Below are 72089 nucleotides of genomic sequence, written 5' to 3' on the forward strand. Positions count from 1 at the left end.
GGGGCGATCAAAGGGTCGACTGTGTGCTGTTTTACTTTAAGTTGTGTCTGTGTGCTTCACTGTAAGCACACTGCTTTGTATTGTTGTGCTGTGCAGAGCCATCCTACGCAGTGTGCAGGAGCTGACAGAAAAGAGTACTGTTTTGTTTACAAACAGTTCTCCTCCCCGTTGGAGATGCTTGGCAATCCCTGGCCGCCGGTGAGTGACAGCTCCTCCTCTGGTCCTCCTCCAGACCCTGCACTTTCTGCTTTCCAGCTCTTCCCCCAAAGAGGGTGCACAGTGATGTTAGGGAGTACCTTCCAATGGTTAATGGAAAAGGTGTCTTTGAGACAGTGTTCATCTATCTTGATGATGTCATCATCTTCTCCAAAACCTTTGAGGACCGCATAAAACATCTTGACATCTTGGTGTTGGTAAAGAACACCAAACACACTCGAGGCAACTGAAACTGAAATGAAAGCACACCCCATATCGGGTAGTGGGGCAACCTTTCCCATCTACCCCGTCTACAGTTTTGCCTCTGAGAGACCCAACCCTGTGTTGAAGCGGTTGCACCAAAATTTGCTGGGACCTTGTGTGCTGGGTGGTTATTACTCTAGGAGGCCTGACAATTACCAGGAAGCATTTGATTCTTTTGACCTCCCACCAATGCACAAGACCCCCATTGACTGGTTCCTGTCACCTCTTGTGCCCAAGTCTCTGGCACCCAATAGCCCTGAATCTGGTGGCTTTGATGTCAAGAGCTCAAGTGACCAACCACCCCATCCAGTGCCACAGACAGTACTGATCCATTAGAATATCCTACATGGGGCCCAGGTGTGGGAAAACCAGAAAATACTGATGACCTCTTGCCATCTGACAATGCTGACAATGCACTTCTGCTGGGTGACTTTGCTGAACACCAAGAGAATTGTTGCCCCGTGAGGCCTAATCATGGATGACTTCCTGCAGGATTCTCTGATTATGTTATTTGTGCTTATTGGTTCTTCCTTATTGCACTGTTCTTGATGTTTTATTATATTTTGAGGCTGAGAACAGCATGTTTTAAAGAGGGGGGGGAGTGTAGGCAGGTGAAGACTTTTTTCTCCACTGCAGGTGACACTCAACCTGAGTGGTACCACAGCCTGGATAGGAAGTCAGAGGAAACATGGTTTCTCTCTGGTAGTGATGGGTCAAACACCCCCTGTTCGGTTCCTGGTTTAACATTCAAACCTAACGAAAGTTCGACCGTAAAGTTAATACAAGTCTATGGGACTCGAACTTGTAAATTCAAAGGTACCTTTTTTGAAGGCTTGTATGCAAGTTATTGGCCATAAAGGGGCAATGGGTACTGCCCTGAGGGACATGAATCAGTGAAAATAGTTTTTTTTTAAAAGTACCGTTTTTAAAGGGGCATGTCTGCGGGATCCCCTTAAACTACCTGCAAAGTTGCATATCTGTAATTTTTATTAGAAAAACAAAAAACAAAACAAAAAAAAGTATGGGGTCCCCCCAATCCATACCAGCCACTTTAGGTCTGGTAGGAATGTTAGGGGAACCCCACCTGGGGAAAAAAAGTGCGTGAGGTTCCCCCTAAAAGCCATACCAGGCCCTTTAGGCCTGCTAGGATGTGCATAGGGTCCCCCCTAAAATTCCTACCAGACCCTTGATCCTAGCACAGGCCTGGAAGGACAGGAAAGGGGGGGACGAGTGAGCCCCCTCTTCTCCTGCACCGTACCAGGCCACATGCCCTCAACATGGGGGGGTGCTTTGTTGACGGAGACAAGGGCCTCTTCCCCACAAACCTGTGCTATGGTTGTGGAGGTCTTTGGGGGGGTGAACTTATTGGAATCTGGAAGCCCACCTTACAAGGAGATCCCCAGATCCCAATTCCCCCCCTTTGTGAATGAGTATGGGGTACGTAGTATCCCTACCCATTCACCAAAAAAGTGTACAATGTGAATAAAAACACAACAGTTTTTGACCTTTATTGGATGATTTTTGAAATACTGGATGATTTAGAAAACTGCTCACGCAGAAACAATTTGCGCATTACAGGCCTCCCTGAATCCTACAGTACAGGAACCCTCTGCACCACATGCATTCCAGTGGCTCTGGGTCTATCCTCCCCGTGCCAAGTGGAAAGAGCACACCGCTTAGGCGCACCATCTTACAACAGACGCATGCTACGCTCTGTGATAGCCAAATACCTCAATTATGCAGACAGAGTGACTATCCTCAACTCATTCTGCTCCTTACAAATAGAAGGCCATAAATTGCTTTTATTCACTGATTATTCACAAGAGGTTTCACGTAAACGAAAAGCCTTCCAATCTATCTGCGCTTCCCTGCATCAAAAAGGCGTTAAATTTACATCTCGCATATCCAGCTATACTAAGGAGAACCTAAAGTCTTCACTCACCCAGAGGAAGCCGCACATTTCCTGCAGACCCAACTAAGCGACGTTAGTGCCTCACCAAACCCCCTTCAACCTATCTGCAACACGGGCCCCAGGGATCAATGCAGTCCTTGTAAAGACCCTCCGAAGAGGCAACGAGTGAACCAACCTTCTGAAAAGCTACGACCTCCATGACTTCCTGTCTATTCCAACTGCTAGCTCACTTCTCAAGGACCATTAGGTCGCCAAGATTTTGACTTTTACTCCTCTTTAAGAGATGTTAATGTGCTTCCATTCTGCGTCATATCCTTACCTCAAGTTTGCCTTTATATATATGATGTTCATGCTGTTAACATGAGTTTCCATATGTTATCTGGTCTGTTCTCCATGTTTCTCATGGTATTTCATACTCCGACCACAAAAAAAAAAAACCCTGCAAAACATTGGAATCCTAGAATCTATTCCGGCTAACGGAATTACTCCATGGGATGTTCTATATCACAAAACAACTATACTCCCATGATGGGCTAAATTCTTTTAATTCTCTGGTTACACTGGTTGTAGTATAGAAGAATCGTGCGGAAAAATGTGAAATCCAAACTATTACATTGTTTTGTTGTATATTTTGTCTCCCCATTAGGCCCCTGTTGGGCTCACTTTACGCCTTATTCTACATCCCTTTCTTTACCTAATCTATCCCGTTTCTCTGGAGAACCTAGGTCATCACAAGAGCTTCATCAGTCAGTACTTGCAGCCAGGATCTGGGCAGAGAGGGAAACATCACAGAAATACTGTATATACACTACGTCCGCAGATACATCTTAGTTAACTTATTAAAATGATATGCATAATTTCCTGGAACGTCAAAGGCCTAAGATCACCCCACAAACGCATGGCAATTTTACACCACCTGAAACGTTTAAAAGCAGACATAGTCCTATTCCAAGAAACCTATATGACCCAGACAGACTTCACATGCATGAAAAAGCTGTGGGTAGGCCAGGTTCTAGGCTCCCCATCTACTAAAGGTAAAGGAGGAGTACTCATACTTATCCACAAGTGACTCACCCTGAAGTAATATCCACTACAACTGATGACGAAGGACGTTTCGTCGCAACACACATCAAATTGGGTTCTAGAGACCTAGTACTCTCTAACATTTACGCTCCCAACTCACCCACTAAACTATTTTTTCAATCGATGTCCTCCCGGATATCGAATCATCTCCACCTCCCCCTCATTATAGGAGATTTCAACTCCTATATGAACTGGCAGGAAGATAAATTGAAAAGCAACGACCGTCACTGGGCATCTCATCACTGCTCGTCCACCGCTCCCACGCTGTTAGCTAATTTCGTAGAGGCGCTACAGTTCACAGACATCTGGAGTCTTTCCCACCCCGATGGAAAAGACTACACCTTTTACTCTCATGTTCATCATACACTCTCCAGAATCGATTACTTTTTTTTTTGCAACTCTGCTTTGTTAAACCATATCACTGGGTCCACCATCCATGACATGGCCATTTCTGATCATTTCCCGATCTCCATTTCCCTGAACTACCTTGACACAACTCACCCTCCTAGAATTTGGTGCTTCCCGACTTACTTGGCGAACAACCAAGACCTACAGTGAGGAACAGAAGTATTTGAACACCCTGCGATTTTGCAATTTCTCCCACTTAGAAATCATGGAGGGGTCTGAAATTCACATTGTAGATGCATTCCCACTCTGAGAGACAGAATTTTAAAAAAAATTCAGGAAATCACATTGTATGATTTTTAAATAATTTATTTGTTTTGCACTGCTGAACATAAGTATTTGAACACCTAAGAAACAGCAAGAATTCTGGCTCTGAAAGACCTGTTACTGTGCCTTTAAAAAGTCCACCTCTACTCCACTCATTAATCTAACTTAGTAGCACCTGTCTGAGCTCTTTAAAGACACCTGTCCACCCCACAGTCAGTCAGACGCCAACAACTACCATGGGCAAGACCAAAGAGCTGTCAAAAGACATCAGAGACAAAATTGTGGACCTCCACAAGGCTGGAAAGGGCTACGTGGCAATTGCCAAGCAGCTTGGTGAAAATAGATCAATTGTTGGAGCAATTGTTAGAAAATGGAAGAGGCTAAAGACGACTGCCAGTCTCCCTTGGACTGGGGCTCCATGCAAGATCTCACCTCGTGGGGTATCACTGATGATAAGAAAGGCGAGGGATCAGCCCAGAGCTACAAGGGAGGAGCTGGTCAATGACATGAAGAGAGCTGGGACCACAGTTTCAAAGGTCACTGTCAGTAGAACACTACGCCATCATGGTTTCAAATCATGCATTGCACGGAAGGTTCCCCTGCTCAAGTCATCACATGGCCAGGCCCGTCTGAAGTTTGCCAATGACCATCTGGATGATCCAGAGGAGGCATGGGAGAAAGTCATGTGGTCAGATGAGACCAAAGTAGAACTTTTTGGTCTAAACTTCACTCGTCGTGTTTGGAGGAAAAAGAAGGATGAGTTGCATCCCAAGAACATCCCTACTGTGAAGCAGGCGGGTGGTAACATGATGCTTTGGGGGTGATTTTCTGTGAAGGGGACAGGACGACTGCACTGTATTAAGGAGAGGATGAATGGGGCCATTTATTGAGATTTTGAGCAACAACCTTCTTCCCTCATTCAGAGCATTGAAGTTGGGTCGTGGCTGGGTCTTCCAACATGACAACGACCCGAAGCACACAGCCAGGAGAACCAAGGAGTGGCTCCGTAAGAAGCATATCAAGGTTCTGGAGTGGCCTAGCCAGTCTCCAGACCTAAATCCAATACAATATCTTTGGAGGGAGCTGAAACTTTGTGTTGCTCAGCGACAGCCCCAAAACCTGACAGATCTAGAGGAGATCTGTGTGGAGGAGTGGGCCAAAATCCCTGTTGCAGTGCAAACCTGGTCAAGAACTACAGGAAACGTCTGACCTCTGTAATTGCAAACAAAGGCTTCTGTACCAAATATTAACACTGATTTTCTCACGTGTTCAAATACTTCCGTTCAGCAGTGCAAGACAAATAAATTCTTTAAAAATCATACAATGTGATTTCCTGATTTTTTTTTAAAATTCTGTCTCTCAGAGTGGGAATGCACCTACAATGTGAATTTCAGACAGCTCCATGATTTCTAAGTGCGAGAACTTGCAAAATCGCAAGTTCAAATACTTGGGGTTCAAATACTTCTGTTCCTTACTGTATCCCAAATTATCGCTACAACCTGGGCAGATTTCATAAACGCAAATAAGGCCCATCAATCCACCCCCAATCTGTTCTGGGAAACAGGCAAAGCGGTACTTAGGGGCAGAATATTAGCATTCGCATCCACCTATAAAAATAAACTCTTACAAAAATTCAAAGAAGCTAGCACTCTTTTAAGACAGGCTCATAAAAACCTGACATAACTAAATTTGCACGAAAACAGAAAATTTTGGCTGGAGGTGAAAAACTGATTCGATACTTGAGCGTTAGCCCAAGAATCCATACATCAATCCTATCTCGACCTACAATACCACAAATTCGGCAACAAACCGGGCAAACTACTGGCCCGCTTATGTAGAAAACCATTTGCCCAACTCACTTCACAGCATTGAAAGACTCTCAGGGCTCCCTCAAAGACACACCAGAAAACATTATATCAATCCTAGAACAATTCTACACCCAAGTATACGGACCAGATCCAATTGACATCACACATGCCAACTCTTTCTTGGAACAACTTACCCTTCCACAAGTTGACCCAACCACACTACACACTCTTATCACCCTGATATCATCGGAAGACATCACCTCGGCGATCCACTCATTAGCCAATGGCAAAGCTCCTGGCCCTGACGGGTACACCGCAGAATTTTACAAACTCACGGCCAAAATAATTACTCCAACCCTACAATCAGTATACCAAAAAATCCAGGAAGGAGGCGACTACATCCCGTCTGGCTTTCAAACACATAAAATTGATAGAAAAGAAAGGTAAGAACCCTATGGATCCGGGATCCTGTCGGCCGATTTCCCTCTTAAATCTAGACGCTAAAATAATGTCAAAAATCATAGCAAACAGACTGGCCACCATTTTACTGTTTCTTATCCACCCATCCCAAGCAGGTTTCATCCAGGGGAGATCGGCTGCTTCCAACATTCGTAAAGTTCTAGCTGTGCTAAACCATGCCAAACACAACCCACATCATGATCTAGAGATCATATCCCTTGATGCCGAGAAGGCTTTCGACAATGTGAATTTCACCTGGTTACAACTAGTCCTACAAAAATTCGGCTTCTCAGGTCCCTTTACTCACCTGATCCAATCAATGAATTCCACACCTATGGTCCAGGTTATAGTCACAGGGTTCATATCCAACCCTATTCACTTGCACAAGGGAACGAGAAAAGGTTGTCCCCTATCCCTCCTTCTATTTAATTTAGCTCTGGAACCACTAGCACACTTCTTACTAGTTAAATCCAAATTACACGGAATTCAGATAGACCAACAAGACTTACGTATCGCGCTATTTTTACTTCAAATCCAACCCTTGACATACCTCGCATACGCAATATATTCTCAGATTTCCGACACTGCTCCGGCCTCCGCCTAAACTTCTCCAAAAGTGAAATACTCCCCTTATATCATGCCAGAACTCCTCTTTGGGCCTCAACATCACTATTCAAGCTGGCCAAAAATCACATTACGTATCTAGGCATAAAGATAGGGAAGCTCCGTCTTCACTGTACACGCTAAACTTCACGCCAGCAATAGATAGGATCATAGGAGAACTCGAAATGTGGAAAGATCTGCCATTATCGCTACTTGGAAGATCACACTTATTTAAAATGGTCAGTTTCCCAAACCTTTTATACCCTCTAGCACTGATGGGCACTGATGGGTGGCACTGACTGACAACACTACTGGGCACTGATATGTGGCACTGCTAGGCAGCACTGATGGGGGGCACTGCTGGACACAGGTGGGTGGCACTGCTGGGCACAGGGGGGTGGCACTGCTACGCTTTGCTGGACAGAGGTGGGTGACACTGCAGGGCACAGGTGGGTGGCACTGAGGGGTACAGGTGGGCAGCACTGATGGGTATAGGTGGGGAGCACTAATGGACACAGGTGGGTGGCACAGGTGGGCGGCACTTCTGGGCCGTGATGATCAGTGCCGATCCCTTCGCAGACAATTGCCGGGTCTCGGCAGTACTTTTCTCACGCTGGGACAACAGGAGGAAAGTGCAGCCAATAACCGGCAATGTATTTACCAGGTGATCTGCTGTGTCATTGGACAATAAACATTACGTAACATAAAAACATTGCAAAAGCCAACATATCATTCTCCAGGGCCTCTGCTTTCAGCAATTATAGAATGTTTAGCACAAAATGCTGATTTTACATGTATGTGAAATTTACCCTGAAGGTTTCACTAGGATTTTGTTTGAAAAAATGAATAAAATGAGAATGAAATAAAATTGCTCCGGTTGCCAAGTGGTAAAGGACTTGTCACAAAGTGTGTATGTGTTTATTTACTCTTTTGAGTAGAGATACTATGGGGGCAGTATCTGGGCCCCCCTTATTTGTAAAGGGGGCTTTTAGATTCTGATCAGCTCCTTGCCCACAGTCCCCCACAACCACTGGGTCAGGGTGGTGGGGAAGAGGCCACCATGTTGAGGGAATGTGGCTTGATGTGGTTGGAGTGCATGCTCGTATGCTCAGATAAGGGTCTGCTATGGAATTTTGGGGGACTCCACTCTCCTTTTCTTGTTTTTTTTTGCCTGAGGTTTTCCCTTATATTCAATACCAGACTCATAGGGTCAGGTATACAATTTGGGGGTCTCATTTTTTTTGTAGGGTCCACCTTTAACTACTAGCCTACAGGGCACTTATACCCCCTTCCTGCCCAGGCCAATTTCCAGCTTTCAGAGCTGTCACACTTTGAATAACAATTGCGCGGTCATGCAACACTGTACCCATATGAAATTTTTATCATTTTTTTTGTGACAGATAGGGCTTTCTTTTGGTGGTATTTAATCACCTCTGGGTGTTTTTTTTGTGCTATAAACAAAAAGAAGAGCAAAACATTTGAAAAAAATGTTTTTTTTTGTTTCTATTATAAAAGTTTGCAAACAGGTAATTTTTCTCTATCACTGATGTGCATTGATGAGGCAGCACTGATGGGCAGCACTGATGGGCACTGATAAGGTGGCAAAGATAGACTGATAGAAGGCACTGATAGGTGACATTGTTTTTATTTTTTCTTAAACAAGCCAAAAACCACTGAAAACTTTGAAAAAAAAAGTTTTTTTCTTTGTTTTTGTTAGAAAATTTTGTAAATAAGTGATTTTTCTCCTTCACTGATGTGCGCTAATGAGGCTGCAGTGATGGGCACTGATAGGCTGCACTGATGGACACTGATAGGTGGCACTGATGGGCACTGATGAGGAGGCACTGGTAGGTGGCACTGATGGGCATTGACCAGGGGCGGACTGACAACTCATGGGGCCCCCGGGCAATAGGGGATAATGGGGCCCCTGTGTCCTTGCCCAAACTCAAAAAAGCCTATGAAAAAGGTACCAGGGGCATCTCATGGGGCCCCCTACTAACCCCGGGCCCTCAGGCAGTTCCCGAGTTTCCAAATGGTCAGTCCGCCCCTGGCATTGACAAGCATCACTGATGGGCACTTAAAGGCAGCACTGATACATGGCATTGATAGGTGGCACTGATAGGCGGCACTGACTGGCACTGATAGGCGGCACTGATGCACACTGATAGGCGGCACTGACTGGCACGGATAGGCTTACAAAGGCTTACAGATTACATACCCGCAAGTCCCAATTCATATCTATGAACTCTATTCATTTGGTCCACATATTATTCTTATATCCTGGGACTATATTCTAGTATTAATATTATTTCAAAGTATTAGTTAAGACACGACAGGCCCTTATCTGTAGACCCGTCGACTTAATTAATGTACATTGTTTTCCCATGTTACAGGCTATTCACTTTTAAGCAGACAGTACAGAGTTTAATTTCTTTCTTTGTCAATAGTTGTTCTTCTACTTTAAAAAACACACCATCCTACCAGGTTTTATTTCATTTCTTGTCAAAGTTGTTTCCCTTGGTAGTGGTCAAGAGTTCAACTTTAATTGTAGATTTTTTTTTGTTATTATTACATAGTATAGTATAAATATCATGAGACTAATGACTATTGATTAATGATGAATTAATACTGATAATAATAATATGAATATCAATAATAATGATTATATAATTAACAACACATTCAAATGATATAAATAATATGAAATACATGGATTTATATGAAATCCTACTACACACTTCAGTTTCCTCCCACACGCCAAAGACATGATGGTAAGTTAATTAGTTCCTTTTCAAACTGGTCTTTGTATGTATAAAGTGAATTCATGTAAGGTAGGTATCTTAGATTGTAAGCTCCTTGAGGGCAGGGACTGATGGAAATGTACAGTATGTATAGTGCTGTGTAAATGGTCAATGCTATATAAATACCTGTAATAATAATAATTTTTAAGAAGAATATTTATCCAAGTTGTACCCAACTAATTTTGAGGATCAGGAAGGAATTATTTCTCTGATGGAAGAAATTAGACCATGTTTTTAAGGGTTTTCCTTTTACCTTAATCAACAGCTGGGCGCAAGATGCCTGTTTGTTTCAGTTGAACTCAACAAACATATGCTTTTTTTCCAACCAAAGTAACTATTTTGTCTTTTTTTTTCATTCAAAGTTTTTATTTCGCACAGCAGCAAAACTATACAAGGTCCTGTATTGGACTTGGGTATCATAATCAAAACTATTACAGAGAAATATACACAACCAAAGGCAGAGGCATGGGCAGCACATTGGTTAAGTGGTTAGCACTTCCGCTTGGTAGTACTAGGGTCATTGTTTCGAATCCCAACCACAGCACTACTTGCCTGGAGTTTTCATGTTCTCCCTGTGCCTGCGTGGGTTTCCTCCAACACTCCAGAGACATACTGGTAGGTGAATTGGATCCTGTCTAAATTGGCCCTAGTATGTGTATGTAGGAATGTGAGTTAGGGACCTTAGATTGTACACCCCTTGAGGGTTAGGGACTGATGTGAATGTACAATATATATATCTATGTGTAAAGCACTGCATAAATTGTCGGTGCTATTTAAGTAAATAGAAATAAATAAATAAAGTACAAAACTTGGAAGATCAATGCCCGAGCAGTTGCCTAAATGGCAAGAGAATCCTAACATTTTACTCTGTAAAGAAGTATTGTATAACAATAAACTAACCCAGAGGTCGGAGTTCAAGTTTTCTTTTAATGTATTGTATTCCTAAGTGATATACATATTGATTTATACTTTCAGTATGCATGTACAGTATATGACAACTATTTGGTTCTACTTTCCAGCAAACTTGCTTTTGTGTTAAGGTCGGACCTAAACAGAATTATGTAACATTTTGGAAAAAATATACATCCAAGAAGTCCAATGCTTGATGCCATTATAGCAAAAATCTCCACAGCCACCATGTCTTTCCCTTTAGTGCTCAGATAGGCCGGGATCATGGCAATCCAGACACTGCAGAACACCAGCATGCTGAAGGTGATGTACTTGGCCTCATTAAAACTGTCCGGTAATGTCCTGGCTAAAAAAGCTATAATGAAGCTCACAACTGCCAGAAGCCCCATATATCCCAGGACAGAGTAGAAGCCGATAACTGAACCCTCATTACACTGAAGGATGATCTTTCCCTGATAAGAGTGAGTGTCCTGATCCTGGAAGGGGGGAGAAATAGACAACCAAGTGACACAGATTATGACTTGAACAAGTGAAAACACACAGATTATAAGATTGGGTAGTTTGGCTCCCATCCATTTCCTCCAGGGACTTCCAGGTTTGATGGCTTTAAAAGCAATACACACCATCATACTTTTGGCAAGTAGAGAAGAGACGGCAACTGAGAAGATGACACCAAAAGAGGTTACACGCAGCATGCAGGTTACATCTACTGGACGGCCGAGGAACAAGAAGACACAGAGGAAGCTCAGCATGATGGAGACCAGGAGAAGATAGCTCAGGTTCCGGTTATTAGCTTTAACAATGGGGGTGTCCTGGTAATGTATAAATATTCCCAATATTAAACCAGTCAGAAGACAGCAGAAGATGGAGACAGCTGAAAATACGAAAACAATTGCATCCTCAGTGAATGAGAGAAATTCCACTGATTTTGGAACACATCGGTCCTTCTTCTCATTTGGCCATTCTTCATCAGAACATTTCATGCAGTTTTCTTGGTCTGAGTAGAAAATATAGCACAAGGACTTATATTTTAAAGTGTCTATAGACCTAATCACCTCAAACAGTCTGTGTTGTCCTACACAAAATGATACATGATCAGGAACGGACTGACAACTCATGGGGCCCCCGAGCAATAGGGGATCATGGGGCCCCTGGGTCCTTGCCCAAACTCAAAAAAGCCTATGAAAAAGGTAACAGAGGCATATCATGGGGCCCCCTACTGACCCCGGGCCCTCGGGCAGTGCCCGAGTTTCCAAATGGTCAGTTCGCCACCTGTACATGATAATGATTTAGCTTGCTGAACTGACTAAGTTTTGACCAAATTCTACTTTGGTCTAAACCTGAAGCTCATTCCTGTAAGTGCATTTTCCCGGGTTATATTTGTAGCTAGTTTAACAAAACATACTCAAAATTTAGAAAATCCAAACTTTTCCCTAAAACCATTAAAGCAGAATTCCAACCTAAAACTATGTTTAAAAAAGTGTCCATCCCCCGCCTGCTACCTATGTTGCCCACCCTGTGTAAAAAAGATTTGAGTACTTACCTACTTTTAGTCCGACAATGACTGGGAATTTTGGGAGCCATTACATCAATCATAATCCATGACATCACTTTTAATGTTGACAATGACTGGGAATTCCAGGAGACATGATGTTACTCATAGGCTCCCATGTCCCAGCCATTGTTGGAGCTCTCTCTTCTCCCCTGCAGCAGACTAAAATAGGTAAGTACACATATCTTTTTTATACATGTTAGATAGCAGGAGCTGGGAGAAAGCATTTTTAAACATACCATTAGGCAGTAATATCCCTGTGAGCAAGCTTGTTGTGGATGAAACACATCTGGGAAGTACTGTTGGGTGGGGACACTATGTAGGTATGCAGCCATCTCTCTTTTAACCACTCGCTTCCCAGAGGATTTACCCCTCTTCCTGACCAGGCCATTTTGGGCGATATGGAACTGCATTATTTAACTGACAATTGCGCGGTCATGCAACACTGTAAATTACATAAATTAAGTGTCCCCTTTTTCTCCTCTGTCAGCTTTGCAGGGTGATCATCAGGTGTCGGCAGGGAATCTTTGACCAAGACCCAGTGATTGACATGCCTAGCCACTAATGGCGGCACGGGTAGGGTGGCGCACACGTTCCCTATCCAGAAATGCAAATCATATTATATATACGTGATTTTGACTTTTTCGTTCTGTACAATGAGCTTAGCTTTCAGACAGCAGCAACACCCAAATATCATTCATTTAGGTTTTTTTTTAAAAGCAATTTTTAGTAGGTTTAGCATCAACAATTTTATTTTATTATGGCATAGTCTGATTGCACAGTTTGTGAGATAATTCATATATAGATAAATCACACCACTGCACATCATCCTAAAAGTTAAAAAATGGAGGGGGGGGAGGGGCATGGCCAAGCAATGAACCATGCTTCCATGTGGCTCCCCCTCTGATTGAGCTAAACTGCTTTTCCCAGCACCCACCATAACCTGAACCTGAGTCAAAATTGATAAACAACAGGGTAGGGAGGTCAGTGCAGCCTTCAACATGGGTACCAGCCCCCAGCAAACCAACTTATCCCAATGTTCCCGCTACTCATTCACAAAATAAAATGATCAAGTCCTGAATAAAAAAATACCCCCCCCCCCCAAAAAAAAAATGGCCCCTGTTCTAAATCCATCAAAAATCATGGTGCCCATTGCCAGCTAACTTGCCTGCCCAGAAAACCTGATGACCCAGCACACATGACTGATTCTGATGGTACTCACAGCTGAATGACAGTTTCTCAAGCTACCATCAGCTATATAAGGGAGGGGGAAGGGATATTGGTGACATAATTGACCAAATAGGATCGTGCCCATATTTGGCCAATGTCAGAGATGTCACTGTGGTTAAGTGGCCAGGGATTCCCTGTGACATAAAGTGATTCCTAGGGATGCAGTGAGTGCAAGGACCAGCTGCTTCCTTAAAGTGTTACTAAACCCCGGACCCTGCATTCACTATATCTGGTCTCCCCGGACCCTGCATTCACTATATCTGGTCTCCCCGGACCCTGCATTCACTATATCCGGTCTCCCAGGACCCTGCATTCACTATATCTGGTCTCCTGGACCCTGCATTCACTATATCCGGTCTCCCAGGACCCTGCATTCACTATATCTTGGCTCCACGGACCCTGCATTCACTATATCTGGTCTCCCCGGACCCTGCATTCACTATATCCGGTCTCCCCGGACCCTGCATTCACTATATCTGGTATTCCCGGACCCTGCATTCACTATATCTGGTATTCCCAGACCCTGCATTCACTATATCTGGTCTCCCCGGACCCTGCATTCACTATATTTGGTCTCCCCGTACCCTGCATTCACTATATCTTGGCTCCACGGACCCTGCATTCACTATATCCGGTCTCCCCGGACCCTGCATTCACTATATCTGGTCTCCCTGGACCCTGCATTCACTATATCTGCTCTCCCCGGACCCTGCATTCACTATATCTGGTCTCCCCGGACCCTGCATTCACTATATCTGGTCTTCCCGGACCCTGCATTCACTATATCTGGTCTTCCCGGACCCTGCATTCACTATATCCGGTCTCCCTAGACCCTGCACTTACTATATCTGGTCTCCCTGGACCCTGCATTCACTATATCCGCTCTCCTCGGACCCTGCATTCACTATATCCGGTCTTCCCGGACCCTGCATTCACTATATCCGGTCTCCCCGGACCCTGCATTCACTATATCTGCTCTCCCCGGACCCTGCATTCACTATATCCGGTCTCCCCGGACCCTGCATTCACTATATCTGCTCTCCCCGGACCCCGCATTCACTATATCCGGTCTCCCCGGACCCTGCATTCACTATATCTTGGCTCCCCGGACCCTGCATTCACTATATCTGGTCTCCCCAGACCTTGCATTCACTATATCTGGTCTCCCCGGACCCTGCATTCACTATATCTGGTCTCCCCAGACCTTGCATTCACTATATCTGGTATTCCCGGACCCTGAATTCACTATATCGGGTCTCCCCGGACCCTGCATTCACTATATCTGGTCTCCCTGGACCCTGCATTCACTATATCTGGTCTCCCCGGACCCTGCATTCACTATATCTGGTCTCCCCGGACCCTGCATTCACTATATCTGGTCTCCCCGGACCCTGCATTCACTATATCTGGTCTTCCCGGACCCTGCATTCACTATATCTGGTCTCCCCGGACCCTGCATTCACTATATCTGGTCTTCCCGGACCCTGCATTCACTATATCCGGTCTCCCCAGACCCTGCACTTACTATATCTGGTCTCCCTGGACCCTGCATTCACTATATCCGCTCTCCTCGGACCCCGCATTCACTATACCTGCTCTCCCCGGACCCTGCATTCACTATATCCGCTCTCCCCGGGCCCTACATTCACTATATCTGCTCTCCCCGGGCCCTGCATTCACTATATCCGGTCTCCCCGGACCCTGCATTCACTATATCTTGGCTCCTCGGACCGTGCATTCACAATATCCGGTCTCCCACAGTACACAACATGGAAATGCAATTATTTTAGTAAATATAAACTGTGCAGCAGTATATAGCATTCTTGTGATTTTTATCAGTATCCAGCTGAGCACTGGCTGAAGCTTATAGGACAAGTTTTAATTCTGCTCTGATTGTCCTATGACGCTGCATGACCCCTGACCCTCTGTCTGGACAGTCTTGATTGGTCCTGTGCTGATCACATGAACCTGGCCAAAGAAAAAAAAAAATTCTCTAGCAATAAACACTAAACTGAGCATGTTCAGAGTGTCTCCTAGAGCTCCGTACTATCACCAGATGGAATTATGACTGCAGAGGAAGGGAAGGATCAGAAAAGACAGGATCAAACAGCATTTGTACACAGTATGAAGCATTTACCCTTCAGGTTCCACAGTGAATGTAACAAGCATGCTTTACTGCATATACAGACTGATTGTACTGCTGTGGGTTTAGTAACACTTTAACAACCAGTGACAATGAAATACTGTCACATACAGTCAGGTCCATAAATATTGGGACATCGACACAATTCTAACATTTTTGGCTCTATACACCACCACAATGGATTTGAAATGAAACGAACAAGATGTGCTTTAACTGCAGACTGTCAGCTTTAATTTGAGGGTATTTACATCCAAATCAGGTGAACGGTGTAGGAATTACAACAGTTTGCATATGTGCCTCTCACTTGTTAAGGGACCAAAAGTAATGGGACAGAATTATAATCATAAATCAAACTTTCACTTCTTAATACTTGGTTGCAAATCCTTTGCAGTCAATTACAGCCTGAATTCTGGAGCGCATAGACATCACCAGACGCTGGGTTTCATCCCTGGTGATGCTCTGCCAGGCCTCTACTGCAACTGTCTTCAGTTCCTGCTTGTTCTTGGGGCATTTTCCCTTCAGTTTTGTCTTCAGCAAGTGAAATGCTCAATCGGATTCAGGTCAGGTGATTGACTTGGTCATTGCATAACATTCCACTTCTTTCCCTTAAAAACTCTTTGGTTGCTTTTGCAGTCTGCTTTGGGTCATTGTCCATCTGCACTGTGAACCGGCGTCCAATAAGTTCTGAAGCATTTGGCTGAATATGAGCAGATAATATTCCCGAAACACTTCAGAATTCATCCTACTGCTTTTGTCAGCAGTCACATCATCAATAAATACAAGAGAACCAGTTCCATTGGCAGCCATACATGCCCACGCCATGACACTACCACCACCATGCTTCACTGATGAGGTGGTATGCTTAGGATCATGAGCAGTTCCTTTCCTTCTCCATACTCTTCTCTTCCCATCACTCTGGTACAAGTTGATCTTGGTCTCATCTGTCCATAGGATGTTGTTCCAGAACTGTGAAGGCTTTTCTAGATGTCGTTTGGCAAACTCTAATCTGGCCTTCCTGTTTTTGAGGCTCACCAATGGTTTACATCTTGTGGTGAACCCTCTGTATTCACTCTGGTGAAGTCTTCTCTTGATTGTTGACTTTGACACACATACACCTACCTCCTGGAGAGTGTTCTTGATCTGGCCAACTGTTGTGAAGGGTGTTTTCTTCACCAGGGTAAGAATTCTTCGCTCATCCACCACAGTTGTTTTCCGTGGTCTTCCGGGTCTTTTGGTGTTGCTGAGCTCACCGGTGCGTTCCTTCTTTTTAAGAATGTTCCAAACAGTTGTTTTGGCCACGCCTAATGTTTTTGCTATCTCTCTGATGGGTTTGTTTTGTTTTTCAGCCTAATGATGGCTTGCTTCACTGATAGTGACAGCTCTTTGGATCTCATCTTGAGAGTTGACAGCAACAGATTCCAAATGCAAAAGCACACTTGAAATTAACTCTGGACCTTTTATCTGCTCATTGTAATTGGGATAATGAGGGAATAATACACACCTGGCCATGGTACAGCTGAGAAGCCAATTGTCCCATTACTTTTGGTCCCTTAATGTTGTAATTCCTACACCGTTCACCTGATTTGGATATAAATACCCTCAAATTAAAGCTGACAGTCTGCAGTTAAAGCACATCTTGTTTGTTTCATTTCAAATCCATTGTGGTGGTGTATAGAGCCAAACATGTTAGAATCGTGTCGATGTCCCAATATTTATGGACCTGACTGTATAGTAGCAGTAGACATACCGCTTCTATATATGATATTTGCTCCTGCCAAACAGGAGGCTGAATGGACAGCAGTTTGGGAATTCTTCCGAATGCCTGGACATCCATAATTCAGTCTGAGCATTGGTTCAGACCAAACTGTCGGCTTATCCCTAATTGGGTTTATTAATGGAGGGGGGGGTACACAAGGTTATGTACTTTATCTCCCCTACACAGATTTCCCTACCCGGCTCCAACACACACTGACAGATAGTTTTAATTTAGTAATATTTCGACTCAAAGTGCTTTATCTGCAGCGGAGGCAGATGGCGAGGCAGCTCAGTAGATTATCATACTAGGGCAGTTTTATACAGGAACCAGTTAACCTATAAGCATGTTTTGGAGTGTGGGAGGAAAACAGAATACCCAAGAAAAAAAAACACACAAGCACAGGGAGAACATGCAAACTCCATGCAGATAGTTCCTGGATCAGACTTAAACCCATGGCCCCAATGCTGCAAGGCAGAAGTGCTTACCCCTAAGCCACTGTGAGCTCACCCCTTTATTGTGTGTCCATTTCTTCAGATAATTCACTCTGATCTGACGAGGGAACATGCCTTGTAGTTATTATGGCTCAGGAGTGAATTTTTGGCCATAAATTCAGAATTTTGCAGAACTCAAAACTGGGCAATTCGCTTCCATCTCAAAGACTGTGAACTTCATCCCAACTCATTACCTGTTACTACTATATGACTCAACATCAAATGTAAACTCTACCGGATGTGTTGGCAATCTCCCCTTTTGGACACGAGACACATTCATAGCAGCATTTATGAACTGAAGATCCAAACTTTTTTCTAGTACCGAGCAAACAGGGATTGGAGCATCGAGACACTGGAAGCTGAAATCAAACATAGTACATGTGTAGTATAATAAAAACTGTGATGGCTGATTTACTAAAGTATTATACATAATTTAAAGTAGAACTGCATGCAGGCTATGGCCATTAGGATATTTTATATATTCAGATAGTGAACCCGGGTCCAGATTATGGACATTAAAGTTTCTACTAAGGATGAGGTTTGGCAACATTGCAAATGCTACACTGCTACATTCATTTTTGCTGAAGCTCTAGCGTTTGTGATGTGGAGGAGATCGAGCTGCAGAGGGAGAAGATTGGATGATATTGGTTGCACCCATCTCAATCCTGAAATAAAGGAGCCTGCAGAGGGCATCTCTGGGATTGGAGTTATTCAGTCAGGTGTTAGGGCTCACATGATGTGCCCAATCAATCTCCATAGCTTCAGATGGTGGCTTGTCCAGGTAGGTATTAAAGTAGATATATAAACAAAATGTTTATTGTTTTTCTTATTTTGGATAGAGAAAGGATTATAACTCCTGGCAGATTTTGTTGCCATCTGTGTTCTATTATGGAGATTTCCCTTCACTTCCTGCCCATATCCAAACAGAAAATGAGAGGAAATCCCTGTAAATTAAGGGAATCAGAGTCAGTGTCCCCATTGGAAGATGTCCCGTCTATTGCTTTTCTGGGAACAACCCTAAATTTGGGATCGTCATTTACTGTCACTTTCAATGATAATGGTAAACAGGACAAATAGAAAGGGTGAATCTCGATAACAGGGGCACAGACAGCAGTAAAAACCTGACAGGTGTTCTAATCAATCTCCACTCCATCCATAATTTTAAAAAAAAGGTTTTGACTTTAGTTATACTTTAACCAGTTCCAGACTAAGCTATAGCCGAAAGACAGCTACAGTGTGTTCGGCTTTGGTCTTTTTTAGTTTATTTACCAAAAAATAAAAACCCCAGTGGTGATCAAATACCATCAAAAAAAATGCTCTATTTGTCTCAAAAAAATGATAAAAATTAAGTTTGGGTACAGTGTTGCATGACTGCACAATTGTCATTGAGAGCGCTGAAAGCTGAAAATTGGTCTGGGCAGGAAGGGGGGAGGGAAGTGTCCGGCAGCCAAGTGGTTAAGGATGGTCATTACAGCAGGGAGTAGATCGGTGCCCACTTCAGCCTCATAGTTTGATGCTGTTCTGCCTAGTACGCCTATTGAGATTCTCTAGGTCATTCAGAGGAGACTGCAGTTGCACTTTTTGTTTATGGGACTGGGTTTGCTGCTGTTTAAGAGAGACCACTCTCCTGAGTCCTGAGTGGAGACCGTAGAGGAAAGGGCCAGAGGGTCCTGTCTGATGTCCGTAAGATCTACTTTCAGAGTGGATGGTATTTGGGCTGCTGTCAGGAATGGACTTGCCAGTGGTGGTGGGACTCACCTGCCTTGTGGGCTGCAGTACCAGGGCTGGCCAGCAGGTGCTTTCAGCAACCAGAGGATCACTCCTGCAATGAGCCATCACCTGAGGCTGATTACAGCAGGTGTATTTAAGGAATGGCCAGGCCTGTGATCAGGGCCTTGGTGTATGTTTCCCATGAGCCCCTGTACCTGCATCCTGTCTGCTTCCTGCCTGATCCTGATTCTGCTTTAATCCTGACTCTGCATGAACTCTGCCTGTCCTGACCTCGGCTATTCCTGACTACGCTTCCGCCTGCTCCTTGTACCTTGCCTGCCCGTTTGCTACCAACCCGGCCTGCCCGACTACGTTTAGTATGGTTCTTATTGTTATCTGTTGGAGGTTTGGTTGCACTGTGTTTATGTTTAGTCTTGCACTGCGTTTATGTATTGTTTAGTCTTTAATAAATTGTATTGTTTATACTATACCTGGAGCCTGTGTTTCCCTGTGTCAGTCCACACATTTCTGGTCATACCCGGATCCCTAACAGCTGCAAATGAAGCCAGCTCTTTTCTGGTGGATAGGAAGTGTAAAATGTGGGCTATGTCTGGAGCTGAAAGTGTTAACAGCAGGGAGTGTCAGGAGGTTACTTACCAGACTGAGCAGGAGCTGTAGGAAGCAAGCACTGGAGCCGACTGTCTCTGATGAGAGAGGAGAGGTGTCAACTGGCTCTGTGTTTCTGCCATGGGGAAGGGTTAGTCTGTCTGTCCTCCTGAATGTGGCAGAACACATGTCTATGGCCACCATGGAGGTGGCTACAGGAGGCTCCATGTTGCGGCAGTGTGCGAGGAGAACAAAAGATCCAGCGCTCTTCCTCAGGTTCCCCCGTCCACCTAGACATACTGCTTCCTGTATTTGGGCATGAAATCCGAGGAGAATCCAATCTGTGTATAGCAAAGAAAGCAGCCCAGCACGGCAGATGTCTCAGTCAGTGCGCTCTACTCCTGCATAGCCAAACCACGCTGCCGGCGGCCCTCTCAATGATGCTCCTATGGCAGATGCCTCACAGGGAAATTGATAAGGGGGTATCACCAATTCTCCTGTATGGGGCCCAGGCCAGCAGGAGGGCCCAGGTAGCTGGATGAATCGGATGTGGGCAGGGAGGGTGATCAGCATGGCCGTGGGACAATTACTGGAACTGATACCCTGTATGGCTCTCTCTGCAGCAGCTTAAAACTGGATTCTTCTCCTCTCCTTCCTGCTGGCTTTCAGACAGCTCTCCACCGGCAGCTGCAAGCACACAATAGGATCCTTCAGGATGGAGAGTGGGGGAAGGGTCTGGTAAATATGTTACATTTACCAGCCCCCTCATTTCCTGAATAAACACAAGGAGTGACCATTACCGATCACTCACTGTGTTCATTCATAATTGAAGCCTAGTAAACTATGTTTTTTTTGGGGGGGGGGGGGCTGTCAGGTTGCCTGTATGGGGCCCCATGTTTTCTGACAGCAGACCCCCCTTCCCCCCAGTTCTAGTCCTGGATGATGTGACTTCTGTGAGTTAACATACTGTAGACATCTATGGGGATAAAATCACACTAGACTACTCTGTGATTGAATGAAACGGTCAAGGAGAAGATCAGAAGGGCAGAAGATCCCCTGCTCACTGTCACTGGAGGCAGCAGATTGGGAGAGGCTACAGCAATGGCTACATGGTAAATGTTCCACCCAAAAATGGGTGCAGCACTTAACATGTTCCCAAAGGTGAACTTATCCTTTAATCTTTAACTACTTGCTGACCGCACAAAGCCAAATGACGGCTGCACTACGGCCGGCCAGTTCTGGGTGGGCATCATATGACGTCCTCCCAGAACGCGCTCTCCTGCGTGCCCCCGGGGGTGCACACCCGGCGATCTCCGTGATCGCTGTGTCCTACAGAAACAGTTGATCACGTGATGTGGTAAAAGGCCAATCACAGCGGCCTTTTACCACGTGATCAGCCGTGTCCAATGATCAGGAAATGCAATTGCCAGTTCTCGGCTGCACTTTCCTCACGCTGTCAGATCGTGAGGAAAGTACTGCCGAAAACCGGCAGTTGTCAGAGCGGGGATCGGCACCGGTGTCCAGCAGTGCCACCCACAAGTTCTGCCCACCTGTGCCCAGCAGTGTGCCCACTAGCTCTGCCCACCTGTGCCCAGCAGTGCACCCACCTGTGCCCATCAGTGCCACCCAGCAGTGTCACACACCTGTGCCCAGAAGTGCCACCTACCTGTGCCCAGCAGTGCCACCCACCTGTGCCCACCCACCTGTGCCCACCCACCAGTGCCCATCAGTGCAGCCCAGCAGTGCTGCCAGTCAGTGCTACCAGTCAGTGCCCAGCGGTTGTGCCAGTCAATGCCCAGCAGTGATGCCAGTCAGTGCCACCTATCAGTGCTATCCGTACCCATCATCAGTGCCGCCTATCAGTGCCGCCTATCAGTGACACCTCATTAGTACTGCCTATCAGTGCCACCTATCCGTGCCACCTCATTAATGCTGCCTACCAGTGCTGCCTCTCAGTGCCCATCAGTGCCGCCTATCAGTGCCCATCAGTGCTGCCTCATCAACGCACATCAGCGAAGGAGAAAAATTACCTATTTGAAAAATTGTATAATAGAAACATAGAAACTTTTTTTTTTCAAATTTTTTTGCACTTTTTTTGTTTATAGCGCAAAAAGTAAAGTGGCCAGCAGCGATTAAATATCACCAAAAGAAAGCTCTATTTGTGAGAAAAAAAATGATAAAAATTTCATATGGGTGTATGACCTCGCAATTGTCAATCAAAGCACGAAACCGCTGAAAGATAAAAATTGGCCTAGTAAAGAAGAGGGTATAAGTGCCCTGTAGGCAAGTGGTTAATAGTCCTAGATTGTAAGCTCTAATGAGCCGGCCCTCTGCTTCCTCTTGTACCAAATTATATTGTAACTGTAATGCTTACCTTCATTTTGTAAAGCGCTGCATGAACTGTTGGCGCTATATAAATCCTGTATAATAATAATAGTCATAATTATATTATAGTCCCACCTGACTAGAAAATGTGCATGTTATGGCTGCAGGGTTGACATGAAAGCGTTGATCCTCTGGAACCCAGGGTGTAAAGTTTCCCACTTCGTTATAAATCAAAGTGCAATCATTCTTCATTACCCAATTAGTTATTCTGTAGTGATAAACAAATTCTCCGTATTCATTAAAGAAGGGTACTGGTTCAGCGGAATCAAAGGAATATTTAATTTCTTTTAGATGGTAGGACAGCTAGAAAATCAATAAAGAAATGTTAAAAGAAATCTGTTAGAACAAATCATGTTAGAGGATCCAAACATTTCCTGATTCTCCACATGGGATACAAGATATGTGGCAGTAAAGCTGGTCCTTCTGCATCACTGCAAGTCACCCGACTCATAAGAATGAGAACTCAGATTATCTAAAGACATTCCTTATATCTGGACAAAAAACTCAATCCCATACCTCGGGAGCAATCTAACCCCGTCTTCATCCCAACTCTATGACCTAAACCACAAACCATTTCTCCAAACCCTTCCCAAAGAGATGCCCTCACTTCGCACCTTTCGCTTATCTAAACAAGGCCACATCACAGCCTTGAAAATGATTATTCTCCCCAAACTTCTCTACATCTTTAGGACTCTTCTCATACCCTTACCTATGCAGTTATTTCACATGGCACAAAGACACTTTTCCCAGTTCCTATGGGAATCTAAACTATCTAGATGCTCCAACAACTTACAAATTCGACCTTACCATAAAGGGGGAGTAAGCTTTCCCCACCTACACACATACTACCTAGCCTCCCTTTTAGATCAGACCTATTTCTGGTGGCATCCATCCGAACAAAAAAACAGGTCAATCTTAGAAGCCCATAATATCCAACCTAGCACACCTCAATCGTACCTCCTTCTTTGCGCCACCAATAGTAAGCCTACCACAATCCCGCACCCCTGCATCAAAGCTTCGATAGACGCTTGGTCAAATCTGCTATCTTGTTCCCTCCCTAAATCTAACAAAATCCATATTCCTCTCAATACTCTCGCTTTCCTAATCCCAGACCTCAACCTCTCGCCCTGGGAACAAGCAGACGTATCTCTCATTTCAGACCTTTATCACCACTTAACCCCATTAACATTCTATCAATTACAACACAAATACTCACTAATCTCCAATGACAAATTTACATACCTTCCTATTTCTCACTGCATAAAAAATTAGAATATCCAATATGCAGCACTACTCTCCCTGCACTAGTACATCAGTTTCTGAGTAAACCTAATTACCCTGGCAAAGATATATCTACTTTTTACTCACTTATAGTACAAGTAAAAAATGGCTTCAGAACGACATTCCCAATTACCTGGGAGATCCTCCTCTCTTGCGAGCTCACTGATCAATCTTGGAGCAAAGCATTTACTATCATATATAAAGCCTCCCGATGTGCCACACACTGGGAATCCTACATCAAACTATTGCACCAATGGTATCTATCCCCAGTCAGTCTAGCTAGGATAAACCCAATTACTTCCCCACAATGCTGGAGACAACATGGAGACTCAGGGACCCTATATCACATTATGTGGTCCTGTAAATCAATCAGATCCTTCTGGAATAATATATTCAAGTTAATATCAGAAATTTCTACAAAGACAATACGCCCTAGTACAGACCTAGCCCTTCTTCATCTTGGCATAGAAAAGTTCTCCCCAGAACTTCGCACCATTATAATACACCTCTTACACGCAGCCAGAAATAATATAACTAGCCTGTGGAAAACCACACAGTCCCCCTCCTTAACAAAAGTGGTCGCTAATCTTAATCTCCAATGTGATATGGAGAAGAGATTCTGTAGCTCACACGTATCTTACAATAAATTTTACAGTTGAAGTTTGATGGCTCTTACCTTTTTGCAGCACAATGCTATATACATTAATATGACTATACTAACTTGACTGCAATCTTCAAAGTCTTGAACCCATAAGATTTATCAATATTTCCCCTCTTTATCCCCCTCCCCCCATCTTCCCTTCACTCCTTTTCCTTCCCTCCCTCCCTCCCCTCCTTTCTTCCCCCTTCCCCCCCTCCTATGGTTCATATAAACACTATTTGGATGTACGCCTATGTAATACTAACATTTATATACATATCTCTGTACATGTATGTAACCATAGAGAACCTGATTCCTCTTTCCCCTGTTAATTTTTGTTCAAAAAAACTAATAAATACAAGTTGAATATAATTGGTTTTTTTCGAAAGTTATAGCTTCTACAAATGGCAGTATATATACTGGAATTTTTCTTTTCATTTTACTAGTAATGGCGGCGATCAACAACTTACAGAGGGACTGCAAAAATACAGCATTCTGACACTAACTGACACTGGGTGGGAGCTGACTAACTGCCATTGACATCTCCAGTGACACTAATACAGTGATCAGTGCTCATAAAAAGCATTGAAACTTTACTAATGACACTGGGTAGGAAGGTGTTAATATCCAGGCGATCAAAGGGTTAACTGTGTGTTAGGGAGTGATTAAACTGTGTACTGTGTAATGTTTGACTAGGGGACCTGCTTTCCAGAGAGAGAAAATACCAGCATGTGACTGCTGACAGGAGAGAGATCTGTATTGTTTACACTCACAGATCTCGATCCTGTCAGCTGCTCCACTTATGAATTGCCGGTGATTGACACCTACAGGAGCCAATAACACCCATAAGTGCAAAAACACGTATCTATGTGATTTTGTGCAGTAAAACTGCTGAAGGGAAGTTGGCGAGGACTGCAGAGAGAGAAATATCATTTCACCCTAAACATATCATTAGTAAGACCTCATCTGGAATATGCAGTTCAGTTTTGGGCAGCAATTCACAAAAAGAACATTGGGGAACTGGAGAAAGTGCAGAGAAGGGCAACCAAACTGATAAGAGGCATGGAGGAGATCAGCTATGAGGAAAGATTAGAGGAACTGAATGTATTCTCTCTTAAGAAGGGGAGAATAAAGAGGGATATGATCTAGAAGGCCTAGCATCTTTTTTTTTTTTTTTTCAACCTGACTAACTATGTAACAAACTCATCCAGGTGTAATGGTTAGGTGTTTATACATTTTTTGCCCATGTAGTTGTATTGAATGTACTCTACCTGCTTTTTATAATATTTACGTTGCTTATCATCAGATTTTCCTTTAAGAAGGAGTTGCATATTGTGAATCGCTTTGGCCAAGGCTTCAACTGCATAATAAATTCGTGGTGAGACACCTTGATAAACATATCTATCAACATTTGGAAAATGATCGTCCATAAGATCTCCCTCATACATTGTTTTACATGTTATTGTCTCCTTTCCTTTGTTTGCAGACAAGCACTTTGCAATTCCTAAAAAATATTGAGAACCTGATGAATTAGTTGTGCTTTTCATGTTGTCGATTTCATCAAAGAAATTTTGTTTATCTGGAAAGTACAGAGGGTGTAATTCCACCGCCAAAACCCCATTGACGGGAACTATTATACGTATAGAGGAGCTAGAAGCCCAGATAGGAGGAAAAATAAATATTTTATCACGCAGCATAGGTAAATAGCTGATAAGCATATCATTTATGAAGACATAAGATCCACATACTACAAATATTTTAGCAGTGGCATTTTTAATAATCTCCAAGTTTTTGTCGGCAATTTTGTATTGTAGTTTATAATCTATTGTGCCAGGTCCATATGAAATTTTAAACTCGACACAAATACCATTACTACTCATGTACTTGGTTAAAATCTCTGTTTCTTTTCTTCCAGCATCGTCATCTGTTGTAAGTATTCCAACCCATGTCCAGCCAATGTGTTTTAACAGATCTGTGATAGCCAAAAAATGAACGTGGTCATTCTGAACTGTTCGGAAAACATGAGGATAGAGACGTCTGTCGGTAAGAGAGTAGTCTGTAGCTCCATAACTGATCTGTGAATCGAAAAAAAAGTATTTTTGTTTTTATTATTTAATTTCTCTTTATTGAGTAGTAAAGGATAATAATGGAAGAATTACATACCAAAAGAAGGAACAGTTTGTGAATGCTGTCAGACCAATGAAAGAAGAAAACACCTCTAACACATTCAGAAGTACAGGTATGAATAAACCTGAGTAATCAAACGGCATCACATCATTTGACAACTTAATAGCCACTCGCCCTCCGGAAGATTTACCCCTCCCCCTTCATGACCAGGCCATTGTTTGTGACACGGCACTACATTATTTTAACTGACAATTTGAAAGTCATGAAATGCTGTACATAATTCAAATTTATATAATTTCTTCCCGCATAAATAGAGCTTTCTTTTGGTGATATTTGATCACCTCTGTGGTTTGTTTTTGTTTTTTTGCTGAGCTTTAAACAAAAATAGGCTGACAATTTTGAAAAATAACAATATTTTTTACTTTTTTCTAAATAATATATCCAATAAAACAATTTAACAAATAAAATGGAAGAGGTTAACATCTGGGTCAAGCAAAGGGTTAACAGTGTACTGTGTTGCGATTAATGTGTGGTGTGGACATGCTTTGCATAGAGATAGAAAGCAGCACATCCCCGCTGACAGGAGAGAGATCTGTGTTGTTTACACTCATAGATCTCTCCCCTGTCAGCTTCTTCATCGATCACCAAGATTCATGGCTTGGACCTGGTGATTGCCTCTTCGAGAGCCAATGACAGCCCGGGTGCGTGTGCCACGTGCTCAGAAATGCTAAATCATTTATATATACACATTATTTTGCAGACGCCCTGTAGCAGCACATCCTCTATGAAGCGGAAATTAAATGGATAATTTCATTGTATTTTTGTTTTTGCTTAATTCTCTTTGAACAGTATTTTAGATGTATTACTAGCAAGGATAGATAGAAAGGTGATTACAAGGTGATTACTGTGATAGCCAGGAATAAATACAGATAAAGTTAATATCATAACTGGGATATGAGTGCTAGCAGGGTGGAAGGTTTGTGTAGTGCACAGTGTAACAAACTAGCTCATCAGAGCTGGAAGCGGAGTTCTTCTTTTTCTTGTTCCTTCTGTTATTTGAGGTATTCCTGGATCATTCCTCACATCCCCCCTTTCCAGTCCTGAGAGACCAACGTTATCTCCTGACAGATGGTGGGGGTCAGCCCAGGAAAAACATTCCTGGTGGGGCCAGCAGTCTGGGGAAACTGTCACCTTTCTGACCTACGTCTGATAAGGCCGCATTTCTCAGAGGGCTGGGAAGCATTGACCCAAAACGGCATAAGCCCACACATTATCAAACTGACCAGAGTAATTGCACATTCCTCAGGTCAACCCAAAATGTGTAGTAAGAGCCCCCTCCCCTTTGAGAGGGACTTTTAAGAAGAGACAAGTGAGTTAGAGCTTGACACACACACACAGAGATCTCCCAGCAACATCGTAACAAAAGGAGATCAAGAAATCGCCCTGCTCTACAACTTGGATCTGCAAACCCAGGCATATGGGCAAGTAACTTAACCCTGTAATCTTTTTCCTAATTATCTCTTTGCTGTGTCTTTATATACATATATATATTTTTGTGACATCTCTTTGTAAATATTGTCTTGCACCTGTTTTGACCCTTTTAGTAATAAATCTTTCTTTCTGAAAGTGTTAAACTGTTTCTAAGCGCTTATTTGCAATTCACGAATCCCTGCCTTTGAAGAGACGCTACTGTTTGGTATATCTCTGTATAACAGGTCCGCGGGCCGTGCTATATAGATCAATATTTCAATCATTATAGTGTATATTTGATAACGGGAGTTTCCCAGTCTCCGACAAAAGTGGTGGTGGCAGTAGAGGGTTAGTTGCGTAATTAACCCGACCCAGTAACAAGCGCATTTAGGCTGCAAGCACCAATTGTAGTCCATTAGCTGGGCAATCGCTGTGCTGGGTGCAGCTGAGTGTGGCCTTGTTACGCGCGTCACACCACGGTTTTAGATCGGCCGGTCCTTCGGTCACGAGTTTGGTGAGAAGGTCTGGGGTCTGACGCCGTGGGCGTGACGTATTACTGTTAGTCGCGGTCGTGCGATTGTTGGTGGCGGCGACCGTGGATCCGTGACACACAGTGTGCCGCATTTATGCAGCAATGGGGCAACAGCTCCGGGATGGGTACCGCTGCAACAGATGTGAGCGTGTTGCCCTTCTGGAATCTCACGTTAGAGATCTGGAGGAGAAAGTTGCAACACTGGGCAGAACTGACAACCTTGAAAGGGGTCTTCTGCTCTCTGAGCAGGTAGCTAATGGGATTGATGTGGAGGGCGGAGAGGCTAGTCAGGATTATCAGGTAGGAAGATGGGTTACTGTAACAAGAGGGAGCGGTAGGGGCTCACAGAAAAGGAAGGCTGGCCCTGGGTTTGAGCACCCAAACAGATTTGCCAAGTTCAGTAAAGATGTGGGGGTGGCAGCCCTGGATGCAACTGCTATCCCTAACAGCCAGGAGGGCAGACCATCTGGGAGGGGTGGTGAGGGTAGTGCAGGAAGGCCTAGACAGATGGTGGTAGTAGGGGATTCTATGATCAGAAGGACTGATAGAATAATTTGTCGCCAGGATCACCTCAACCAAATGGTTTGCTGTGTCCCTGGTGCCAGGGTTTGGCATGTGGTGGACTGGGTCAATAAATTACCGGGAGGGGCTGGGCTTGACCCAGCTGTCTTGGTTCATGTTGGAACCAATGTCAGGATACACGGAAGGTGGAGGCTCCTTAAGAATCACTTTAAAGAACTAGGCTGCAAGTTGAAGGGAAGGACCTCCAAGGTGATATTCTCTGAAATATTACCTGTGCCATGCGCAACTTAGGAGAGAGAGGGGGAGATTAGAGAACTCAATGCATGGCTGAAACCTGGTGTAAGACGGAAGGATTTGGGTTCCTAGAGCACTGGGCTGACTTTTCATTGGGGTGCAACCTATATGCTAGAGATGGTTTGCACCTAAATGGAAGGGGGTCTGCTGTGCTAGGGGACAGGTTTATGGGACGGCTGGAGGAGTATTTAAACTAGGATCTTGGGGGGAGGGAGAATTATATTATAACGGGGTAGACAGATCAGCCAGGGGTCAGTACTTATTGGTGGGTGGAATGGTGAAAGATGGGGGGGGAAGGCTATGGCAGGTGATAAGAATAATAATAATAAACCTTTTTCTTTCACTAATACTCAAACACCCATATAGAAAAATCCAAAATTAATACATAAATAAATAAAAAGAACCAAAATAATATCCAAAGATAAAATAAAAAATATAAACTAATAAAATGTCCAAAATAATGTCCAGATAAATAAAATAAATAATAGTCCACCAAAAGTATCTCAATCCAGTGTGTTCAACTTTCAATTCTCCATTCCGAACCTCGTGACACCTCGAGAAATTAAACTATAATAGTGTATTATCTTCCAAATATCATATAAGTGTATATACCTTAAACATAAGTATATACTAAATATATGCAAAAATATAACAATGTGCACAAAATTATACTCAGATTCAACTGTGGGTAACATGTGAATCATGCAAAAATCATTCTGTGTACACTCCAACAATAAGTGAAAAATATTGTACACTCAAAGCAACAACAGCAAAAAAAAATAAAATAAAAAATATAACAAAACTTGAATAAATAAATAAAATAAAATCAATAAATAAAAATAAAGTGAGAAAAAAAAATAAATACAGTGAGCACTCTGTGACCACCTCAAATAGTGAGATTGAAAGAGGACCTAGTTGATGGAGAGCGCGATGAGGCTGAAGTATTATGGGTGGAACTGCACATGGGGGTGAGTACTACAAAGGTAATCATTGGAGTTTGTTATAAGCCTCCCAGTGTTAATGAGGAGGTGGAAACTCAGCTGCTTGCACAGATCGAAAGGGTTGCAAGGGCTGGGACAGTGATAGTAATGGGGGATTTTAACTACCTGGAAATTGACTGGTGTAATGATACTGCAGGAACAGTTAAAGGGCAAACATTTTTAAACCTACTACAGGACAATTCTATGGTACAGTTCATAGAGTCCCTTACTAGGAACAATGCTCTGCTGGACCTGGTAATCTCAAACCATGCAGAGCTTATTACTAATGTCCATATAAAGGAACATCTGGGTAGCAGTGACCATAACATGATTTCATTAATTGTTAGCTGTAAACAGCAAGGACATACGGGAAAAATAAAACCGCTAAATTTCAAGAGAGCTAATTTTCCAAGGCTGACAGCTGCTCTCCAAGACTTAGACTGGGAGGGAATATTGGCATTGATGAACACAAGACAGAAATGGGAGTTCTTCAAAAATACTGTATGTGAACACACTGCAAAATATATTCCCATGGGCAACAAGTTTAAAAGGCTAAAAATCAAACCTATGTGGCTTACGGCCAAAGTTAAAAAGGCTATAGATAATAAGAAAAATTTTATTCAATATAAAAATGAAGGAACGCTATCATCATTTAAATGTTACAAAGAATATAACAGAATATGCAAAAAGGAAATAAAGGCCGTAAAAATTGAAAAAGAACGACAGATTGCAAAAGATAGCAGCACCAACCCCCAACAATTCTTCAAATATATTAATAGTAAAAAGGTTCGGTCCGAGCATGTAGGCCCTTTACAAAATAATCTACAGTGGGTGACTGGGGACAAAGAGAAGGCAAATGTATTTAATAGCTTCTTCAGCTCTGTGTATACAAAGGAGCATGGGGGAGCTCTTGTCCATAATGGGCATGGTACTGACACAGCTCCAGATGATCCACATTGGCTCACAATTGATATGATCCAGAAATATTTAGACAGAATAAAGGTGAATCAAGCACCTGGACCGGACGGCATACACCCACGGGGCCTTAAAGAATTGAGCTCTGTCATTTCAAAGCCATTGTTTCTCATTTTTAGGGCTTCTTTAATGACTGGCATAGTACCACTGGATTGGCGTAAGGCCAATGTAGTGCCAATATTTAAAATGGGGTCAAAATCTTTACCAAGTAATTATAGACCTGTTAGTTTAACTTCTATAGTTGGGAGGATACTGGAGAGTTTAATAAAAGACCACATAGATGAGTTCTCACTGGAAAAAAATATTTTAAGCAACAGACAGCATGGATTCATGAAAGACAGAAGTTGTCAAACAAATCTGATTTCTTTTTATGAGGAGGTGAGCAAAACCTTGGACAGAGGGGTGGAGGTGGTATACTTGGACAGAGGGGTGGAGGTGGAGGTGGTATACTTGGACAGAGGGGTGGCAGTGGACGTGATATACTTGGACAGAGAGGTGGAGGTGGTATACTTGGACAGAGGGGTGGAGGTGGAGGTGGTATACTTGGACAGAGGGGTGGCGGTGGACTTGGTATACTTGGACAGAGGGGTGGCGGTGGACTTGGTATACTTGGACAGAGGGGTGATGGTGGACGTGGTATACTTGGACAGAGGGGAGGTGGTGGACGTGGTAGATTTGGATTTTGCAAAAGCGTTTGGCACAGTTCCCCACACACGGCTGATGTATAAGATAAAGTCTACGGGCTTGAAAAATCTGTATGTAAATGGATAAAAAACCGGCTACAAGATCGTATTCAGAGAGTAGTGGTTAATGATTCATACTCTGAATGGTCTGGGGTCATCAGTGGTGTACCCCAGGGTTCAGTGTTGGGACCCTTACTTTTTAATATATTTATATACAATATAGTGTCTGATATTAAAAATTCCATTTCAGTCTTTGCAGATGACACCAAGCTGTGCCATGGAATAACGTCCTTACAGGATGTCTTCAACTTACAAGCTGACCTCAATACATTGTTTAATTGGACAACTATGTGGCAAATGAGGTTTAATGTTGATAAATGTAAGGTTCTGCACTTGGGGGCTAAGAATATGCATGCATTATACATACTGGGGGGGGTACAACTGGGGGAATCAATGGTGGAGAAGGATCTGGGAGTTCTGGTAGATCACAAGCTTAATAACAGCATGCAATGCCACGCTGCGGGTTCTAAAGCGAGCAAAATCCTCTCTTGTATTAAAAGAGGTATAGACTCCAGAGAGAGATATCATTTCCCCCGGTACAAATCATTAGTAAGACCTCATCTGGAATATGCAGTTCAGTTTTGGGCACCAATTCACAAAAAGAACATTGGGGAACTGGAGAAAGTACAGAGAAGGGCAACCAAACTGATAAGAGGCATGGAGGAGATCAGCTATGAGGAAAGATTAGAGGAACTGAATTTATTCTCTCTTGAGAAGAGGAGATTAAGGGGGGATATGATCTCCATATATAATACATAAGGGGGGGATATGATCTCCATGTATAATACATAAGGGGGGATATGATCTCCATGTATAATACATAAGGGGGGATATGATCTCCATGTATAATACATAAGGGGGGATATGATCTCCATGTATAATACATAAGGGGGGATATGATCGCCATGTATAATACATAAGGGGGGGATATGATCTCCATGTATAATACATAAGAGGGGATATGATCTCCATGTATAATACATAAGGGGGGGATATGATCTCCATGTATAATACATAAGGGGGGATATGATCTCCATGTATAATACATAAGGGGGGATATGATCTCCATGTATAATACATAAGGGGGATATGATCTCCATGTATAATACATAAGGGGGGATATGATCTCCATGTATAATACATAAGGGGGGATATGATCTCCATGTATAATACATAAGGGGGATATGATCTCCATGTATAAATACATCAAGTGGTTCATATAGTGAAGTCGGTGTAGTTATTCACCCTGAGGTCATCACAGAGGACAAGGGGGCGCTCTTTACATCTGGAGGAAAATAAATGTAATCTCCAAACACGGAAAGGTTTCTTCACAGTGAGAGCTGTTAGAATGTGGAATAGACTCTCTCAAGAGTTGGTTCTGGCCAGCTCAGTGGATTGCTGTAGGAATGTCCTGGATTCTTTCTTGGATACACAGAATATAACTGGATATAACATTTATAGGTAAAGTTGATCCAGGGAATATCCAATTGCCTCTCGGGGGATCAGGAAGGAATTTTTTTTCCCAGTAGGTGCAAATTGGTTCATGCTTTGCTGGGTTTTTTTGCCTTCCTCTAGATCAACTGTGGGTGTAGGATTATAACTTTATTTTTTTTCTTTCTATGGTTTAACTGGATGGACTTTTGTCTTTTTTCAGCCAGACTAACTATGTAACTATGTAAAGAAAGTAAAGGCAATATGAGACCTTTTAGTGTGTATAACAAAAATAAAACTAAAAACAAACACTAGGTTCCTTAATCATATTTTGCATAGATAAAATATATCATATACGTGTGTACAGCTATAGCCACAGGGGACTGGGGTTGATGTTGACATTGTATTGCCCTATTACTGAGTAAAAGGCACTTAAAAAATTTAAGATGAGTATAAATGACACTTTACAAGCATTTTGTAAAAGTCCACATTCATTACCAATAATTCTCCACTTAAATGCCTTCAAGATGGCAAACAAGATTTAGAGAAAGGACAGTTTTGTAATAGTAATTTCAACTTGTGATCAAGATGTACATTCATCTATTCAAGTGGGACCATTTGTTCATATAAGCACAGTCGGAGGTTGTTATAGTTTGTTACCTTCTAATACTTTTACTGCTTTTTAAAAACCAATACCGGATTAAACTAGTTTAGAGTTTAGAATACTTAGTTGGAAAGTAGATAAACAACAATAGCTCATAATAATTGGAATAAAAAAATAGAAATTATTATGATATACCTGGGTTTTACTTAAAAACCTCAATCTCTGTGACAGGTACAATATGGATCATCCATTTACGTGACATCATATTGAAAATAGGAGTAAAAATGTTATTGGGATATACAGTGTAGTAAGGTACCCACCTGTGTATATCCATAGAGCCCCAGTATTTGTGCCATTGGAATTGTTGTCTCCGAATAATGATCTCCAATAAAACCCACAAGTTTAGCTTTTCCAGAACATGAGTAATTAGGGACTGTCTTCTGTGGTCCAGATAAAATTTGTAGAACATTTCTTATAGCCACACTGGCATCTAAGGATGAATCAGTCACATGGTATCCCAATGTAATGTTGGGTAAAATTTCCTTGTTCTGGTTAATGTTGTGTATAGCAAAGCGAAAAACCAAAATGTTTATGATTGATCGCAGATTATCGCTGTAGATGCAAAGATATACATTTATACACAAAGCAAAATCACCACCAGCACTTCATGAGCAAAAATGTCATTGGTTCTTCTGTAGGCTTCAAACCACTAATGTATTTAACAGAAAGGAAGATTACTGTCAATACAAAAATAATAAGAAAACTCCTCATTATCAGGTACACAGTAGGGATTGTATGGGTACAGCATAGTCAAAGTGTTGTGGAAAAAAACAGTAATATGCACTTTAAATGAGTTTTATTGAAATTGTACTAGCAACAATGTTTTGGCTTGACTACTGTATATATGAGAGATGTAGAAACAAATCCTTGGTATTTATTATACATGAATATAGGCTTAGACCTCAAAATAATGTTACTCATTTGTTTCATGCAACAGTACCTCTGAACTCCCGATGAAGCTATCTGCAAGATGAGTTGAAAATGAATTAAGCCCCTATTCTGCGATTTGGACTAACATTGTGATCTAATATATACATGGTGACCATATACATTGTGATCAATTTATATCCATGAATGTAGGGTAAAATCAGTATAATATAATACAGTAGAAGGGGCTGTATATCAGGGGGTTTCATTTTTTTTTTTCAAATTCTTTATTTAAGATTTTATACAGGATAAGTACAAAATAAAAAAGGCACACAGAAAAATGTTTTGTCACTACAAGAACATTCAGTAGGAATGAGCAGACATAACAAAATTGCCAATATCCCAAAAACAAATAACATGGGCCAATTGGACTGCAGAAGCTCACTGAGTAAGGGTGACATACACAAAATTGTGTCATCTCTATCAAATATATATACAGTACAAATATAGATAGATACATACCTGGTTACCTATGGGGTAGAGTCAAGCATGTAAGTCAAAGACTCTTCTTGGCAATGTCAGTGGAGGTAAGACAGGAAAAAGGCCCACAGAGTATGAGATCATATTGGCAATAAATTGGAGTTAAGGAATATGGCATAAAAGAGTAGCATGTTTTCAAATGGAGAAAAAATATGAATGGAAGCAGAGTAGTGAGATCAAAAGACAAGAAAGGGCAAAGAGAAAAAGGAAAGGGGGAGGATTACAAGGCATAGGGGTCTCTGGGGTAAGTCAACCACCCAATATCCTCACAGAGTGGTGTTAGACAGTTAGGGTTAGAGCTCCATAGAACCTAGTTAACCACCAAGGATATCAGCGCACGATACTCAATACAAAATATAAAATCAAACCAATAGAACCAAGTTTTGTAAAACATTTCCTCCTTCCTATTCACGGAAGCTGCAATTTCTTCTATAAGGGAGGTTTCCTCAGTCTTATGCAGCCAAAGACTGATTGCAGGAGCCACTGTTTTATTTTTTTCTCTGTTGTGATTTAGCAGGTTTATCAGCAGAAAATGTTTAGAATGTTTGGTCAAGAGTGGGGCAAGGTGCAGAAGGAAGGCTGCTGGGTCATTTCCCAAATTGACATCTGTTTTCTTGAAAGATACTGTATGTCTCCCACCTGCTTCCAGTACTAGTATATAGTACTAGACAACCCCAAAAAACATAAGTAACATAGAGCCCTCCTGTTGCTGACACCAACATATTCGATGGGACTGCAGAAAGACTTTTCAAGGGACTCTTTGCCAGCGGGATGTAATTTTAAATGCACTTTCCTGGACCTGGAGAAGGTTGATCAGGCTGATGTGTTAGCAGTTTATATGAAACTAATAGGCCATGTCAAAGAGGGGTCAACAACAAGCACATCCATTTGATATCTGTCAGGGCAGGTAAAGTCAATTGGATGCCTAGGTAAGTGATAAATGTTGGCACCCATTTGTAAGGAAAATGGGCTTGAAGAGAAATCAAGTCTCTGGACAGAATATTTAAATTAACTGTCTCCAACCTTTAAAATTTTTACTCTGTTTTAATTTGACATAATGCTATATGTTGCAAATGCAGTAAGCAAGATGGGCAGCGTCATATGTGGTTTAGTCAGAAAAAATAACAAGACATTGCCATAACTGGCCACTTTGTGTTCTCCACCTGAACTCCAGAGGCCATATATGTTAGCACTGACCCTTATATGATCTAGAAATGGTTCTCAATTAAAATGTTACTAAACCCCGGACCCTGCATTCACTATATCTGGTCTCCCCGGACCCTGCATTCACTATATCTGGTCTCCCTGGACCCTGCATTCACTATATCTGGTCTCCCTGGACCCTGCATTCACTATATCTGGTCTCCCTGGACCCTGCATTCACTATATCCGGTCTCCCTCAGTACACAGAACACAGACATGCAATTAGTTTAGTAAATATAAACTGCTAAATATCAGAAGTTAGAGATGTCTTGTGACTTCTATTAGTGTCCAGAAGAGCACTGGTTAAAGCTTGCAGGAGGGGTTTTCATTGTCCCCTTTGAGGCTGCAGAACCTCTGACCCTCTGTCTGGATAGCACTGATTGGCCCTGTGCTGATCACATGCACTCTCCTAAGAAAAAAAAAAAAACAATACGAGCTCTTTTCCCACTTGCTCCCAAGGCTCTGATCTATCAGGAGATGGAGTGGGGACAGTAGAAAAAGGGGAGGATCAGAGAAGACAGAATCAAACAGCATTTTTACACAATGCAGAGGGTTGACCCTTAGGTTCCACAATGAGTATAACAAATATGCTTTGCTGTATATACAGACTGATTTTACTGTTGTGGGTTTAGTAAAACTTTAAGGATGAATATCAGGGGTAAAATTGGGACAGTTTTTGTCTCATAAAGAGAAATTCTCTGAAAGGACATAATTCATTTCTACCACCATGGTCAATCCAGCTTTTTATATGCCCAGACCAATATGATGCATAACAGCTCTCATAGGACACCAATCTACTCTACTGAATACCTTTTTTGGCATTGGTAGAGAGAAGGAAAGAATGGATGTTCTCTGAATGTGCGTAGTATATACTATAGCATTGAGGGCTCCAGTAGTTTTGTTTTTGCCCTTTCTATTTGGGACAAAGCCAACCTCATTATTATGGATCAATTGCTCTATGAAAGGTAAGTGGCAAAGATGTTTGTAAAAAGTTTTCAATTGGTATTAAGGAGCAAGGTAGGCTGGTAACTAGAGCATTAGGATACATCCTTCCCTTCCTTTTTTTATTTATTTGTTTCATGTACTTATATAGCGCCGTCAATTTACGCAGTGCTTTACATATATATTGTACATTCACATCAGTCCCTAACCTGCAAGGGGGTGCACGCTAAAGTCCCTAACTTGCATTCATACATACACATACTAGAGCCAATTTAGACATAATCCAATGAACCTACTAGCATGTCTTTGGAGTATGGGAGGAAACCGAAGTTCCCGGAGGAAACCCACGCAGGCACAGGGAGAACATGCAAACTCCAGACAACTAGTGCCATGGTTGAGATTCCTTCAGAATAACCATAATTGTGGTCTTAAAGGAGTTAGAGGGGAAAGATTCATCCTTCTGAATGGAGTGAAAGACATCAGTGAATGATATGGTGAGAAAAAAAGGTCTGTAATAAGATAAGGTAAGTCTGTCTAGGCCAGGCTCCTTATGCGACAATTCGAGTTCCTCTGTTATAGGGTCCTCCATTGACTGGCAGTCTTCGCTTGTGAATCTAGATAACAAGGTAACAGTTGATTTTTTCAGGTTGCACATCCTGATGTTAAATAGGGCCAGATGAGGCGGATTTATACAACAGCTGATAATAGTCTCCAAAACACGTAGCTATCTGTTGTGAGGTACACGCAAACTTGTCTTTCCCTAAATCAATGCATGGGATTTGGTATTGTAGCTTCAATTCTCTCAGCCCTTGTGCCAAAAACGTGCCCAGTATATTACCCCATTCACAGGATTTCTGGGCTTTGACATATTGAAACTTAAATTTATGTGAAAAAAGGTCATGGAGTCTTTCTTGAAGAAGATAAAGATCAGTCAAAGTCCAACGAGCAAGAGATTTTTTTTGGAGCTGTTTCAGCAACCATATTTGGGAGAGAAGCTACTCTATGTCTTTAAAAAAACCCTTCTTAAGATGGGCGCCCTGTGAAATCAAGAAGCCTTGAATGTAACACTTGTGGGATTCCCACACAACCAAAGGAGAAATTTCTGGTTGGTCGTTGAGGTGCATGAAAGTAGATATTTTAGAGGCAACTGTATTCCTGACTTTGGTGGCCTGAAATAGATATCTCTTAAGTCACCATTGCCAAATTATTTGATTAGAGTTGGAAAAAGATATCTCCAGAAGTACAGAGGCATGGTCTGATAAAGTGCAAATAAGAAAGGAAGCCTTCATCACCCTTGGTAAATCCAATTTTTGAAGCAAGAAATAATTAATCGTTGAGTAGGTTTGGTGACGGGCAGAGAAAAGTGTAATCCTGGTCCCTGTTATGGAAAAATGCCAATCAGACGTTCTGTATGGAGAATTTTTTTTTTACATCTACAATGCAAAGCATTTTAAGAAATGTCCAGAATCGGGTCTAAGGCCACGTTCAAATCACCCCTAGCTACCAATACCCCCCTCAGTGAAGGTGGTTAGCTGATGTAAGAGGGATTCCATGAAGGGTACCTCTGGATTTCAAGTTTTTGGAGGGACAATGATACACAAGTGTCACGGTGTGAGGTCAGGTTCAGAGACCAATTGCTACAGCAGTTGTAAGGCTTACCTGAAACCAGCAGGATTGGTACACCAGCGGGTCACCCTGGGAATGACGCAGGCTCACCTGAGGTGCGGGGTCTAAGTATCCACCGGTCTTCCCCAGAGCTCCTAATGGTGGAGATGGATTTGGCTGCGTGTGAATACCAGGTCGCAGTCTCAGGATCACCTTACCAGGGGAAGGGCAAGCTGGAAACCAATAGCGGATCAAACAGTTCAGGGATAAGACAAAAGCGGAGTAAGTCTCAAGCCAAAGAGTCTGTCACAAACGATATAAATGGCAGCAGTAAAGATGAGTGGGATATTGGCTGGAAGGCACAAATAAACTGGCAAGGAGGAAGTCCAAGGACATGGCTTTTATATGAATGGGAGGAGCAAGGTGTTCAAGGGTCAAGAGCAAACAAGGCACAAGGCAGGATTATCCAATAGATGAGGCTGTGTTGTCCAGCAGCCTAGGTAGCTCAGTGAGAAGAGTTACTGTCTGACACAGTAGAAGTCCCAAGTTCAAGTCCAGGCCCTGACAACAAGTGGATATAGTGCATAGAAAGTTTCTGAATTTCCCCATCCTGAAAAATGGGTTTCTTGGAGAAATGCCATGTAGATCCTCTCCTTCAAATCACCCAACACTCTTGAGTGCTCATCAGGAATTTTAAGCTCCTTAACATTCTAGGTGAGTAGCTTGAAGGACAACTTAGAAACCATGTTTTGGGCTGGAGTTTGCATGGTAGTGGTGTAGCACCCTCCCAGTTAGCTAGGGGGAGCTAGACTCCAATTGTTTAGGGCTGAATAGCAGCCTGAGTGTGATAGCTAGCAGAGGTAAAATTTTGATCAGAGCTGAGAGGCTCTGCAGACCAGCCCTCTGGAATTTCCCCCTGCTCTGGAAATTTGGAGAAAGGTCAAGAAGCAGTGGGTGGATCTGAGGAGTGGCTGGTGTGTACTCTTAGAGGATCCTGGCCAAACCCCAACAAAGGAGCAAGGACAACCTTTATGAGTAAGTGAGCCTACTCAGCAGCAGGAGAGTTTGAGTGGAAGACAGAGAGGATGTGAGGCTGAAGGCAGGAGCCTAGGAGGGGGCCCAGATGGAGAGGGGCTTTCCTCCAGGCATAGAGAGACCTTGGAAGGAGGAAAGCTTGAGATTTCACTGGCCCCCTGAGAAAGGACCACCTATGTGGCAGGGAAGGAGCAGCACAGTTAGAAAGCTTGGTAGCAGCCACCAACACAGGAGAAGGACCAAGTGAGTAGACCTGCACCCCCTGGGCCAGCAAGGAGGAAGAGGCACTCTGGAAACTGGATTAGCTTTTTGCCCAGGACTGTTCAGTGTGGTGGCAGGTATTGGATCCCCTGCCCAGGGATTCACCCAGTACATCAGGGTTGGTCTAGGTCAGGGTTCGTGTTAGGGTCAGGGTCAAGGTTGGAGTCAAAGCTCATCGTCAGGGTAAAAGGTTGGGTCAAAGTGTATTTTTGGTAGGATTAACAAAAGAAAACATTTTTTTCAAAATTTCATATCAATGTCAGTTAGTGTATTTTAGGCAGGGTCATTGTTTCTGAGTCCTCATACGGGTACAAACAACAAATAACATACACACGTTGTATCAATGTGATCATAAGAAGCAGGAATATTTATTTTGGATTGTTCTTTCGTAGTAGCTTGTGGTAATATCAAGAAATATACAGCTGAATTGTTTTTTTTCTACTATTGTGGGCCAGTTTTCCTTCAATAATAAAAAAAAAAATCAGGAGATATTATTACCGTTTACCATTAAATTAAAGTCCAATCGATCCTGAAGAAAACAAGGTATAGTTCCCCTGGATACACTAAGTAGTTGTGATGATAGGTACAATTGTACTACAGTGGGGTTAATTGACTAAAACTGGAGAGTGCAAAATCTGGTGCAGCTCTGTAGAGAAACCAATCAGCTTCCAGGTTTCATTGTGAAAGTTTTATTGAACAAAATTATGTTAGAAGCTGATTGGCTGCAATGCACAGCTGCACCGGATTTCACACTCTCCAGTTTAACACAACCCCATTGTGTTCTGGTGTTTTACTGTGTACTAGAGAGAGGAAAAGGACAAACAAACTTTTTTTTATATTATTTTACAAAAAATATTTGTATGCAATCTTTAGACAGTAAAACATTACACACTAAAAAACACTCTTTGTTAGTGTAACTGCATTATTTGTCCTGTTTAACCATTTCAAGTTCGGACATTTTCACCCCCCTGCTGCCCAGGCAAATTGAATTTTTCAGCACCATTACACTTTGAGTGACAATTGCTCATTCATTGCACCCATATGAAATTGTTGTCAAGTTTTGAGACAGAGCTTTTTTTTGGTGGTATTTAATCCCCACTGTTTTTTTTTATTTTTTTGCTATATAAAAGAAAAATATACTAATAATTTTGAAAAAAAACTTAACTTTTTTGTTTAGTTTTTGTTGTAAAATTTTGCAAATTAATAATCTTTCTTCATAACTTTAGGCCAAAATGTATTCTGCTACAATCTGGTGGTAAAATAACCTAAAACAGTGTATATTATTTAGTCTGTGTGAACATTATAGAGTCTACAAACTATGGGATCCATATCTGAAAACTGATCAGCTGAGACCCTAAAATGTTGGATGCTGGTATGCTGGAATGGCATATGGCAGTGATCAGGATGCTGGTATGACATATGGCGGTGATCAGGATGCTGGTATGACATATGACGGTGATCAGGATGCTGGTATGACATATGGCGGTGATCAGGATGCTGGTATCACATATGGCGGTGATCAGGATGCTGGTATCACATATGGCGGTGATCAGGATGGTAGTATGACATATGGCGGTGATCAGGATGCTGGTATCACATATGGCAGTGATCAGGATGCTGGTATGACATATGGCAGTGATCAGGATGCTGATATCACATATGGCAGTGATCAGGATGCTGGTATCACATATGGCGGTGATCAGGATGCTGGTATCACATATGGCGGTGATCAGGATGCTGGTATGACATATGGCAGTGATCAGGATGCTTGTATGACATATGGCGGTGATCAGGATGCTGGTATCACGTATGACGGTGATCAGGATGCTTGTATGACATATGGCGGTGATCAGGATGCTGGTATCACATATGGCGGTGATCAGGATGGTAGTATGACATATGGCGGTGATCAGGATGCTGGTATGACATATGGCAGTGATCAGGATGCTTGTATGACATATGGCGGTGATCAGGATGCTGGTATCACATATGGTGGTGATCAGGATGGTAGTATGACATATGGCAGTGATCAGGATGCTGGTATGACATATGGCAGTGATCAGGATGCTGGTATGACATATGGCAGTGATCAGGATGCTGGTATCACATATGGCAGTGATCAGGATGCTGGTATCACATATGGCGGTGATCAGGATGCTGGTATGACATATGGCAGTGATCAGGATACTTGTATGACATATGGCGGTGATCAGGATGCTGGTATCACGTATGACGGTGATCAGGATGCTTGTATGACATATGGCGGTGATCAGGATGCTGGTATCACATATGGCGGTGATCAGGATGGTAGTATGACATATGGCGGTGATCAGGATGCTGGTATGACATATGGCGGTGATCAGGATGCTGGTATCACATATGGCGGTGATCAGGATGGTAGTATGACATATGGCGGTGATCAGGATGCTGGTATGACATATGGCAGTGATCAGGACACTGGTATGGATTTGGCGGTGATAAGGACACTGGTATGGCCATGATCGGGATGCTGGTATGGCTTACGGGGCGATAAGGGCGCTGATATGGGGTATAGCGGCGATCAGGATGTTGATGTAGATTATGATGGTGATCAGGATGCTGGTATGGCATATGGGGTGACCAGAACAATGGTGGGATATGGTGATGATCAGGATGCTAGTATGGTGTGTGGTGGTAATCCGAATGCTGGTATAGGGTATGGCAGTGCTGTTATGGTATATAGGGTGATCAGGATGCTAGTATGGGGGTATGGCAGTGATCAGGATGCTGGTATGGCATATGGCAGTGGTCAGGATGCTGGTATGGATTATGACGGTAATGAGGACACTAGTATGGGGTATGGCAGTGATCAGGATGCTGGTATGGTATATAGGGTGATCAGGATGCTAGTATGGGGTATGGCAGTGATCAGGATGCTGGTATAGATTATGACGGTCATCAGGACACTGGTATGGGGTATGGCGGTGATCAGGACACTGGTATGGTATATGGTGGTGATCAGGGCACTGGTATGGGGTATGGCAGTGACCAGGATGCTGTTATGGTATATGGTGGTGATCAGGGCACTGGTATGGGGTATGGCGGTGATCAGGACACTGGTATGGTATATGGTGGTGATCAGGACACTGGTATGGTATATGGTGGTGATCAGGGCACTGGTATGGGGTATGGCGGTGACCAGGGTGCTGTTATGGTATATGGTGGTGATCAGGGCACTGGTATGGGGTATGGCGGTGACCAGGATGCTGTTATGGTATATGGTGGTGATCAGGGCACTGGTATGGGGTATGGCGGTGACCAGGATGCTGTTATGGTATATGGTGGTGATCAGGGCACTGGTATGGCACACAGTACATCCAGAAAGTATTCACAGTGCTTAACTTTTGCCACATTTTGTCATGTGACAGCCTTATTCTAAAATGGATTAAATTAATTTTTCCTCCACATTCTACAAACAATATCGCATAATGAAAACGTGAAAGAAGTTTGTTTTGAAATCTTTGCTATTTATTACAAATAATTCCACAGTGAGAGCAGAGAGAACCGATCTTTACTTTCAGTTTATATTGTTTACTATGTGATTGGACACAGCAATCACATGGTAAAACACCGTGGGGACACCCGACATGGCAGTAATGTGATCTGCTGTGTCCGGGAGACTCACGGATCGCTGGACTCCAGGGTGCATTCTCTGTGAGCCATGCAGGAGCCCCTGATGCAAGCTGACTTACGGGTATGTTAGTCCACATCGCCACTACTTTCCATCCGCCATTTTTAGGCTATGGGCTGATGGGAAGTGGTTAAAATGATATGAAAATTATGATTCAGGTAGAAAGCATTGCAAAGTTATTTACAAATAAAGTAATGTTTTGGGATTTTTGTTTTTAATTTTTCACTTGTTTAAATGTGATACAAAAAAAAATAATGAATAAAAATATAAAAAAGTATATAGAAAATAGAATATCAATAAACAAACAAACAAAAAAAGATCAGCAGGAAAATAATAGTTAAAGAGTGAAGGGGAAGAAGGACTAATTAGGGTAAATCCAGGTTTAATAGGGGTTAAGCGGTGACACATTCTATTAAGGGCCCATTGACTTCAGAAACTGCATGTAACTGCGCTCTTTGCTTGTAACTATGCGTGTTGACGTGCGCTTTTCTAACTCCATTTGACCTGTGAGGACACTTCCTTTGTTTTCTTTCCTTTGGCTTCTATGTGCACTGGGATACGATGTAGTGCATTTGCAGTGCGCTTGCATGTGCTTTTGCAATGGAGTGATCTATGCCCATTGGATTGCCTGGATTTTGGACTGTCTATGCAGTTGAAGTGCAGTTCAAAATGCAGCCAAATGCATTCAACTGCGTTCGGTGTCAAAGGATCCTAAAAGGAAACAAAAACTTTTTGCTTTGATTGAAAACATCTGCAGATTGAAGCTTGTCTCTTCTTTTGTGCTGATTGATGAAATCGAGTGCAGAAACAAATAACAATGTTACTTTGTATCTCTCTATTTCACATCAGAACAACGCTGATAAACACTTTTTTCCAAGACAAATTGGGCTTTCATTTGGTGGTAAATGGTAATAATATTTCATTTTTTTTAATATAAATAAAATGGCATAAAATAGTAAAAAAATAAACAATTTTCAAAATGTAGCTGCATATTTCTTTCTATTACTATGACCTCTTCCTGACAATCGTGGTGATCCCACATATGTGTATGTTATTTATTGTTTGTCCCTGTACTACAGCCCAGAAACAATAGTGCTAATTGTTCTTGTTCTATCCTACCTAACAGGGGCGGACTGACCATTTGGAAACTCGGACACTGCCCGAGGGCCCAGGGTCAGTAGGGGGCCCCATGAGATGCCCCTGGTACCTTTTCCATAGGCTTTTTTGAGTTTGGGAAAGGACACAGGGGCCTCATGATCCCCTATTGCCTGGGGGCCCCATGAGTTGTCAGTCCGCCCCTGCTACCTAAAACACACTGACACTAACTGACATTGATACTAGCTTAAATATGGAATGATGGACCCCCCCCCCCCCCCAATCAAAGCCATAGTAACTTTACAATGTAATCTAATATGTATCTAAAATGTATTTGGTACTACCAACAATGTGTTTGTTTGTTGTTCTTTAAGGTGAGAGAGCAAGAAAAAGAAAAAGAGTGAGAGTGAGAGTGAGAGAGAGAGAGAGAGAGAGAGAGAGAGAGAGAGAGAGAGCGAGAATAAATATAGAGGGAAGAAATGGAGAGAAGAAAGGAAGAGACAGAAGAGATGGCAATGAAAAATGGGGGGAGAAAGAAAGAGAGAGGGAGAGAGAAACAAAGAAGAGAGAGAGAGGGGAAAGAAAAAAGGGAAGAGAAGGAGGAGAGATAAAAAAGAGAGGGGGAGAGAAAGAGTAAACCGAAATGGAAGAGAGAGAAAGAGAGAGGAAATAAAAAAAGGGAAGATAATGTAGTGTATTTGCCAAGAAAGCTTATTTTAATTTTGAATTTTTATACAGAGAGAGAGAGAGAGGGGAGGGAGGAAAAGAGAGAAAAGAAAGGGAGAGAAGAGAAAGAGAGGAGGAGAAAAGAGAAAATGAAAGGAGGGGGTAGAGAGAGGTATAGAGAGAGAAGAGAGGAAGACAAGGGAGAGAGGGAATAGAAAGAGAGGAAAGAAAAAGAAAGTAACTAAGAGTAAGAGAGAAACTGAGACAAAGAAGAAAGAGAGAGACGGAGAGAGGAAGGAGGAAGAGAGAGAAAGGATATCAATAATAAACAGGAGGGAGAAGAAAGAAACAGAGGAGAGAGAGAGAGAGAGAGAGAGAAGAAGAAGAAGAAGAAGGGAAGGGAATGTAGCATATCTTATCCTGCTAAGGAAGTTTATTTGAATTTTGAATTTTTATAGAGAAAGAGGAGAAAGAGAGAGACAGAGGGAGGAGGGAGGAAGAGAGAGAGAAGAAAGGGAGATGAACAGAGAGAAGAGAGCAAGAGAAAAGAGAGGAGGGAGAAAAGAGAGAAAGAAATGAGGGGGGTAGAGAGAGGGATAGAGAGAGAGGAGAGGAAGACCAGGGAGAGAGGGAATTGATAGAGAAGAGAGGAAAGAAAAAGAGAGTGAGAGAGCAGAGAAAGAGAGACAGAGTGCAAGAGAAAGAAAGAAAGGTAGAACAATAGAGAAAAGGAGAGAAGAAAGGGAGGAAGGGCTAAAGAGAGAGACAAAGAGAGAATAGAGTGAGAAAATTGAGTAAGGGGAAGAAAACAGAAGAAAGCACAAAAGGGAGAGAGAGAGAGAGAGGGGGGGGGGGGGAGATCGAGAGAGAGAGAGAGAGGGGGGTGGCATAGAATGTGAGAGAGAGACAGAGAGAGAGAGAAAAGAAAGGGAGAGGAACAGGGAGAAGAGAGAAAGAGAAAAGAGAGGAGGGAGAACAGAGAAAGAAAGCAGGAGGGGAGAGATGGATAGAGAGAAAAGAAAAAAAGAGAAGAAAGTGAGAGGAAAGAGTGATGAGTTAACTCAATTGTTCAAATGTATTTAGTCTTGCCAATAAAGCTTTCTTTATTTGAATTTTTATATGAGAAGAGAAATGGGAGAGAGAGACAAAAGGGGAGAGAAAGACAAGAGGTAGCTGCTCATTTGCTCAAATGTATCAGGTCCTGCTAGGAAAGTATTTTAATTAGCATTTTAGCAGAGAGAAGAAGGAGAGAGGAGGTGAGGGATGGAGAGAGATAGTATCAGCTCTCCATCGCAGCCACAGAAGATGTGTGTAGGATATGTGTGTAGGATATGTGTGTAGGATGCTGAGCAGAAACATTGAACATGTCTCAGTGACTGACTACTGATTAGCCCCTCTACTGTGGAAGTCATGTGTAGTCAGTCCTGTCTGACAGTATAACTGGAGAACAATTGGAAGACAGGAACTTTCATGATAGTATTATCAGCATCATTTTCTTGAAAGCCAAAAAAAACAGTTGAGTTCTCTCCATGATACTTTTAGGGCAAGCATTCAGGATAAACCCCCTTTTTTTAAAGGTCCAAGCATTTCTTGAGAAGAAGGGGGGAGTCCCCAACAACGTGTCCTGCAAATCTGGAGCTTATGCATATCAAAATTTATCACGGACAGTACTCACTTATTTTTGCTGCATGCGCACTAATACGGCTACAATCACCTCAAGCACTGAAAGCTACAAAACTTATAAAAAGACTAATGACATACACTGTAGGCCGTATTCTGTTCATTCCTATTTACTTACTGAGGAGAAAAGACTTATTATTATTAAATGATGTACTAAGTACAATGCTTAGACTAAAGGCCAAGTTGTAGATTACAGTATATAGTTGATAAAATCCACTTTTGAGTCAACGATGTGAGCAGTTCATATTTCTGAGGTGTTGTCTCTGGGAGATCAATTCTTACAGTTCTGAGATATTTTATCCTTAGCCAGGGCTTTTTTCTCTGAAAGAATAGATGCATGAACTCCCCCTTTGAGTCACCCCTTGTCTCCAAGCACTGTCCCTTGGTTCTACCTCGTACCCACCTTCCAGTACTACCTCTTTTAGAGAATGCAGAAACAAAGTATCATTTTGTATTGTATTGAATGTGTTAATGATAATAGATCCCCTGCAGCCAGCAACAATACACCAACTTTTCAACAATAAACCCCCACCCCCGGCAATGAAATACCTCACAGCAACAATAGATCCCCCAGCAGCCAACAATAATAAACCCCTCCTAACAACAACTGACCCCCCAGAATTAACAGATCCTCCAGCACACCTTGTTACTCCTCAGTTCCTCCACGTTCACGCTAAAAAAGCTCCATCCTTAGCACATTACATTTCCAGAACTGTCTGGTTTCCTACAACATTTGGCTTTTATGACATTCCAGGTCTTGTACCTCTATAGAGATGGAGAGCAGTATTTCCGGTTCAGCTTCAATATATAAAGGAATAACAATGTTAGTTACGACAGATTCACAAGTACATTTTTACTTTATCTCCTTAGCAATCTGCTGCCCGTCCAAATGTCACATTTCATAACCTGAAACAATACCAAGCAGTATAAAAGTTTAAAATGTTACTTACTCATAAGTATCAAATATCGTGTTGTATTCTTTTGGTAGCTTTATAAGGGTAGTCCCGGCACGTATAGTGAACACTCCTCCAATGATAAGGTCGCCCTCTTGATAAAAACCAAAATCTTCATGTACATCTTTTATCTTGAGATCACAGAGCGATGATGAGCTCTGAGTGCCGTATATACAATAGGCCACCCACAGTACAATCAGACAGAAGTGTGCTTTGTATACATGAGATACGGCTGTAACTTTACTCTTTGTAACCATAGACAATAGGGATTCCTCTAATAATAAGAACATGCCATAGTGTCTGCAAGAGTCTGTGCTGTGATGCTGCGCATGGACCGGTGACATCGCTCTAGTATGTGTCAGTGTTATTATCTCTCCTCTCCCCTCTCCTTTATATACAGTTCAGCGTGATACATTTCTTATTGTTCTACATATTATCACATCATACTGGATCTACTTATAGCTCCTTCCTATGTTGAGCTTTGAGTAAAAAGATCATAATTAGAACACATAACTTCACAGATTTACTGTATAAGAGATTGGTCATGAAAGCTAAAAAAAGAGAACCTGTCTTTTATTATATCCGCAGCTAACAATGCCATTTATTAAACTAATATGTGCAGATTTAATTTTTGTTACCGGCCTCAGTACTGGACACTCTCACCCCCTTCCTGCCTAGGCCGATTTTTCAGATTTCAGCGCTGTCACACTTTGAATGACAATTACTCAGTCATGCAGAAATATACCCAAAATAAATGTTTAATATTTTCTTCATAAACTGAGGTCACAATTTATACTGTTAAATTGTTTGGTAACATTAAGCCAAATCAGTGTATATTATTTAGTCTGTGTGAAAGTTATACAGTCTGCAAGCTATGGTACATATATATGAAAATCGATCAATCCTGATGTACTGATTGCCTATCTAATTTCCTAAAGCAGTAAAATGCCAGGACAGTACAAATACCATGGTCTATGAACAGACCAAGGTCAGATCAGGCGGCAGGTAGAGGCGTGGCTGATTGACTGGTCAAGGTCAATTCAGGTGACAGGCAGAGACGCATTCAATTAACAGGCTAGGGTCAGATGGCAGCAGGCAGAAGCATCAGGCTTAGGGCCTTGGTCTAGTAAGACCTGGACAATAATTAAAAATTGCAACACTAAAGATAAAGTAAATCCCCTCCAAATGAATATAATACAGAGCTATGGAGAATTAAACAATAGTCACACAACATCCGTTGGAGTCCTTTGAAATTTTCAAATCAGTCAATCATTAGTATTAATTTACGGCAGGGGTCTCCAAACTATGCCCCCCCAGGTGTTGAGAAACTGCAAGTTCCATGAGGCCTTGCAAGACTCTGACAGCCACAGGCAAGACTCCCAGAGGCAGAGGCATAATGGGACTTGTAGTACTTTAACAGCTGGAGGGCCATAGTTTGGAAAGCCCTGAGCTTTAGAATGAAAGTACACCACAGGTGATCATAAAATCTTCCCTCCGTGTACATCAGATACATTGCCAACTCACCAGAGATAAGCCTGCCTTACTAGAAATTGCAGCAAAATTGCATTGGGCATCAATTTCTGAAGTGGTGTTCCAATCTTCCAACACCTAGTAGACACTTTCATCCATTCATCCACCCCTATAGTTTGCACTCATAAAATATCCAAAAATAAATAAGAAAACCATGTAGTATAGTATTATCTTCAAAACCACATTTGTTGACATGCGTGAAACATCTTCTCTCCCCAGCTCATCGCATCCAGTGAAGCTCACGCAGCCATCGCCAGCTACACAGGGGGAGTCAGATTCTGACATAGCAGCTGCCCAGCCAGCACTACTCATTGATCCCGCACACCCTGCTTTACTCAAGCAGTTTGAAAGGATGCTCCAAAAGGTCCTAAAACAGACTTCAGACCACATTATTGACAGTCTAACCAGTGAGATCCGGGAACTGGGCCAACGCAAGACAGACCTGGCGCTGAGGGTAGATGAGCTTAAAAACCACGTTCAGGCTTACATGACAGAAATCTTAAACCTTAAAGAGGAGAATACAGTTCTCCAGACCCGTTTGGAAGACTATGAAAACAGGGCCCAGCGCTCAAACTTACTCATTTGGGGAATCCCTGAGACTATTCTTGATCTTTATGGTACAATGTTAGCTCTCTTTTAGGAACTGCAACCACCTATACCTGTTGAACATTTAGAGATCGGCAGAGTTCATGAAGCCATCACAATATAATCACTAAATTCCACAACTACTGCACTAAAGAGCAGCTTTTGGGCACAACAGGGGTAGACATGAACTGACCTTTCAGGGGCACACCTATCAGGTTTTTGCCAACCCCTCTCTACTTACAGTTGCCAAAGGCTGCATCCTGAAGCCATATCCTCAAGTTCTACAACACCACCAAGTCTCTTATCAGTGGGTTTTTCCATTTTCTCTCTCTATCAGGGCTCCAAATTTGTCTGCTGCTCTGCTAAGGAACGTCAAGCCACCCTGCAAACTCTCCAACTGGCAGAACACCCACAGGGCTTTGAGGGTCTGTGTTGATGCTCAGCCTCCTGCTCCCCTCAAAAATCAGGAGGAGATAGAGACCACCAGGGTCCGTACAAACATGGACTCTTTGAGCCCCTGTTCCATCTCCAGTAGACTCCAAGGACTGAACATCCTATTGTGTCTGCAACTGACCTTCTGCTACTATGTCCACCAATAAGGATGGATAATTAGTGGCTTGATCTGTTCTTTCAGCCTACATTCACCTTTCTGCAAGTATATGGGGAATACCTGTTATCCTAGTCCCCACGTCTCCTGCAGTCACTGGCAGGAAAGCCTTTATTGCACTTAACATTAGATAAATCCACCGTTTATGGGTCTTACGGTTGCTCTCCGCATCCTCCCCACGAAAGGTCTTACCCCAACCCATTTTTCCCTTTATCCCCCTTACCCCTCTCAACCCCTTCCCTTCCTCATACCCCCCATCCCTCCCCACCCCATACCTTAAGGTTTATTTTTGTTATATGTATACCGATAATCTGGATATATTTTTGTTCAATATGGGTTAGGGATTCTATGATTATCTTACCCTGTTTTTCCACATCGACATGAGACTTTTTGCAGGATTGACCACATTTTTCTAACTATGGGAATGGCTCCAGAACTTTTCATGCCCATAATTATACCCTTTACCTGGTTCAACCACAATGTGGTTTGTACCACCATGCCTCCCCTGTTCCGAAAACGAAAGACACCTCCTGGTGTATCATTGACTTTGTTCTAACCCATCTGGTTCACCAAATCAATAACTTGCTTCAAAGATTACCTTACTCATAATGTTTCCTCTGATATCTCACTGCTAACCCTCTGGGAATCCCAAAAACCTGTGATCCAAGGAGAGTTCATCCACAAGGCAGCGTTTCCCAAGCAGCAACACAAACTTCTCCACCAAAAGCTAGAGTCCAACTTTAATACCTGCTACGCTGCATTTCAATTTAATATACTCCCACTTAAAGAATTAAGACTGGATAAAGCGAGTTTAAAGTTTGATTTGTTTCTCACTGATTCGGCTGACAAATTTCTGCACTGAGATGAGGCACACCTACTACCTCAAAGCTAATAAACTAGATACCCTCCTAGCACGAACCCTCTAATTGCTAAATAAATCCACTAAATCTGTTTAAAATTAACCCATGATACTTATACAAGTTATTCAGAAAAGATCCTTCAAAGTTTTTGCTTGCATCTCGCTACTTTATATTCACCTGACAAAGAGGTACATTGAATGGCCGCAGATGCCCTATTTTCTCATATCACCCTTCCTGTCCTGTTTTCCAAAGTCCAACATGACTGACTTGAGCACCCTATCTCAGAAACAGAAGCTACAACTGCCATTAAGGCCTTAAACCCAGTAAGTGCCCTGGCCCTGATAGGTTTTTGGCCTCCCACTTTTAACTAATGGATTTACCATGCTGATAGTTGGGCACTCATTTTGGCTGGAAACCCTTACAGCTATAGTTTCAATGTTGCTGAAACCCCAATCCGATGACACTACCTGGACGAACTATCGTACTATCTCACTGCTTGACCTCAACATTGGCAACCCGATTAATCCATGTAATCAGAGACCTTATTCATCGTGATCAAGGTTGTGTTTATACCAATATGCGAAGCCAGTGACAATGTTGGGAGAGCCAGGGTACTTGCCCATGCTGCCAAATCAAGACATATTTTAACATGCTTCCTCTCCCTCAATATCAGAAAGGTCTTTAACGCCGTTTTGTAGTCCTACCTTCACTATGCTCTTCAGCAGTGGGATTTTGGTTCTATTTTCTGGGCTGGGTCTCTTCTCTATATGATAAGCTGAAAGTGTTTAGTAAACATGCTAGCTATAAGTCAGATTTATTCAGCATTGGCACCTTTTCATGGCCAATTTCTTTCCTTTGCCAAAGGTAGTGTCAGAGTTGAAGGCCTCCCCAAAAATCTAGGGAGGGTCCACCAGACAGGTAAGGTAATTGGAAATTAGGGCTCCATCAGAGGGCAAGAAATCTGTCAAATTGGTATCCCTACTAGATTTAAAACGGTGGGAGTGCTGAAAGTGAAATCCTGGGGTAAAGTCGGGATTGCCCAGAAAAGGAACCATGGAGGAGGGGAGATGGAAATAATATGAAACGCTTCCCGGGAGACCCTTAAGGTGCTTTCAAGGGTAGGTTACATACGGAGTTCTTTTGGCAATGGGGCAGTTAACTAGGGTCAGTTCAGAATGGTGTCATGTGAATCTTCGAGTTCCATGGCAAACCAGTGCTTGGCCTCGCTCTGACAGTGCTAGTCAACCAGACATATAAGATAGGCTTCTCTGTAAGTGGAATGAATATCGGTGAGACCGCCCTCCCATGGGTCCTAGGCAGGGAGAGGATGTGTAGGGCAAGGAGCAATATCGGGGTTGGTACAGACCACACATAGATGGGGTTCTAACGTTTAGATGAAAATTAGTAGGAAGCGAGGGCACCCCTGCCTCGTCACATTTGAGATGGAAAAAAAAGTCTGATCTGGTCTCATTGACCTTAATAGAGGCTGAGGCCTGAGAGTAGAGGGAAGTTACCCAAGCCCGATATGAGCCAGGGTCGCCCAGTCAAACACCTGTGAATAAGTATGGGGTACATGGTACTGCTACCCAATCACAAAAAAATGGGTCCATCTGAATGTGGTTGTGTGGATGAGAACTTCCTCTATCCAGAGGAGTTGGCTGGGCCGATCCTCAGAGATGCCATCTTGGATGTAGCGGAGGGAGCTGGGGATGGCACAGTGTGTTGCCGCAAAAGGTAGTGGGTTATCCCCTTTCAGCTCCCTAGCTGTGACTGGAGGTCTCCTGTCACCTGGCAAGTGTTACAGTGTGCAAAGTAGGCTAGGCTAGGGATCTGGGATAGCAATCTGGGCAGAGCTCCCTGAAAAGTGTGCTCACAATGCCATGTCCAAGCCATGCCCCCCCCTTTACCTCCTAATTAACAAACTTACTCTGCAATGTGACTCATGGAGATCTCTTCCCCTCTCTCCAGTGGGTTGAGTGAATCCCATCAAGTGCACTCTGCACACATCTCTAAGAGGAACAGCCTTAACATTGGATGTCCAGGCAGCACAGTGGCTACATGGTAAGCACTTCTTCCTGGCAGTAATAGCTTGTTGGTTCAAATCCCAACCATGGTACCACCTGCCTGGAGTTTGCATGTTCTCCCTCTGCCTGTGTGGGTTTCCTCCCACACTCCAAAGACATGTTGGTAGGTTAATTGGTGCCTGTCTAAGTTGGCACTAGTATGGATATTCATGAATGTGAGTTAGGGACCTTAGATTGTACACCCCTTGAGGGTTAGGGACTGATATGAATGTGCAATATATATGTGTATATACACACATGTGTAAAAAGCGCTGCATAAATTGGCAATGTTATATAAGTAACAAACAAACAAATATAACTGCATAATATTAACATAATAACACTTTCACAATGTACAAAGCTGCAAACACTTTAGGAGGACAACTTCTCTTAATATAATAAATGGCAAATAAATGTTGCGCTATGTGTGAAAAAAATCAGTAACTATACATATTAATCGTAAAAACAACTGTAAACATAATAAATGAACAAAATAGTGTATAAAAGTGATATCATATACGGTCCATGTGAAGGACAATATAATAATTAAAGTCCACGGGAATAATATCTCCACAAACAATTTGTGAAAAGAACTTGCGCTCCTTAAGTGCAATAATGATACCATAAATCTTCTTTCCATCCAACTACTGTAATCACCAGCATGAACGGACCACCACCATGTGACTGAAATGGAAGCTTACCAAATGAAGAGACCCCTTAACTACAGGGGGTCATAATAAGCTTTGTATCGATGTAACACCATCCAGACTTCTATGCCATGTCAGGATCCAGATTAAACTAGTAACCCATTCCCTTAGCGATGTCGGGAAAGTATCATGGAAAATAAAACGTGCCCTCATAGTGCAGTAATACCAATGGAGTACCTGTTTTAACCAAACTGTCTATAACTGTATGGATCGTTGGCAACACAGGGCTGGGGGTGTACACATGCTGCCACTATGATGCTTTGCTTCATGGCTGTAGAAGGAATTATATACTCTGTGGCATTTTGTGGGCACAGTGTCTGCTGAACATGACCCATTCGAGTGAATGGAGCACCTCTGCAAGCACCCCACAACTGTGTGCAATGAATGTGGTTCCAGTGCACTAGTGGGGGGTTCTAGGGGTTAAAGCAAGTGGTGAGGATGTGAAACAACACCTCCAAACCTCCTGCCACATGCTCTCTGAAGAGTGATCTGAATGCAGATCACTATTCAGAGACCAATGCCCATATAAACAGGCCCCTAATGCCATGCTGGGGATGGGCAGAAAGGTGTTAAAACAGAAGCATCACAAACCTGTGAGGGAAAATCACAGCAGTTTAGCCAACTAGCAGATTGCCAACTATACCCAATAGTACTAACATTGTCCCTGAGGGCTAACTGGACATGAAGGTAGTGGGGAGGGAAGGATATGGGGGGGGGGAGGTGAAGGGGGGGGAAGGGAGAAGGGAGGGAGATGGGGAGAGTTCAGCATTGGGCAGAGCTCAGCTCCCTCACCTCACGCTGGGCTGGTGGCTCAGGCAGTCTACAATCTTGCCGCCACCATGTAATTGCCAGCTGTAGTGCTTCAAGTTTCCCATCCACATATCTTCCATATCTTCTCAAGTACAGCCCTGTCTGGGAATTGCAGTGTGGGCGGGGCAGACACAAGCAGAGGGGTGGGGCAAACACAAGGAGAGGGGCAGGGCAGACATAAGGAGAGGGGCAGGCAGAGGAGGTGCACATCTATTTAAGGGGGGGGAGTGTGCTGGCTGGGGTCTGTCACAGACACTGGACTTGATAGATGCAGCCAATCACTGCACACAGCTCGACTGATGGACATCATCCACAGATTGTCTGGGTGGGCACAACTGATATCTGGGGGGGGGGCAGAGCACACCCCAGCACCCCCCTAGATCCAGCCATGCAGTAGGCCAGTGAGTAGGGAATTTCTTTAATCAAGGCAGGAAATAACCAAGGCTTGAATAGGTTGTTTTGTGGTGTCATTGGACAGGAAGGGGCGGATTTTGGAAATGTTGCAGAGGTTGAGGTGGCAGGATTTAGCCAGTGATTGGTTGTGGAGCCCGAAGGAGAGGTCAGAGTCTAGGATTACACTGAGCACCCTTGCATGAGGGGAAGGACCAATGGTTGTGCTGTTGATCTTATTGGTAAAGTCATGAGTGGGGGATCGGGGGGAGGAAATATTACAAGCTCGGTTTTTGAAAGATTGAGTTTAAGGTAGTGATGTGACATCCATGCTGATATGTCGCTTAGTAGATTTGTGATACGTGAGGAGATTGAGGGGGTGAGCTGGGGAGTGGAGAGATAGATCTGGGTGTCATCAGCATAGAGGTTGTATTGGAATCTATGGGAAGTTATCAATTGGCCCAGGGAGGAGGTGTAGAGAGAAAAAATGAGGGCCCAAGAGGAACGGAGGAGTTGTTCTTGTATGTGATGCTGAAAGTGCGCTGAGAAAGGTAAGAGGAGAACCAAGAGAGAGCAGAGTCATGGAGGCCAATGGAGTGGAGTTTACTGAGGAGGAACAGGTCGCCAACTGTGTCAAAGGCAGCGGAAAGGTCTAAGAGTATGGCGTAATGGCCATTGGTTCAGCAGTTAGTAGGTCGTTAGTAAGTTTTAGTAGGGTAGTTTCAGTGGAATGTTGTGGGTGGAATCCAGACTGTAGAGGATGTAGAGAGTAAATTGTGTCGATCTTGTTCTTGAAATGGCTGGCAATCTTCTGTGCAGTAAGTAAGTTGGTGGGTGGAGGCAGTGGGGGTTGGAGTAAGGAATTAAGGGTAGAAAAGAGTTGACGAGGATTGGAAGAAAGGACTTAGATGAAGGTGTTGTAGTAGGTTTGTTTAGCAGCATGCAGGCCAGAGTTGTATATGAGAAGGGCAGATTTGTAGAGGGTAAAGTCTTGCAGAGTTTTAGTTTTATGCCACGCTCGCTCAAGAGCACAGCTGCGTCTCTTGAGACATCTGATGTCATCTGTTTGCCAGGGTTGTGATAGGTGAGGCCTGGTTTTTCATGTAAAGAAAGGAGCAAGTGCGTCTGGGGATGATGATAGTAAGTTGTTGTAGGCAGATGTGGCCAGGTCTGGGCAGGACAGGGGCACAACTGAGGATGAAAAATCTCATCCAACAGTGCTGCACACATAATGTATATTCTGAGAGCAAAAACCTGTTGCTGTCAGAATAAACAGATCAGTGCTGCAGCTGAATGTCATTCCTGGAAAGAAAACAGCAAAATGAAAGAAAACAGCAATGGTTAACAATAAATCCGTAACAGTAAAACAGTAACTAAACAACAACTATTTTTGTTTGTTTTATTTTTTTTTACATTTTTTTAAGTTTTAACCAAATGGTAGGGTCTCCCAAAATGCAATAGCCAGTTTCCTGACTACCTAACATGTTTTGAGACCCTGTGCATATATGTGCCCTAGACTGTGCTGCGCTGTGCTGTACCCTATACTAATAGTCTGCTAGTGTATGATGGCAATGGAAGCAGTCCTTGAGGCAGAAACCAGGTTGGCCAGGATAGGAGGGCAACAGACACAACATCTTTTGTGGGGTGTCTTTTGGGTTGGGGTAACAGGAATGGCATCATGAAAATGCCTCTCATGCAGCTGGCTAACTGCATCTAGGTTGGGGTTTGGGGCATAGCACCTTCTTGATACAAAAGGGCTGTGATGATCTCTGGAAGGATCTACTACATCCAGTTGCTTTGTAAAGCACAAAAGTGTTATATAGAGACAATTGAATAAATAAACAGACATTTGTTTGTACCAGAGTCTGGCTTTTCGGGAACGAAGTACGGCTTCATCATCTGGTCTCTGAAGTCCACCCTTCCCATGTTAAGGTTATAGTCATGGACACAGAGGGGCTTCTCAACAACACCAGATTGTAAGTTTGAAAGAGCAGGGCCCTCAAACTCCTCGTGTTTTGTTTTGTTACTGTATTGTCTCATGTACTGTCCCCCCACTGTAATATACTGCGCTGAGCAAACCTTTTGGCGCTATATAAACACTGAATAATAATAATAATAACACCAGCTGCCATGGAAATGTGGATGGCCGTGTCTGTGTGAATGGAAGACAGGACGAAAACATCCCATTTGTCCTTCCTGTTCACCGCAAGTAATTCATAATTTTTCAAGCAGGCTTTTTCCCCCTTTCCAAGATGAGTATTTACAAGCCATAGGGGGGAAAGCCCCGGCAGTTAGGTCGCACAGTGCCACATGCGCCAATTCCTAGATTGTATAAATGTCTAAATAGTGTCACGTGTGTATAAAAATTGTCCAGGTACCCCATATGCAAAAAGAATGACACCAAGTCCCAAATTATCTTGCCACTGCTCCCATGCAGTCTGGGTATCCGGGGAGCTCCACATGACTATCTTTTCCCTCATCAATCTGAAAATTACATGTATATCCTGTTGCCCTCTCACAGGTCTTATACACCTTGACGCCATATCTGGCACGCTTGCTGGGGAGAAAATTGTTTGAATGCAAGGCAGATTGGGGGAAGTACGGATGCTGCAGAATTTTTGTGCTGCCAATCAGGATTTGCAAGCACATCCGGAGGAACACTATGGGCTCTATGGGCCTGTGTGCAATTTATTGGTGGCTGCAGGACACTACTTGTGCTCGCCACCGCACCAGCTTGTACTGCACTTATGAGACTTGCCACTTCACCAAGTGATACTGCAGTGCTGGTATGTGAAAGACCAGGATGTACTAGGCGCTGGTGATCGCCAGTTCACCAAAAGGTAAAGCGGCACTAGTCCTGGCACTCTGCTACGTATGAGAATGATCATGCAATTGTACCACCTCAGCTACCTGTGAATGGGGTCAGTTACGCCTTACCTTAGCAGGAACCTCTACTTCATCATCTGAGCTATCTGTCTGGGTGTCGCTGCTGTCTACAGGTTCACATTCTGAGCCTGATTCTATCAGTGAAGCTTCCCCTTCGCTCTCACCTGACATACTCAGAATCCTGTAGGCCTCTTCACTAGAGTGCCTTTCATTGGGCATTTTAGCCACTAAATTTATAGGTGCCTAGTGCACCTCACGGGAAAAAGAGCACCTGGCTGTCAGGGACTGCTTGAACTGCTCCAAAAAAAATGACCGGCTAGTGCTAGCAGAGATCAGGCCTGATTCTGTGAACACTGCAGTTTTGTGTGCAATGAGTGACAGCGGTCTACTGACACTGCACTTGCTGGGGGAGTAGAGGGGGGTAAGTGTAGGGCTAAATGCAGGCGTTGGCAGTTGTAGGGGCTGATCCTGCTAACACTGCATTTTTGGGGAAACTCTACTAATGTGAACGCTGGTATAGTGCTGATCTGATCAAAGATATTGATCCATTCAGACACTATACTAGCAATGGAGGTTTATTGTGTATGTGAGTGTGTTGCTGGCAATCAGGGGGTTAAATATGATGACTGATGTAGTGGCGGGCAATCTGACGCTATTTGGGAGGGACGCTAACTGATGCTAATGCTATCTAAAGTCGCCTGTGACACTAATGCAGTGATCAGTAGAAAAATCTGTACGAATGACACTGATGACAGGGCAGTGAAGGGGTTAACTGGGGGGCAATCAGGGGGTTAAATGTGACCTAGCTGTGCTTTTACTGTAAAAAGTGTTCTGTTTTCACTCACATAGATCTGCTTTCTTCTCTCTCTGGAACAGAATGTGCCCAGGGAGAGAAGATTGCATCATTTCCTGTGCTTGTGCTCTGTAGACACAGGAACAGGAATATCTCTGATACGGCAGCGATCAATCAGCACATCCAGGCCGAACAATACTGGCCTAAATCTGCTGATTGATCGGTGCAGCACTGAATCACGGCACAGCTGGGTCAGCATACTTGATTTTGCGCAGGAAGTCCGCCCTGTAGCAGTAATCCTGCTATAGGGCGGAGCTAAAGTGGTTAATAACTATAATAATATGTTGTTTAGTACTGATTCTTTTTACTTATGTCATCTTAATTCTACTACTAATTTATATCTCTCATGTCCCTGTAGGCAGGTACAGTCTGTGTTGTGCATTATAGGTGGCGCTGGACTACAGCGACATGGCAGTGGGGAGAGGAAGTGGAAGGAAACTGGGTTTCTCTATGACTTCCTCGGTCACATAGTGCAGTGATCTGGTTGGATGCTATGGCCCCATGTGACCCTGGTGGCCATCTTGGGTGAGGCAGAGTTTATTTAAGATTCTCATCCTGGGTTTTTGTGCTCTTTATGTGAGTGTCTTGTGTAGGGACAGGTCTCCCATCTGTCAGAAACAGTATTAGAGGCAGGGAAAGGTTGTGGTGGAGTAGGGAAGAGTAGGGACTAAGTTCACCTTCTCAGGACGCTTCCCATTGTGTTGTACTGGCCAGGCCACATCCTGCTGTTCGTGACAGATGCTGTCTGCAGCTTGAAACTTGCATCCCGCTATCTCCTCTCTGAGCTGTTGTGAGTGCCCTGGTCAGTTGAACCTCCCCACTAGGTTTGTTTGTACTGATTTTATTAGTTCTGTAATACACCATTTCTAGCAAATCAAAACTCTGTGTGTTGTCTGCCCTCCGCACCACACTGCACAGCGCTGAGCAAATTGTTGGCACTATATAAATACTGTATAATAATAATAATAATGCTGAACCTATTCAACGTCACCATTAGTACTAAACAAAACAAACTGCATGTGTTAATTTTTACTTTTTTGTGTGCATGTTTTATAGACTAGCAATCACTTTTAAGTAATAATAATAATAGTAAAATGGCAGTAATAATAATTATAATAATCATCATCATTGTTGTTATTATAATTTATTAGATAATAAAATCAGAACACAAAAAATAATATTATTATTATTATTTCTTACTTTGGCAATTATTAAATAATAACACAAATATTATTATTATTATTATTATTTTTTCGTACTTTGACAATTATTAAATAATAATAATAACAATTATTATTATTGATTGCAGTAATAGTAGGCATAACATAACATGTGTACTGTATAACACATTATAATAAGTTTCCTTCAAAGCGGATGGTTTAGTACAGAGTTTGCTGTCTCCCTTTAGGGACGTACATGAACTTCTGATGAAAGAAACTTTTACTGTACAAACACCTATTGCTGAAATGACATTGTCTCTACATTATAATTACGTGTACGGCTGGCGTTACCTAAGGGAAACCTGAAGAGGGATAGTTATCGATCTAACAATAAAAAATAATACACGGCTTTGAACTGAAACCACAAGAGAGCCTCGGAGCAGGTGGTGTAGGACAAGCCTCAATGTCTCCCTCAGGGACTTACATGAACTTCTGGTGAAAGAAACTTTTATTTTATAAACCGCAAATGAAAAAGATGCTATAATTTTATGAATCCAAAGTACAAACCATGAACTGTCAGACTAAATGTAATAATGTTGAATCAGAAATGCAGCAGCCATTTGAATGTATTGTTATTGTGCTTTAAATATTGTATATGTGCTTATAATCCAAATATTATTAAAGGCAAACTCCAGAAAAAAAAAAGATTTGAAGTGCCAACCTGGAGCACTACTTACCTGCTCAATGCTTTAGTTTTTCATTCAGGCCAGACTATAGTGGACCTCTGTCCTCCCCACCCCCTATTCTAAGGCATCTGGTGATATAGGAACCCCTTTGGCTGACCTCTTAGCAATGCAGTAGAGAGATTCCAAAACACGCCCACTGCAGGTACATTGCTTCTTATTTCTACCAAGGATGACCATCGGGAAGATTTAACAAAAAATCCGTATTCAAACTAAGATTTACTGAACATTTTCAAATTGATTGAACATTCTTGTAAGGAATCACAAAACAGCAAAATGTTTTTCCAACTTACAAAATGTAAAAGAATTAGTCATTTTTTTCTGTAGAGCTACCCCTGCAGGAACTGATACATAGGATGGGTCCTCTGGTTTTTGCCACAACCTCCGCAGTGACTTCAGCCTCTCTGACACACTAGGATTAGTGAACAAAACTTGTAATATCACAGAAATCACTGAAGGCAATACCAGGTACACAATATTGATGCCGGGTCAGGAAACAGACGCTGAATGAATTAGTAAAAGCAAGTCTTAAAGGATAAGTTCACCTTTGGAAATGTTACATGGTCCACCCATTTTTAGGGTGTAAGATGTTCCTAATGCTGCAGGCGGCTGCCTCCTCTCTGTTAAATCTAAATTATGATTCGGCACTTATATTGATGGCAAGCTTGCAAAATATTTGGTTTTTATGATTAGTTCAGAATTAATGCTTAATCAATGCACACTTCATTCATGTCCCATACACACCGTCTTATACCAAATGATCGTATATATTCTTCATAACTGGACCAATCAAAAATAACTTTCCTTCAAAACTCTATACCTTATCTCAGTTTCTCTTCCTAAAAATTCTTAATCATAATGTTAATTGATATATGATAATAGTAATAATAATAATAATAATAATAATAATTAATAATAATAATTAAATGATGTAATATTAATTAATGTATTATATTTCCATATTTGTATAATATTTTAACTCTCCGGAAATATACTTTCCATTCTAAAATGTGTCATAAGTTTATATTGCTCCTATAAGAGTAATATATTTCTTAAATCTTTTAACAAAAGATATTCTAGTAACTGGAATAACTCTATGAAGTTTTAACCAAAAAATATTCCATATATGAATATGTAAAAAATAAAAAATAATAATAATAATATTATCCCAATATGGATGTAAGTATCGGAATAAAAGGATCATTAAAATGTATATGTGACCTATAACAATATTATCAATAATAAATTATTTTATCATTAATAAATAGATTTCCTCTTGATGAATCTTTTCTTCATGCAATGTCTATATAACATCTTCTTTAAGTTCTGTAAAGTAGAAACATCTTTGTTGAAGGTGATAAATCAGTCACAAGTGTGAAGTATTAAGCTCTTGTTCAATCTTCTTCCCATATGAAGATTTCTTCTTTAACGTCCAAATTCCTTAACGTTGGCTTGTAGGAGATTGTTACGCTTCATGTTTGATTTTAGATGTCATTTCTGTAAAGAAATGCAGTATCATTACTTTGGCACAAACATTGCATTATTCTTGCACCTATTTCAACAAATATGAAAGATTATGAAACAATCAGTTTATGAGTTTGAAACACATATTGTGAAGTAACATTACTTCCTATTTCCTTTTACAGAAAACCTCTATATATCAATCAAAATACTGTCCTAATCCTGTCTAAAATTACCTAAACAAGAATACAAAAGTAGTGTGAAATTTAGGTATGACAGGACGCAATATTTCATCATAGATCATGACTAGAGATGAGCGAATTATTCAAAAATTCGATTCGGCTGATTCGCCGAATTTGCGGAAGAAATTTGATTCGATGCGAATTTATTCGCTGAGAATTTAACTTATTAAAAGGGTTTCTAGGCTTCAGAGAGCCTTTATATTAGTGCAGAACACTGTACCTTTAATTTAAATGCCCTTGGAGTCTGCTGGGGAAGAGAAATAATACTGTCAGTCAGTATGACATGCAGATGAGTGCCGTCGATCTTAGAATCACCGCACACTTCACTCATTTGAGCAGTCACGAGGCATGACGAAGAAGAAGAAGAAGAAGAAGAAGAATGAAAAGAAGAATGAAAAGAAGAAGAATGAAAAGAAGAAGAATGAAAAGAAGAAGAATGAAAAGAAGAAGAATGAAAAGAAGAAGAATGAAAAGAAGAAGAATGAAAAGAAGAATGAAAAGAAGAAGAAGAAGAAGAAGAATGAAAAGAAGAAGAAGAATGAAAAGAAGAATGAAAAGAAGAAGAAGAAGAAGAAGAATGAAAAGAAGAAGAAGAATGAAAAGAAGAATGAGAAGAAGAATGAAAAGAAGAATGAAAAGAAGAATGAAAAGAAGAATGAAAAGAAGAATGAGAAGAATGAAAAGAAGAATGAGAAGAATGAAAAGAAGAATGAGAAGAATGAAAAGAAGAATGAAAAGAAGAGGAAGAATGAAAAGAAGAAGAAGAATGAAAAGAAGAAGAAGAATGAAAAGAAGAATGAAAAGAAGAAGAAGAATGAAAAGAAGAATGAGAAGAAGAATGAAAAGAAGAATGAAAAGAAGAATGAAAAGAAGAATGAAAAGAAGAATGAGAAGAATGAAAAGAAGAATGAGAAGAATGAAAAGAAGAATGAGAAGAATGAAAAGAAGAATGAAAAGAAGAGGAAGAATGAAAAGAAGAAGAAGAATGAAAAGAAGAAGAAGAATGAAAAGAAGAAGAAGAAGAAGAAGAAGAAGAATGAAAAGAAGAAGAAGAATGAAAAGAAGAAGAATGAAAAGAAGAAGAATGAAAAGAAGAAGAAGAATGAAAAGAAGAAGAAGAATGAAAAGAAGAAGAATTCCAGTACAGCAAAAAGTGTATCTGCAGAGAGCTCCGCTATTTCTGACAGTTCTCTGACAGTTCCTTCACATTTACAGCGGTTGAAACATTGTATCTATTTGTTTCTGAATAAAAACATCTGTATCCTAAATGGAAACAAATAGATACAATGTTTCAACCGCTGTAAATGTGAAGGAACTGTCAGAGAACTGTCAGAAATAGCGGAGCTCTCTGCAGGGACACTTTTTGCCGGCTGTAGAAGGGATGAAAATCGGCCGATCGGGAAAAATTTGATTTGTGCATCCGAAGTTTGCTAATATTCGGATTCGGTGCGAATCGAATTTTTCCTAATATTCGAAACGAATTCCACTTCGCCAAGTTCGATTCGCTCATCTCTAGTCATGACCGCAAAACCCTGTTTTACTAAACAAAGAAAGGTTTTGTATCACCCCAGAGATGACAAAGGTTTATGCCTTTGTTCTCATCCCTATAATATTAGAAATATGCGTAACTGTTTTCTGTGCTGTTGTCATTACTCTGGTGTTAGAGTGTTCTTCAGTAATACATGTGTTGCTGTGAATGTGAGGTAGAGACTTGTCTGATACAGCTGTACCTATCACAATGTGTTTGGCTAACAGTGCTCTTATCCACTGAGGATACCTTTCACGACATTCTCTGAATGTATCTTCCTCAAGAATTCTTCTTAGTGAACTGTCAGGAGACTGTAATATGATACTATGTGACTTTACTGTGCTTTGTGAAGCTTTGATTGCATAAAAGAAACTCAACAGTTGTTGTGCCTCTGATGTAAAAGTTCTTTCCAATGGTGATAAATTTCTGGAGAAGTAACTAATTAGTCTCTCATTACCTTCTTTTAATTGAGACAAAGTTACTGAAATTGCATTATCAGATACTTGAGTTTTCACAACAAAAGGAGAATTGGAACAAACCTCCATAGTACCTAATGCTGGCGCATTCTGCAAATCCTTTTTCAACACTTTTAAAGCATTATTCTCATTTGGACCCCATTGGTCAACTAAGTTATCTTTACTCTTCAAAAGATGATGTAATGGCTTAACTTTCTCTGCGAAACCATGTATAAACTCTTTGCAATGATTTATGTTTTTCAAAAATTGTTGCAATGCTTTATGTGTTGTAGGAACTGGAAAGGCAGTGATTGCTCTGACTGTTTCATGTAATAATTGTCTCTTTCCTTGACTAATCTGCATGTGAAAGCATTTCACCTGACTTTCCATCAGCTGAACTCTGTCCGGGTTTAATTTTAGGCCTACATCCTGTAACAACATAAATAACTCAGACAAAAGAGTAATATGTTCGTTAACATTCTGCGTACTTAGCATAATTGTATTTACATGCTGAAAAATGCATTCTGGCCTTGAAAATTGTGATAGAATTTTTGCTATGTTTTCATGGACTACACCATCACTGATGTCTAAACCAGCTACTAATCGAGTGAATGCATAGGTCTCTTTCTGAAACTTAAAAGCTAACTTGTATTGACAACTTTTAGCTATGGGGATCGAAAAATGACTGTTATCGATTTCCAAAACAGAAAACACTTTGGATTCGGCCTTTAAATGTAACTTGATATTAGAATGATCAGGAACAACTGCTTTGTTATTTGTAATATGTTTATTCAGTGTCCTGAAATCAATTGACAAAGAATATGAATTGTCAGCATTTTTGATAGGCCAAATACAGTTATTTACTACTGATTGTGTTTTCTTTAAAATGCCAAGTTGTACAAACTCTTGAATAATGGCAGAAAGTGGTCCTATCGATTCTCGTGGTAACTCATACTGATTAAGGGGTATGGGGTATTTTCCCTCAATATTCAATTCTGTATCTTTCAATGTTCCTATGTCATTTTTAAACTTTGACCACAAACTTGGAAAACATTGTACCAATTCTTGTAAAGCACAATTACCGTCAGTATCAGGCCATTTTTGTGCTGTAGACATTTTAGAGTTGAAACCAACATCACTGTATATAGAAGGATCCATTAACATTGATTTGGGCCTAGATGGATTCCTCCAAATAACTTTGGTCATAATATCAATAATCCAATTTTGCTTATTGATAAAATCAATGCCAAGAATATTCTCGGTGGCATTACTATACCAAATATCAATGTTAGTTTTCACTAGCCCAGGTACTTCAAATGTTACATTAGGCACCTGTCTAGCAGTGGAATGACCTGTATTATTAAAACCTTTTATTTTACACATGGGTGAATTTGGTTTCACAGGTACGTTTTCTCTGGTCAGATTAATCTCAGATCCGCTGTCAATTAGGAATTTGATCTTTTTACCATTTAGGAATCCATGTATAAAAGGCCTTCCATTGTCATCCAATACAATTGGAGCGACAAATTCTAACGATATCGGGGATGAATGTGGACGTGATTCTATTTTTGGAACTGGTAATAAACCATTTGTGTCAGTGACAGCCCTTCTCACCCTGTTGTCAGAACAGTTGTTTCTAGTCAAAGTGTGAATTTGTTTAACTGTTGAGGCATAAGGCAATTCAGTTAAATTTTTATCATTACACAACACAGCAGGTTGTACAAAAGCTGCTTTTTCACTTTTTATTTCCAGTTTCTTTATTTGTGAGTCAAATTTAAACTTCCAACAATGGCGTTTGATATGACCTTGTTTATGACAGTGAAAGCATGTGGTATGCTTTTTATGACTCACTTGCTTGCATCTGTCGTTGTCATTCTTACTGGGACCTGTAGTTCCTGGCATAACTGTAGTCTGACTATTTTTGTCACTTTGAAGCGCAGCTACCTCATAAGTGATATTGCTATTTTTCAATTTTCTTCGAATTTTATCAATGAAACTTACTATATCATTCAAATTTTGTTTTTCCTCTGCTATGACAATGGTTCCTGGGTCTAAATACGTGAATTTCTTTACAAAAGCTTTGATCATAGCTGAGTCTTCCTCATTTTCTACTCCAAATATAATTTTATATGCTTTGGAAAACTTATTTTTAAACTCAAAAGGGTCTTCGTCAGCAGTAGTCTGAAGTAAGTCTAGCATTTCTACAGAAGGTACGTCTTCACCTGTTGAACATAACAGCAATTGTCGCAGTCTGTCTGTCGCGTCATTATGTTTTTTCTGATCTTTATCGTTAACAACAGAATTTTTAATGCGAGACATAAATTTAATTGGTAGCCACATCGGAAATAAATAATTTATGTCATGATCTGAAATCTGATGGCATTTGACATGCATTTCATATATTTCCATGTTGCTGTAGATATCTTTATCTGGATCATAAGCAGGGATGTCTTTTAAAACTTTCATTAATTGATTATGTATTTGCAACTTAAGTTTTGCAGTTTTACATAACAATTCTTTATGTTTCATTTGTGTTTCGTCATCAGAGTCAATATCCGAACTTTCAGAGATGTCGGACAGCCGTGGCTCTGATTTTGAATCACTCTGTTTGTCATCTGTGTTTATCATGGCAACCTGTTTACTGTCATTCTGCAGTCTTAACAAAAGATTTGTCTTTAAGTCAATTTGTTCCTCAAGATTCTCTACGTAATTACAAAAAATGTCACAGTTTGGGCAACTAGGAGCATCTTGAGACAAATTTTCATGCTTTTCTGTATTCTGTACAGTGTTACATTCTGTCTGTTTTAATGTACAAGCTTTTTTAACAGGTAAATCAACATTCAAAATCATTTTGTTGAATATTCTTACAAAATTTAAGATGTTAGATATCTTCTTACGCTGTCTGTGCACAGTAAATCTAGATTTATCTATCTGAATATTGGCCTGTAAACATTCGTTATACATATAGTGCCATAGCTGACTGTCTTCAGGATATAAAGAAACATCTTTAAATTCTAGCTTACTTTCATTAACTAAGTCATCAATAAATTCCATAATTGTTACTCACCGTAATCAGAAGATTTTCTCGTTTGACCCGGCTCAGTCACTGGAATTCTCGTCCACGTCTGTTTAATCGCCTGTTCTGCTAGGTTATTTTCACCGTGTTTTCCCAAGACTTGAAAATCACAGAATTGTGCGTAGTTTTCCCCCTTAACAAGGCATGGGGAAATCCGTAGAAAAAACGTTCGGCGGTGGCTGGCTCACCAAAATGTTGGATTTTTAGACACCTATAATACTTCTTCTAGTGTCTTAAGGCGATTATGAATGAAAGAGCCATTGAAATAAAAATGAAGTGTGATTTTATTCTATCACACAATGGTGTCAAATAAACAATGTAAAGCGTATTATGAACAGTTCCATGTAGATAAAACTATTGTAAAAATGACAAGCAAAAGTTCAAAACAAAGAGTCACCATTATCTGTCATGGCTGTCCTTGCCATGTGCGATACTCCTGTCCTTGTCCAACTCAAAGTTCGAGAGAGAAGACGGAAGTGACGTTAATGATGATCTCTTGTCTTGCAGCACCTGTTCCAGCATCTCAGACGTGTGTATGCAAGAGTTATGTAGCGTGTAAGTGTCTGTGTGTGAGAGAGTGTCCCTCTGTCCGTTATCCGATGGTCTTTTATGAGGCAAATGTACGTCATAGTTAGTGATCTTAATACCTTCTATGGAAAGTATTACTGCTTAGCAAAGCCATTTCATAAAAGGAAGGGATGCTATACATATGATGTTTGATGGACAGGAACATATGTATGCTGATGTACATAATATTATAAGCTAATGACGTAAATGTATCAATGTTAGAAACGTATACTAAATATACACAGATACCATTAAAATACGTACTGTAATAGTAAGTCACTTCTAATAACCTTGACATAACTACCAAATACTTTTATGCCTAAATATAGTATACTCAACCTTCAACTGGTATATCTTTTGGTCTCAGCTATAATTGAAGAATAGTAAATACTACCATTTGTCAAAGACCACTTACACATATTAATATTAATTATGACTAAGCATAAAAACCAAATATTTTGCAAGCTTGCCATCAATATAAGTGCCGAATCATAATTTAGATTTAACACCCTCCCTCTGACAGAAGTATGGGGAGAAGTACCCCGTACTAGCTGTCAGATTTGAAAATGGCGCTGTGGTGCGGGGCTCCGCCCACACAGCCGCAACATTCATTCACAGAGTTCTGTGAATGAATGAACTGCAAGTCCCAACTGCCTTAGCGGCTGTCTGCTTGTAGTTTTCAATGAACTACCATTGCACTGTGAAGCGCTGTGGTAGTTCATTGATTCTTCTATCAGTATTAGAGATGAGCGAAGTATTCAAAAATTCGATTCGACTGATTCGGCGAATTCGTGGAAAAATTTCGATTCGAGTCGAATATATTCGCTGTGAATTTAACTTAAAAAAGGGTGTTTCTAGGCTTCAGAGAGACTTAATATTAGTGCTGAACACTGTACCTTTAATTTAAATGCCCTTGGAGTCTGCTGGGGAAGAGAAATAATACTGTCAGGCAGTATGACATGCAGATGAGTGCCGTCGATCTTAGAATCACCGCACACTTCACTCATTTGGGCAGTCACGGGGCCAAAACCAGAGTGTGGAGCCACAGTGTGGCGGTGGAGGCAGCAGCAATGGGAGGCCATACAGCACCCTATGACAAAAATGGAAACCACCAGCAGTGTGAGGAGACCTGAAAGTGGCACATGGCAGAGTGTGGCGATAGAGACAGCAGCAATGGGAGGCCGTACAGGGACCCATGACACACTCTGGACCTGGCAGCAGCATGAGGAGGCGGTACAGGGGCCCATGGCAGATTACGGGCCTGGCAGCAGCATGAGGAGTCGGTACGGGGGCCCATGGCAGATTACGGGCCTGGCAGCAGCAATGGGAGGCCGTACAGGGACCCATGACACAATCTGGACCTGGCAGCAGCATGGGGAGGCGGTACAGGGGCCCATGACAGATTATGGGCCTGGCAGCAGCATTTGGAGTCGGTACGGGGGCCCATGACACACTCTGGACCTGGCAGCAGCATGAGGAGGCAGTACAGGGGCGCATGACAGATTACGAGCCTGGCAGCAGCAACTTGGACAGGAGGACGTTCAGTTTCTGCACCGTCTGGTGCGTGCTCGCAAACTGTTGTCTCTTGGAAACGGATTCCAAGAAAGACTGCTGACGGAATCCGTGAAGAGGAGTAGCAGGAGAAGGAGCATCTGAACGAGCGGAATATGCCAACAAGCGACAACAGGGGCCCATGACAGATTACGGGCCTGGCAGCAGCATGAGGAGTCGGTACGGGGGCCCATGGCAGATTAGGGGCCTGGCAGCAGCTATGGGAGGCCCGTAATCTGCCAGCACCCTATGACAAAAAATGGAACCCACCAGCAGTGTGAGGAGACCTGAAAGTGGCACATGGCAGAGTGTGGCGATGGAGACAGCAGCAATGGGAGGCCGTACAGGGACCCATGAGAGACTCTGGACCTGGCAGCAGCATGAGGAGGCGGTATAGGGGCCCATGGCAGATTAGGGGCCTGGCAGCAGCTATGGGAGGCCCGTAATCTGCCAGCACCCTATGACAAAAAATGGAATACACCAGCAGTGTGAGGAGACCTGAAAGTGGCACATGGCAGAGTGTGGCGATGGAGACAGCAGCAATGGGAGGCCGTACAGGGACCCATGAGAGACTCTGGACTTGGCAGCAGCATGAGGAGGCGGTATAGGGGCCCATGGCAGATTAGGGGCCTGGCAGCAGCTATGGGAGGCCCGTAATCTGCCAGCACCCTATGACAAAAAATGGAACACACCAGCAGTGTGAGGAGACCTGAAAGTGGCACATGTTTGGGGCATGATTCATGGCGGATTTAGTCAGTTGTGTCAGGAACTGGTGGTTTGAAATCCAGACTAATCCACGCCTGATTCATTTTCACAAACGTCAGTCTCTCCACACTTTGGGTGGACAGTCGTGTCCTCCGCGGAGTTGCAATACCTCCTGCCGCACTAAACACGCGCTCCGATGCCACGCTACTGGCCGGGCATGACAGCCTTTCAAGGGCAAATTCAGCTAGTTGGGGCCAAAGGTCAAGTTTCGTTGCCCAGTAGTCAAGGGGATTGTCTACCTCGGTTGGCAGGGTGCTGTCCAAGTAGGCCTAAGCCTGTTGTTTGAGGTCCTGCTCCAGGTCCACCTGATGCTGCTGCTGCTGCTGCGGCTGGTTAGTAGTTTCCTCACTGCGCTGGTGAAGAAAGCTACTCATCATCGACTGCAGACTGAGGCAGCCGCTGCTGGTGGAGCTGCCACTGCTCCTACCACCCCACCCCTCCCCTGCTGCCATGGCAGTGGAACGCGAGCGCACAGGGCCCACAGTGTCTGAGGAT

At 42.2% G+C, this 72089-nt stretch overlaps 1 protein-coding gene across 1 annotated transcript; it reads right to left on the reverse strand.

The window, feature by feature from the left end:
• Positions 1 to 10704: 10704 nt before the first annotated feature.
• Positions 10705 to 49099, reverse strand: LOC149436992 (vomeronasal type-2 receptor 26-like). The gene is made up of 6 exons (XM_089661202.1): positions 48753 to 49099; positions 34499 to 34790; positions 25772 to 26575; positions 22775 to 22882; positions 18114 to 18237; positions 10705 to 11703 (listed from the first exon to the last, which is right to left on the reverse strand). Exons 1-6 carry the CDS (start codon positions 49097 to 49099, stop codon positions 10796 to 10798), a joined length of 2583 nt encoding a protein of 860 aa, XP_089517328.1. The 3' UTR covers positions 10705 to 10795.
• Positions 49100 to 72089: the final 22990 nt, after the last annotated feature.

Source organism: Staurois parvus, unplaced genomic scaffold (assembly GCF_062004578.1).
Source record: "Staurois parvus isolate SC_StPar_1 unplaced genomic scaffold, SC_StPar_1.0 ptg001325l, whole genome shotgun sequence".
NCBI classification, from domain to species: domain Eukaryota; kingdom Metazoa; phylum Chordata; class Amphibia; order Anura; family Ranidae; genus Staurois; species Staurois parvus.

Bases quoted from the DNA above. Each gene is read 5' to 3' on its own strand.
- LOC149436992 (XM_089661202.1), bottom strand. From the start codon at position 49,099: ATGTCACCGGTCCATGCGCAGCATCACAGCACAGACTCTTGCAGACAC. The intron at 22,883-25,771 runs GTAGAGTACATT...TTGATTTTCTAG, and splicing joins GTAAATATTATAAAAAGCAG to CTGTCCTACCATCTAAAAGA. The intron at 18,238-22,774 runs GTAATGAAGAAT...GTTTGATTTCAG, and splicing joins ACTACAGAATAACTAATTGG to CTTCCAGTGTCTCGATGCTC.